The 60,948-nt window shown below is 44.0% G+C and overlaps 1 long non-coding RNA gene and 1 other non-coding gene across 2 annotated transcripts; both read left to right on the top strand.

Annotated features, from left to right (window-relative positions):
* The first annotated feature begins 5,473 nt into the window (after positions 1–5,473).
* On the top strand, positions 5,474–24,659 carry LOC140895420 (uncharacterized). The gene is made up of 2 exons (XR_012154185.1): positions 5,474–13,462; positions 23,172–24,659. It is a non-coding gene; the product is annotated as an uncharacterized lncRNA (long non-coding RNA).
* A 22,616-nt stretch (positions 24,660–47,275) lies between these two features.
* On the top strand, positions 47,276–47,403 carry LOC140896013 (U6atac minor spliceosomal RNA). The gene has a single exon (XR_012154427.1). It is a non-coding gene; the product is annotated as a U6atac minor spliceosomal RNA (small nuclear RNA).
* Positions 47,404–60,948: the final 13,545 nt, after the last annotated feature.

Below are 60,948 nucleotides of genomic sequence, written 5' to 3'. Positions count from 1 at the left end.
AAACATGACCTCTCAGGGAAGATTGAAAAAAACGGGTTTGTTTAGTCTGGAAAAGAGAAGACAGAGGGGACATAACAGTTTTCAAGTACGTAAAAGGCTGTTACAAGGAGGAGGGAGAAAAATTGTTCTCCTTAAACTCTGAGGATAGGACAAGAAGCCATGGGCTTAAATTGCAGCAAGGGAGGTTTAGTTTTGACATTGGGAAAAATCTTCATAACTGTCAAGGTGGTTAAGCACTGGAATAAATTGGTTAGGAAGGTTGTGGAATCTCTGTCATTGGAGATTTTTAAGAGGAGATTAGACAAGCTGCTGTCAGCCTGGTCTAGATAATACTTTGACCTGCCGTGAGTGCAGGGGACTGAACTAGATGACCTCTCGAGGTCCCTTCCAGTCCCATAATTCATGCTACTACAATATCTGCCTCTTGCTAACAAATACAAAGTTCAATTCCTGGACCCACAAACTATGTATATAGCTTGTCTTTCAGCCTATCCAATCACCGGTTGGTTCCAGCTAAGCAGTCCTCCTTACCTTACTCACATGAGTAGTCCCAATGAAACCCATGCCACGCGCATGTGTGACGCAAAGAAGGTTTGGCCCTGCGTGTCATAATGAGAGCATGTAACCATAAATGCCAATTCAATTCTGAGAATCTGTTTGTTCTAAATGAAACAGTGTAAAGTGAACAGGTACTTTGGGTACGACACCACAATAGATATATCAGACCAAAGGAGAACAAATTTAGCAGGAAAATTCTTTTGATTGGATATTTTTACATATTGTTCAGAAACTGTGTGCTAATAAATGACCCGCTTTTTAGGCTTGACAGCTAAGCTGTATATATAGGCAGCAAGACATTAATGGACATATAAGAAATTTGATTCAACAGAATAACTGTGTGCAGTCCATAGGTTAATGTGAGATGCAGCATTTTAATCTTCATGTTCGCACAGGCCACCAGAGGAATTCCTAGAACCTCCCAATGTGGAGAATGTACTTTTAAAAATAGATGTTTGGCTTTTACCCTTTTAAGATCTTTAGATCTTAACAAGCTGTTCCATCACAACGTATTTGTATTGATCTGGAAGTAATTGGGCAAAATACTGCTGGGTACCTCACAGGACTGGGTCCTACAACTTTTTATCTTGGAGGGACTGCCTTATGAAGCCTAGAAAAAGCCAAGAATCCCCCCTCCCACGCCCAAAACATACAGGGCCGGTGCCTGGAATACGATGTGAATTCTAGCCATTGAGGTACCACAGCATAGGAAGCATGGTCAGGATGCTACATTGTCCACCAGCGACCATTTCAGAACCTTGGGGCCATTATCACCTGGTGTTAAATTAGAACAGCCCTCCAGCTTTTCAGACTCATCCCATGTGAAATGGCTCTGCACCAGAATTGGGGAAATGAAAATTTAAAAATGTACAGGCCAAAGCTGGGACAGTATTTGTTGTTCTTTCTTTCTCAATGTCTGGCCCATCCCTATTTTCCCACTGAGGCCAGTCAATCTTCCGATAGGCTTTATAGGCTGCCGTTAATGATCTGGAAGTAAACATAAAATCACTGCTGATAAAATTTTCGGATGATACAAAGAAAGTATTTGCAACTAAACAAGCCACCCGGCTGGAGGATTAGCTGTGTGCTGGAAGCCAATGTTTAATCACCGCGACAAACTCCCAAGGATTCTCCATTTCTTGATGTCTTCAGAGCAAGACTGGATGCCTTTCTGGAAGATATGATTCAGACAAACACCAGTTATTGGGCTCAAGACAGGGGTACCTGGGTGGACCTTAGGGACCCGTGATATACAGGAGGTCAGACGAGTTGATCTAATGGTCCCTTCTGGCCTTAAACTCTGTGAATCTGTGAACATTTCTGACCCCACCCTCAAAAGCAAAGCTTGCTCACAAATCTGAATTACCTCTATTGAGAGCAAGCCCCACAAGCATTAATAAACAACTACTCTAGATCAACACACCTTCAAATGCGTGACCCCATTAATAAGAGCAATGCAAACAGAATATGTCCCCAGGCAATTCCAGAACAAAAGGTTCAACGATCAATGTCTGGGGTTAAACGATACCTTGAGGCATTGGTGTTCGTGTGGCTATTTACAAAATGCCTTTACAGCTTCATAACTCACTCCAACACAGAAAGACCGCTGCTAATTATTCCATTATAGACTCACTCCGTGGTGATATAAATAGCTATGTTAGTGTTAGCAACCTAATTCCACAGTACCCAATAGAGAACCGTCAGTCATTTACATTGGCTATCCATGGACTGGGTATGTTAACATAAGTTATTTTGAAAGAGAAGAGGGTTGTTTTAAAGACTAGAGCATCATATTTTTCCTCCTATGTCTAGAGCTGTTTCTGTTTGCTTGAATCAGGTCAAAGTGAAGTGAAGAGGAAAAATCTGTTAATTTCATGCAGAGATAGACGAGATAACAAACAAAAATATCGGTGTAGTTCAGCAGAGCCAAGAGTTTAGAGTTTGCCGTGGGCACTCCTTCTCCAAATTTAGCTCTTAACCTGAATTGCAAGGAACTTCCAGCACAATCTCGGGCAGAAAATATGAGAACTAGGTTTATTAAGTAATTTGAGGTTAAATTTGTTCATGTGCATTAAAGCTGGGGGAATTTATGCTTCTCTCTCTCTCTCCCTCTCTTCAGTAACACACACATTAAGAAAAATTACATGAAAGGCAAAAATTAACAAACATAAAAGTAGAGTCTATTATTATTTATTTATTATCATTAATATGTATTATTATTATTTTATTATTATAATCATTACTATTAGGCCCTTTGAGGAAACATTAAAAAGACTGGAGCTTGTCCACATGAAGAGTGCCGGACATAATACCTTTGTGTAGGGGCTAAGTGACCAGAAAGGCAAGTGGGGTAAAATTAAGCAAAGGAAGATTTAGGCCAAATATTAGGGAAAACTTCCAGACAGCGAGCTCTACAGTGTTAAGTTCTGGAGTCTCCCAAATGAGATAGTAACTGATTCATTTCTGGGGATATTTAAAAGATGACTGGACAAAATGGACTATAGAGGACAATTCTGGATGACACCATGGAAGGGAGATAGAAAAGACATATTCAATCAACCAGGCTATCTCTAACTTCTATGAACACCTTATTATTTCTATATATTGTCTTTCATCCCAAAACACATTACCAGCTCTCTCTCTCTCTAACAAGCTGCATGTAGTTATGGGTGAGGTGGTTTCTTATTATGCCAAATTTGGCGCCAACAAAGAAATACAGGTATCTCTTGGTTGATGACAACAGATGTTCTAACAGCGCATAGCACTACACACATCACAACATTTTAGACTAGATAGTGGAAAGAAAACTGTGTCTTGATGGTTGCCAAACTGTGGCCCATCGGCTTCTGTTGATATACAGTGCACTTGCTGGTGATCTGCAGAAAGTTGGCTGGTCACATGATACTCTCGCCCCTCCTATTTGTTTCCAGCTGATTAACTGTATTGAATGCAATTTTATAGATTATATGCTTTCCTAATGTCCTTTTTTCGTTTGTACAACTGCATTGGTTGCCACAGGGATGTTCTTTGATAGACAATGGGAAGGGAGATGGTCCACTTCATCATGAATGGGAAACGACATCTCCATAAGACAATCTCTCTATTAAGATGTGGTCCACAACATGGTGAATGTTGAGAACCCCTAACCAATGGAACCTAGATGAGAAGCGTAAGTAAGCAGAATGTATTCAGTGGACTTTGGCAAGGACATACTGGCTGTCATCCTTACTCTTGCTAACTGAGCCAGTGGCTGCTTTAATGATCCCCTGGGTACAAATATTCTGTTTTGCATCTTATACAAAAGAAGGCCCCACTGAAGAAGAGTGCCCCTAACTCTGTATTGGGGTATTAGGTTCATACACTCCACTTACATGGCCTGTAACCTTTTTAATGAGTCTGTATCTCCATAGTTTGTGGTAAGTTCACACAAATTTCAGGTCCCGTAAGTTTCAAAGAAAGAAGCAAGTTCCAAACCAAATTTCAGGTGCCTGTCTGAACAAAAGCCTCCAAAATGAAGGTTGTAAAGCTCACCCATGAAATTTAGAGCCTGAGTTTCAAGAACAACCTTCCATTCAATTGCAAAAAGAAAAATCCATGTGCAATGGAGCGGCTAATTTGGGTGTGTAATTATTTCATTTGTTACACAGATCAGGCATCTGTGTGCACAAAAGGGCATTTGTGTGTCTAACTGTCCATTTGCACCCAGTAGTATCTGATTTGACATAGGGTGACCAGATAGCAAGTGTGAAAAAGCGGGACACTTTTTTTCTGGGGGGATGGAGGGGCAGGGTATCATTGCATATATAAGACAATAACATCCCCTAATATCGGGATGGTCCCAATAACATTGGAATGTCTGGTCACTCTATTTGACATGCATATGAGGACTAGGTTCGCTGCTGTGCACATAAATTTACACAGGTGATGGTGCATGTGAATTTTTGAAAATCAGTGAGAAATTTCCTGTTACTCATATACTATAACTTGGTTTCCTCATGCCATGGTATCACCCAGACCTCTCATGAGGGTTTTGGGCTGCAAAGTTTTCACTGTCACCATCAGTAAGTGTCCTTCCTCCATGGGCATGATCCAGAGCCCATTGGAGGCAATGCAAAGGATCTCATTGGCTTCAAGGGGCACTGGAGCAGGCTGTATGTAAGTAGGTATGTTTTGTACATTGCCCTTATAGGACTTTATTTTATGCAGATCCATGCAGGGGATTATGGCTAGAATTCTGAGAAGGGTTGACAGAGAAGAGTGAATGTTCTGCAAAGTCTGTACCCAATGGGTAGAAGCCGCAGAACTCAGAATTTCCTTGCTCTTGTAGATTTAGAGTCTTTTTGCTGTTGTTTCTGAAGCTCGAATCAGGCCCTACGCACATACCACCACAAAGGATTTATCATAATAAGCTGGGACAGAACTGGCAAGGTAACAGCCTTGGGCATAAGCTCTGCATTTCAGTCTTTATAACATTCTCCATTACACTAACATTCTTCAACTCTCCTCTTTATGTCAACGGCTCATCGCTGTCTCTTGCGTTACTTTGCTTTTGTCAGCACATGTTATATTGTAAAATCCATAACCCATGCAGGTCGCAGATGAATGCTTCTGAAACAACTAATTAACGCACAAAAGGACTATTGCATACAATCCCAGTCCATTTCTTTAATGAGGCTCTCACTGGGCTCTGAACGAAATATAGACAAAGCATGCTAAGCATATTGCAACCCCAACCCTGACCGGGCTATGAGCTGGCCAGGTAATTCCTATCTCTTCTCAATGTCTCACCCCGGCACACCCACTTTTCAGTGTGTCTAGCTCTATTGGAGTCCAAGACTGGTATCCTGGCTACCCTACATCTGAACAAGGTAAGAGGAAGAACTCTCTGCACCTTGTCCCCATGCCTTTGCCCCTCAAACTTGGGGGGAGGCAAACACTGAAGTGCCTTTGTTATATGGTAGGCAGCTAGGCCTGGATCCTCAGTTCAATGGGACCTTTGAGGGTCAGAGCCTCACTTCAGCCCAGGGGACATGGGGACCAGGTTGGCTCTCACAAATATTTAGGAAGCTTTGATTAAAGAATACCTGTTTTTCTATTACCTCCATTCACCTATGTTGGAAGATGAGGTCCCTATTAACTTCCATGGGTATCAGGCTAATAACAACCTAAACCAGATAAATCCTGCTGCTACAGAAAAGTTTAGTGGTTCAACACTATTTACCCTCCTATAACTACAATATATGAGCACATCTCACATTAGTGCAGGTTCCTCTAAAAATTGTGCTTTTATTTCTTTGCAATAATCCCATAGCTACCATGAATAAGGGATGTAAGTCTACGATGCAGATTCTGTCAAACAGAGAGAACATCTACCCCTGGCACTTTGATCTATAATATTCATTAGTATCCTATGCGGTTCCAGGAAGTTGTTGCTTTGTTTTTCATCTGGTTTTGTTTAAGTGTATTTGAGTGCCTGGGTTGTTTTGCTTATCTCATCAATATGTTTTTTCCCCACAAACTATGTGCTATAAAGCTGCCATCTGTAGCTGAAATATGTACCAAGGACTCTGGGGTTTTTCTCCCTGGAGAATTCTGATCTGTATGAAACCCTGAATAAAATTCAGATGGGTTTTTCAAAGAAAAAAGAAAAAAAAGAAAATGACTTTTGCAGTGTAGAGTGCATCAGATTTAGCCATCCCTTGGAGAATGACATCACCTGCACTGTGATCTTGCTACAACGATAGTAACACTTTGCACTTATATTGTATCTTTCATCCAGCTACTGTGCTACAATTGTTAATGCAGCTCCACAACACTATAGTAGTTATGTGTGGCTCTTATGCCCATTTTACAGTTGGGTAAAAAGAAGCATAGAGAAGTTAGACTCAGGTTCTTATGATTTGAGGATCTGGGCCTTCACGAGTCAAACAATGAGTCAGCTGACAGTAGAACCTAGGGGTTGTCCTCCCTTAGTCCCTCTTAGTTTGACCACCAGACCCCAATCCTACTAAGAAACCCACTTGATTATTATTGTTGTTGTTGTTAACTGAATTACGACAATACTCAGCAAGCCCAAGTCAGGAACAGTGCTTGGCACTGTATAAACATATATTAAAGACAGCCACAGCCTCAAAGTTTCCAGTCTAAATTTCTCCTTCTTCCTGAAGATTTGGGGTATTGCCTATGTTTCAGAAAGCAGAGACTGGAGGCTGTATTAACAGGATTTCCTCTTACCAAATGAGTAGCTAGGGACAGAATATTAAAGACATAGTTGTGGCATGTTATGATGTTTGCATTTATTTAAATATCAATTCTTTGAGATAAACCCCACTGAGCAGAAATCCAGCTACTTGTTAATGGGGATCTGCAAGCATCCCATGCTGCCCTGAGGGGAGCTTATACCTGAGTCAGAAAGCAGCAAGCTGTGGAAATGAATCGCTGCTGATTAATTCAATTTAAGGCTCAGTGCCGATTGCACAGAAACCATCAGAGACGAGACAATGCAGACAGGTACTGTGCTGTGAGGACCCAACGAGGCTCTTGTTGGGAGCTGATGCAAAGAGCTGCACAGAGGAAACCATTTGCTGACCACAGCAACAGCAGGTTGCATTGGTCCTACTAACCCCACGAGCTATCCTGCGTAGACTTGAGCACCATCTCTGACAACTTATCTATTAAATAAGAATGTACCTACTGTCATAGTACGTTTCATCAGATGGTGCTGTTACACACAGTTTCCAAAGTTCTTTTTTGTAGCATGCGATCAAATGTTCAGTCTTGGGAAGATGTGTGTTGCTGCTGTTTTGTTATGCAAGGTTCTAGGTAGATGGAGCTGCGTGAGCAGCAAGAGAATTTGCTGCCTGCCTTTTTCTCAGATTGGAGTAAATTCCTGAGGCAGAGTTGTACCGTGGAAACCAGACAATAGTGTTCATTTGGGATTCCTGAAAAAAGGAATTACCAGCATGCTGTTTGTGACCATTTCTGTCCCATGACTGGTGCATACATGCAAATAAAACAAGTTACCCTCCTATACCCAGACTCCACATTACAGGGGAGCCAGTTTGTGAGGCCCTGGACATCTACTACTGCTCAGTCAAGGGCCAGCAATATACACAGATATGGAGCACTCTCTCATTTCTGCCTTCTTCTTTCTTCCCTCATATCCACCGGTCTGTAACTAGCTGGGACAATATTTTAGTCCCAGCGTGAATTCAGCTGATATGCATTTGGAAGAAAGGAGATACAAATGATGGACAAGGTGAAGCAATACAAAAAAAGAAAAAAAAAAAGCCCAGCGTTCAGTGCTTTGTGAACATCAATAATAATATACCTTGCAATCTACCTAAGAACTTCCAAGCACCATTTCTGTCTTATTTGAACTATTTGCTATATCTGAACAGCATCTTTCCTGTGAGGATCTCCAAGTACTTTTCCACCTACTTGACACCTACACCGAACAGAGAGTGTAACTGACTTTTCCCAAGGCCAGGAAATGAGTCTACAGAAGAACTAGGACTAGAACTTAGATATCCTGACTTCCAGTCTCCTGCTTTAACGACTAGGCAACGCTCCCATCTGTCACCTCTGTATAATCCCAGGTTTCAGAGTAACAGCCGTGTTAGTCTGTATTCGCAAAAAGAAAATGAGGACTTGTGGCACCTGAGAGACTAACCAATTTATTTGAGCATAAGCTTTCGTGAGCTACAGCTCACTTCATCGGATGCATATCGGAAAAGTACTCCTTACTCTCTGTGTAATTGAAACAGAAAAGACATTTCACCTGAAACATCATTCCCTTTTCATGTTTCGTCATGAAACCAAAGCAAGTTGCTTGTTTTTTATGATCTGGCACATCCGAGGCAGTATAATACCGTTAATAAAATTGACATCTGTCGCCAGACTCAAATAGTCTAGAATACGCACACAATCATAACACAGCATGCAACTTTAGGACCTGATCCAATGCCTCTTGGTGACAATGGGAATTTTTCGTTGACTTCCATGGGCTTTGGATCAAGCCCCTGTAGAGCAACTTTCTTAATACTAAATAGAAATGATACAAAATGTTTAATTTTGTTTTAAAACATCTTTTCATTTTGATTTTTAAAGTTTGATATTCCATCATTATGCAACATTTTTAAAAAGTTAAGATCAAAACAAAACATTTAGACCAATCTTAATTTTATTTTATTTTTCAGAATTTTCTTTGGCAGGAAATTATGAAAGTTTTGGGTTTTGCTCTGATTTGGAACGAAGCCACATTTAAAAATCTCTCACCTTTGCAAAACAGAATTTCTGTCCTCTCTATAGCTCTAATTTACTGTGTTGTTCACCTTAGGGAGACAGGGAGGGAAGGAAGAAAGAACCATACTGTATTACCATTCTTTAATTCCAGCTCCCCGTTCAAATAAAAGGGCAGTTCAGCACAAAAATGGATGCCACAATATGGCCCATGATTTTTGACTGTGGTGCTAAACTACACAAATTCATCATAAAAAATATCCTCATTGTTAACCTCTCTCTTACACATACACACTTGCCAGATGGAGATGCAAACAAGGAGTAAAGCCTGAAGGCCTGATTAAACCCCTTTGTCACTCCAATATTACACTAGGATAACTCCACTGACTTCACTGGGATCACACCCAGTATAAACCCTCAGATGCATGCAGGAGTGACTCAGGAGTGTGCCTTTTTAAACAATGCCCAACCTTTTAGGAGAGGTGACTCTTGCTTGGCTACTTTCCCACTGTATCTCAGTGACTGATGTAGACTACAATGAACCAGAGGTAGGGCTGAACGAATGCATTTTACTTCAGGACTGCAGTCTGTAAAAGCTCTTAAAGGGGCTCATACTCCATCGAGCAAGAGATGCCCTGCAGGTTTGTAAGCAACACATTCACTGACCCCATTCCCACTGATGCAGCTAAATCTGGGAAAGCCCTGACTTTGTGCCAGGATCGGCATCATATGGAACTACATGCCCCTTCCCTGACCCCCCCTCCCCGCCTAGGAGGTCTCATGCCTTGATGCATCTTTAATATGGTCATATTGCATTCTGATAGGGAACAACAAGGGGCAACAAATCATGGTGTCATTCAGCAACATTACTCATATTACATACAAACAACCTTATGTTAAAAAAATTTTATTAAGGTTACAAAGTCACATAGTCAGATGTTAGGAAATGCCCACACTGGGTGCTTGTTCCAGCTAGAGTCACCAGGTGATGCTGTTACACATAGTTTTGCAAGTTTTTTTTCTAGGCATGCAAGCAGCATATAATCTTGGAAGAAATGCTGCATCGTTGTTAGCTTTGTGATGTAGTTTACTTGGTGGGGAGCTGTTGCACACGGCTTGAGTTGGTTCTTTGCATTCATTGCACTAACAAGAGTCAGTTGTTGGGGCAAAGTTCCTTCCTGTGAATCAGGCACTGCTGTTTGAGCTGGGATTTTGGAAAGAAGTGTTGCCTGCCTGCTATTTAGACTGATGTTTACAGTGTAAATAAAACAAGTGACACTGACAAAATACCCAGTTGCTGTGTCGTAGATTTCTCCTGCAATGGAAAACCAACTGCAAGGCCCTAAAAATCTTAGTTTTACCTGGCTTAATAACCAGACCAATGTGAATTGCTTCTTGCCTGCCCAGTTCGGCCATCAGCTGCAGCAATTCTCCAAACTGAGCCAACGAGGCTATGTCATCGGCGTATTCAAGATTCAGCATTAACACTGATTGTTCTACAGAACCCCTCTCATTTTACAAACAGCCCACAGACTAACATTCACCTTCTGAACTATTCAGTGAATAAGTACAAATAACGAAAACATTGAAATAGCTGGCAGAGGACATGGGTGAATGTGTAGCAAATATAAATATTCTGAGAAGTTCTAATAGCCATACCATATTAGGACCGAGGCACGTTGATGGTGTAACAACATGTACTTGCAGTTACATTATTCATCCTCTAGATGTCTCTGGGTGCTGTGTAGTCTCCGAGGCAGGGTTTATTTCCTGGTAAACAAAGGCAGATCAAGCTGGAACTCAAGCTGTGTAGAAGCCTCTTTGTTAGCGTTGACAGCTTTGCTTCATAAATGCCTCCTGTTTAGAACTGTGATTCCATGACAGATGGGGTAGTATGAGGAAAGCTTGTGCTTCCATTTCCTGTGCAATACCTGCCCTTTGAATACACAGGCATGGAGATTGAAGTCCTTTATCAGTCTGATAATGTTCACTTGCATAAAATTAATTTGAGGGGAATAAAATTCATATGGGAGCCCAGAACTGACATTAATGATGGAGTCGTGTTTTGAATCCACTTCGGCCAAGGTGCTCTTTCTGTCAAGGAGAGGCCAGACTCTCTACTAGCATTTGTTCAATTAGCAGAGTCCCCAGTCCAGCAGTTAGGACCAAAGCGGGACCCTTGCAGTCCCTAGGTTGTGGCAACATCAGCATATCTATAAATCAGACCCTGTTAGTGACTGGCAGAGAAGACCAGGCTTGGATGAACCCAGCTGATCAAGTCACTGTGTGGAGCTGCAGTATTTCATTCAATGGAAAAATTGACTGACTAGTTTTTCACCTGGACAACCATATTACTGAAACCCAAAGGAACAACAATGACTGTCCAACAACTAGGCAAGGGATATGAATTAATTCTGGGGCAGATAGTCTCCTACTGCTGCTCACACAGAGTTCACAGAGCTGTGCTGATACCGTCAGAACAGGGTGATGCCGTGCAAATTTCTATACCTGTCTTCCACCTTTCAGCATGTCAGTCCTGTTGTCTTGGCTGGATAAAGGCAGAGCAGACAGTATCATTCCTCCTCAGTCCCTCTTTCCATTTATTTCAGCAGCAATTACACACCCAGGGTGGTTCAACTTTCAAGCTACTCTGTTTGATTATGAAAGGTGTAATGATACAGAGATAGAAAATGAGTGCAGATTTTTTTACGGAGCTCATGAGTAGAAAAAAAAACAATGTTTTTTCCTTCAGATTATTGAAATAAATAATCTATTTCTAAAGTCTTTCTTTCTTTTCTTTACATTTCAAGAGAGAAATGGATTTTCTTTCACCTCCCAACTACCCATGGAGTAAACACATGTATAAAGTTACATATGTGCATAAGATTTTGCATGATCAAAGCCTTAACTGATACCAAGCTTCATAGTAGGCCATTTCTACTCTGGTATTTAGAGACTGCATCTACGGGAGAGATCAACTGAAAACCCAGACTTAATCAACCTTGAATTTTGGCAGCTGAATCTGGATCTGAATTAAGCAAATAGCTCTTAACTATATAACAGGCTGAACCAAAATCTCAGAGCCAAACGCTAAAGCCAAACCTCAGAACAAATTGTGCTTCTGGGTGTTTGAAATCAGGATGTCTTGAGACTACTCGTATTCTGTGCGAACAGAGATAATTTGACACCAGACTAGATTATAGCCGCGGTATAACTCCATCGTCTTCCAGGGAGTTGTACCTGGGATGAAATTAGCCCAACATCTTCTATATTTGTAAAGATAGAAGGCTGGAAAATGCTCTGTCAATGCAATGATTTAAGAGTACAAAAACATCTACTAGTATAGCGTATCCTGGAAGTTTGTCTCTCAGCTAATGAGCAAACAGCTAAGCTGTGTTCAATAAGCCATCTGGTGTGTGTATGGCTTTCTGCTATGAAACATAAATGATGACTTTGTTTTCCCCTTTGTTTTTTGCACTTCTTAGGTATCAGTAAACCGTTTTCCACATAGAGCCAAACTACGTCCCTGAACATACCCATGCATCAAACCCATCCATTGATCTTAACAAGGTTGCATGTGTGTCAACAATAGCAGAATGTAGCCCCCTGTCCTTACCTGCAGCATATAATTGTGTAATTAACAAATGGATAGATAACCATGGGAGCTGCTGGGTGCTCAGCATTTTTGAAAATCAAGCCACTGATGTAGGTGCCTAAATATGGATTTAAAAACCTAATTTTAGGTTCTTAGTTTTGGAAATTTCAGAGCTTCTTCTCCCATACATATGTCATCACAATAAACAGCCTTAACTCTGACCTAGAATTTTTTAAGTGCTTTCTTTTGTTACCTTGGCCCTCCTATCTATATATTTTATTTTCAGTGATACTAATCAGTGGGAGATATTATCAGTTACTTTATTAATTGAAAGTGGATTTTTTTGTGGGGCAGGAGGGGGCAGGGAGCTTAAAATGCTGTTCCCTGCAAATAAAAATTGAAATTTTGGGAGCAGCCTTTCAGTGCTTTGTGCAGCTCAGGAGTAGGGGAGTGGAAACATCTCTGTAGCTTCTTGCTTCAAGATCTGTCAGGTGCTGAGCTGTTCTGAAGGTACTTTCCTATTATTAGCCTTAAAAGATGTCACTTGTATGGTCCACAATGTTGTCAATATTGTCAAAATCTATCTACATGTCAAATGCTGTGACATTATGTGCCCTCTTTGGGTGATTAAAGCAATACACAGAAACAGTAAGCACTTTGCAAAATGTCAGACTTTGAAAGCATGCACTATGTATAATAAGTAAGTGTTTTACAACTTTTATTATCTGCTGATTTTCAGTTAGCCTTAACCCTACACATATATTTATTTACTAGGAAATTATAGCTCCTGGAGAAAAAAAATGAACGTGCCCACCTCACCAAAAGGCCATGTGACCTTGTTGATAGAGCCCTGGGACTTGGAAGATCTGGATTCTCTTCCCAGCTCAACCCCAGTGACCTTGTGCCTCAGTTTTCCCCACCTATAAAATGGAGAGAATGCAGCCAATCTCCTTTGTGAAGTGCCAGAAGACCTTCTGATGAAAAGCAAGGGACTACTATTGTTCTAAGCATCATCACCCTGTCTATATTCCATAGTAACATTTGCCAGTCAGGTACACTTTCTTTCTGGTAAGTAAAGTATTAATGATATATGAGGGCAGAACATTTGGTGGTACTACTAAATAATAATATTGCCTTGTAACTTTTGCTCCCTTTTGAAGTCAATAGGATTATTACAACTGACTTCAGTGGGAGCAGAGCTAGGCCAATGCAAAACCTACCTATGGAGTGTTACATTTAATAAATGACTGTGTTTTCTTTTAATCTTCCGATTCTAAGAATAACATGCATTTAAAAATTTTAAAGGATTTCAATAGACCTTTCAATAAATAACTAGGCAGGAGTCTCATTTGCTGAGCCTTGGCTCCAAAATAGACTTTTCAAAAGACAGAGACATGTTCAGGACTGTATTTAGAGAAAGGCAAAAGTGACAGCTATCCAGAGTGTCATGCAGGGAGCCCTCAATATTTTGAAAACAAGGCCAGGCATCAAGGCAACCGAGCACCATGTATGTCACAGTGTATGATTATTATCATTTTCAAGTTCCTGTAGCCAACTTTTTAGATTGTGGTATTTAGCCCATTTACAGCACCTTCCATCACGGATCTCAAAGTGTTTCATAAAGATGGGGAAGCATTAATTTGCCCTGTTCATAGGCAGGGAATGGAGGCGCTGAACGGTTAAATGGCTTGCTCATGATCCCACAGCAAGTCTATGGCATAGCCAGGAACACAATCCCCCAGAATTTTTGTCCTGGGCCAAATCCACTAGATTATCCCCACTCCTTGGACCAGTTCTTAGGATAATTGTCGGAGTGGGGGAATTGTTCATGGAATCATCGAAGCTTAGGGTTGGAAGGGACCTCAGGAGGTCATCTAGTCCAATCCCCTGCTCAAAGCAGGGCCAACACCAACTAAATCATCCCAGCCAGGGCTTTGTCAAGCCAGGCCTTAAAAAACCTTTAAGGATAAAGATTCTACCACCTCCCTAGGTAACCCATTCCAGTGCTTCACCACCCTCCTAGTGAAATAGTGTTTCCTAATATCCAACCTAGACCTCTCGCACTGCAACTTGAGACCATTGCTCCTTGTTCAGTCCTCTGCCACCACTGAGAACAGCCGAGCTCCATCCTCTTTGGAACCCCCCTTCAGGTAGTTGAAGGATGCTATCAAATCCCCCCTCACTCTTCTCTTCTGCAGACTAAATAACCCCAGTTCCCTCAGCCTCTCTTCATAAGTCATGTGGCCCAGCCCCCTAATCATTTCCATTACCCTCCGCTGGACTCTCTCCAATTTGTCCCCCTCCTTTCTGTAGTGGGGGGCCCAAAGCTGGACGCAATACTCCAGATGTGGCCTCACCAGTGCCGAATAGAGGGAAATACTCGCTTCCCTCGTTCTGCTGGCAATGCAGCCCAATATGCCATTAGCCTTCTTGGCAACAAGGGCACACTGCTGACTCGTATCCAGCTTCTCCTCCACTGTAATCCCCAGGTCCTTTTCTGCAGAACTGTCACTTAGCCAGTCGGTCCCCAGCCTGTAGCGGTGCATGGGATTCTTCCTTCCTAAGTGCAGGACTCTGCACTTGGCCTTGGTGAACCTCATCAGATATCTTTTGGCCCCATGGACTTGTGCATGTCCAGCTTTTCTAAATAGTCCTTAACTTGTTCTTTCACCACTGAGGGCTGCTCAGGTTGTTCTTCATCTGGCCTTTACTACTGGATGCCGCTGTCTTACTGGGCCCACTGTGTAAGCTGTGAAGTTGTGGAATTTGACCAAGCAACAATTGGCAGACTATGAATGTGTTGCAGCCAGCCTGCATGTGCAGATTTCAAATCGCTAGTAACACCCTCCATAGGGGACGTTGGGTAAGATCCCTAGCTCGTGTGAATCAGAATATCACTAATGATTTCAAAGCAGTATGCTGATTTACACCTGCTGAGAATCTGGGCCACTCTTCTTTAAGGGTTTCTCTCTTAGGTCGGTAATTCTGTGGATCTCCGCTACTGTGGCATCTCAGCACCTCACCAAATATAATGTATTTATCCTCACCACACCCTTGTGAGGTAGGGTAATACTAATAACCCTATTTTACAAGTGGGAGCCTGAGGCACGGATTGTATGTCCACACTGAGCACTTAGCCCAGGTTCTAGCTCAGGTTTGAGCCCAAGCCCCCCTTCCGTTCACACACAACTCAGTCTGACTTGGATCAGCGAGCACTCAGGACCCTTTTAGGATCCTGTTGGGTGGCGGGCATCAGAGCCCAAGTTCCACTGTCCCTCGGGTCCAAGCCCTGTCAATTTGAAGTGTGGTCACAGCTTGAGCCCCAGAACCAAGTCATAAGGTTTGCATAATCTAGTATGGACACCTTAGCATGGCTGTAAGACCTGGGTCCAGCAACTGTAAATCCAGGTGTGCAATGCAGTGTAGACACTAAAGCACAGACTTGGAAATACTGAGTCCATAAGCCCAGGATCCACATGCTCAGATTTATAATGCAGTGGAGACAAACCCAGAGAAACTAAATCACTTGCTCCAGGTCACACAGAAAGTTAGTGGTGGAGCAAGGATTTGAATCTAGGTCTTCTAAATCCCAGGCTTGAACCCTAACACTAGACCAAAACATTTAAAGGCCCTATAATTTTGCCTCCTCCTCCATAGGTTCCTTGGCATTTGAACCCAGGATTTGTCACAACAATACCCAATTTCACCAGACCAGCTGTAGCATATGGAAACATTTTTCCATCTTGTAATGAACTCTTTCTGCTGAAATTATTTAGAAGGTGGGTCTCTGAAGAGGCTATTTATCTTCTCTTTTCTGTCACACCATCACTTATCTTCCAGGTTGGTTTTCCTTGCAGAGTGACTCACACTTGCTCCTGTGAGCAGATGAACAAAGCAGATGACTTGTTAGTCTATTAAAAACACACCAGGGAGAGAAGAAAAATCAGTCAGGTTAACATCTCTGAAAATCAAATCAACATTCATTCTAAATTATTCCTTTCGCTAGCTTTTGAATTCAAAGAGAGCCTCTTTAGTTTAAAAGTCACAAATGGACTTCTTTTTGGTTAAAGAACCTGTTAAATGTTGAGTGCCAGCTCAGTAATTTAATTGGTTGAGGTGAATCCTGCTTTTAAAGGAACATAAGAAGCACCTGGGAGGAGGGGAAAGAGAAGGAAGAGGAAAGGAAGACACTTTTGTCTGTGATTGAGGCTTCATTTGCTGAAGCACTTTAAGCAGCAAAGACAAACAGGTCATTCAGCTTCTAGGTTCCAGTTCCGTATTCCCCAGTAAAGGGTAAGGATGTTTCACAGTGGGTTTACGCTGGTCTCTTCCCACTGGTTCCCATACACAGAGCTGCTCACCTCTTTCCTCTACAGTGGTGGTCTCAGTTTGAATCTATCTCAAATAGGAATTAAGAAGGATAGAAAAAGTTAGGGAAAATAGCATGGCATGAAGTTATCCCTTAGGGATGGGGGAACAAGACGCAAACACACAGTTCCAAGCTCATCGTTGGTGTAACTCCATTGACTCAACTGCTTTTAAACCAGGGTTTGAATTCCCCCCACCTTCTGTTATCGGGGAATCCGGATGTTAGTGGGCTTGTCTCCCTTCGTTCCATTCGTTGAACCCTTCTGTGGCCTGAATGTACCTAGACCAGAGAACGTCCCAGAAGTCTGAAGACTTCTCCTCAGCAAAACGTGTCAAAAGAATGTCCTGAAGGAATTATCCCATAAACAATTCCAACCAAACATGTTCCTCAAAATGGCTTTCTGGTCCCTCAGATATAGGTATTTTCCCAAGGTGTCCTTGTGAAGTTATTTTGCACTTCAGCTGTAGCCCGGATCACCAGGGGTGAGGTTTCATGGTCTGTGTTATACAGAAGATCAGACAACATGGTCTGAAAAAGTATGAATCTATGAATTTTAGTATAAACAAGCCTCAATTAGAATAGTTTAATTACTCCATTTTGCCCTTGTTTTTACCAGCATTAATTTTCCACAACAATGTATTTATGGGTCTTCTGTCTCTCTTCACCTAATGTACTCAAAGTAAACATAACCATGTACAGAAAAGGGCTATTTTAACACTTTGGGTGTATCCCTCACAGAATTTTCCCTTAGATCAGCTGACACCCAGAGATAATACATATGATGCCTGTCTTTCAGAAGGATCCCAAAGCATTTTATAAACTGTGTGTAAGAATCCACCATCTACACACGGCACTGAAATGCAGCGCCTTTGGGTTGAAGCATGTTTGCTGTTTAGCAGGCCTAATTAACACTACACACCAGTTTTAAGAAAGCAGTTGAATTGAAAGTAAAGGTAATCATAAATTAATATACTTATCTACATTGTGATTTGCCAATATGATGGGGCTAACACACTCTTGCCAAAGGTGCCTTGAGGTCTTTAACTAGAAATGGTGAAGACCTTGATTTTCATTTCATCTGAGAGGCGGCACTGGGAGATTCTTACTACAACTGCCTCAGCGGGACCCACGTCACCTATAGCATCATGTCTTTTGGTGCATAGATGTCTGCCATCCATGTACTAATCAAACTGCCCCTCACCGTAGTTTAGAATGTTTGTGTGGCCAGATTGTGACTTTATCTATCCAGCTATCAGTGGTACCTCTCTGACTGTATTACAGGAGTATCTGAGCACCTTGCAACCTTTGAAGTATTCATCCTCACAAAACCACCGTGAGGTAGGGCAGTGCTGTTTTCCCCATTGTATACCTGGGGGACTGAGAGCCAGATTTTTAAAGGTATTCTGCATTAGCCCTCATCTTAAGAAAAAAAGAACTGCCATACTGGGTCAGACCAAAGGTCCATCTAGCCCCGTATGCTGTCTTCCAACAGTGGCCAGTGCCAGTTGCTTCAGACGGAATGAACAGAACATGCAATCATCCAGTGATCCATCCCCTGCCGCCCATTCCCAGCTTCTGGCAACAGAGGCTAAGGACACCATCCCTGCCCATCTAGTTCTTTTTTGAACCCTGTTATAGTCTTGGCCTTCACAACATCCTCTGGCAAGGAGTTCCACGGCTTGACTGTGCATTGTGTGAAGAAAAAGACAGATTAAGAGGAACTGAGTGCTGACCTGCTGCTACACTCACCAGTTTCAACTACGTTTCTGCCCAACCTACAGCTGTAATAATCCACAAATCCCTGGCTCCAAATGGATTTTGATTCCTACAGTTCAGGTAGCTACTGATATTATTTGGGGCAGCTTCCTGTAGAGAAATTACAGAAGCAAGGAGGCTGATGATCTTCCATTTCTCTAAATGCTGGCCCAGCCGCCTGCCTCTCCCCTGTTAGCCCTCAGAGTTGTGGCATTAGCGAATACATTCTTGATTACAGCCTCACTTAGGCAGATGAACTAATGGAAAGTTGCTAAATGCAAAGTAAACAATTAATTATACATTTTTATTGTTACGCTGTTTGCAGGAGGGGAGAAAAACCCAAATCCAGAACTGCACTTTTTCTCCACCTCTCTCATATTTTTTTCCTTTTATCATCAAGGCTTCCTCCTTTGCTAATTAGTCGTTAGGGCCAATCTGACTCGTAATGAAGTCAATGAGAGGGGAGGATCCTCATCATTTCCAAGCAGGCACACAACATCTTGAAGGATCAGGTCTTGAGGTCTTTCTGGGAGGAAATCTGTTTGGTCTGTTTTGCCCATTGTAAATTCTGTGTGCCCGCCATAGCTGTACTGTTTGCAATACAGTCATGCCTAAAGACCCCACAAATATTAGGGCCCCACTGCACAATCAGAGACATGCTCCTGCACCAAAGGGCTTACAAACTCAACAGAAAGGACAGACTGAGGATCAGATCCTCGGGTGCTGAATATCGTGATCACTTTTTTGAGCATCGGCCTGCTAAACTTAGGGTTGTGAGTTCAATCCTTGAGGGGGCCATTTAGGGATCTGGGGCAAAAATTGGGGATTGGCCTTGCTTTGAGCAGGGGGTTAGACTACATGACCTCCTGAGGTCCCTTCCAACCCTGATATTCTATAATTAATTCTATGATTAATTCTGACTTCAGTAGATTTATACCAATCTACACCACATGGAGCGTTCAGACTGGAAATAAGTCTTAAATATTTAACAGTGAGAGTAATTAACCATTGGAACAGTTTACCAAGGGCCGTGATGCTTTCTCCATCACTGACAATTTTTAAATCAAGATTGGATGTCTTTTCGAAAAGACCTGCTCTAGGAATTATTTTGGGGCAGTTCTCTGGCCCATGTAATGCAGGAGGTCAGGCTAGATGATCACAGTGGCCTTGGAATGTGTTAATCACCCCTTTTTTGAGATGGGGAGCTGAGGCACAAGTCTGTGAATTGAACCCAGAGCTGGGAATTGAATGCAGTCCCCCATGCCTAAACCCCAGGACCACTTCTCCAGGAGGGGCTGTACATCGATACATGGCACTCCCTCCTTAACTTCAACCACTACGTCGCCCTTAATTTTTAAGGGCCTAACTCAGTCAAAACATTGATTCCAGGCTAACGCTTGTACAGATGATCTTAGCCAGAAAGCAATTTTATTTTACTCAACTAACCTAGCAAAGTGCAAAAAGGAGGGGAAAAAAAAGACAAAAACAAATAGAAATTAGTTTTCCTGCAGATTCTCTGTAGCTGTTACAAAATGAGTTTATATTTCTAAAAAGAAAATTTTGCAGACCGCTGAGCCATAATGCAGAGGATAAGCGAGTTTGCTACTAAATAATCATTCTAAACAAGAGTTATTTAGGTTTTAAGAAAGCCAAAGCAGATTACTGCACAGGGCTCTGAAAGGACTGTGATAATCTTTGTGCATCATTAAAGCATAAACTAAAAATAATCCTTCAATACTTAGGCTTGGAAACAATAACCTATAATGGAGCCATGAACATTTATTATAGTAAACACCTGCAAATGAGCACTAGCATTGACCGGAGAGTCTATAATGCAATTGTCTGGATAACCTGAATACCATGAAGTGTCTAACTGGGCCTTGACTTCAGGCTCCATAACAGCCTGATCATGAAACAAAAGAATGACCATACTGGGTCAGACCAATGATCCACCTAGCCCCGTGTCCTGTCTTCCAACAGTGGCCAATGCCAGATGCATCAGAGGGAATGAAACAGGACAATTATCGAGAGATCTATCTCTGTCGTTGAGTCCCAGCATCTGGCAGGCAGAGGCTTTGCCTCTGTCCTTAGGAAAGGATGTGTTTTAATAACTCCTAATTTTTGGTTATTGGACATTCTGATCAAAGTCATGCTGGAATAGACTAATAATGGGATTCCCATTAGACTTGTGAGTTTGTAATAACTCCCAATATTTGACTTATTTAAAGTCAAAGTTATTTAGGCACCTAACTGCCATTGATTTCAATGAGGTGCCTAAATATCTCTGAGATCATGGGCTAGTTCTTTCTCCACCTGAAGTCAGTGGGACCAACTAGCCACGTATCTATGCATCTGGGTACTTCTATCAGGTCTATCCCTAGGGTATCTGAGCTCCTAAGGGCAAATTTTCCACTCATGCAAACTAGTGTTAAACTCCTGAACCTGTCAAGTGCAGAGCGCCCTCAAGTCCCATTGACAGCCCTAAATGAATCAGACCAAGCATGAACACCAGATTGCCTGTTTTAGATTATGTTTAGCACCATTGTAGCAAGGTGCGGATGCAAAAAGGAATCTTAGAAATGTATGCTTGTTTCAGCATTAAGCAAATGTCTTTATTTCCTTTTCATCTTTATTCCAGCGTCAATGTTAAAAATTCTTTTCTTGAGATATTCAAACAGCTTAGGTGGTATCACTTAGCAACACTTACCAGCAGGTTTATTGTTGCCCATTTTACTGTGGCCTTATTTGCCTTCCCTTGCTGCATTGTAAGAAGAAGGAAGTGCTGTGGCTAAACTAAACAGCACAGGTCAGTGTGTGTGTGTGAGGGGGGGTGGGGGTAATATATGCAAAGGAGGCTTAGCACTTCCCTCTCCTGACATAGCTCTGTAAAAGCCTGGTCTCAGCATGACAGGCCGAATCAGCCTGAAGGCTGTGCTAACTCATACCTGACTGTACAGGCCACAAGCAGCTGAAATTACAACTAAGGATAGGCATAGGACAGGGTCGGCTAAGCCATGCCCCTTTTCCTGTGGCCACACCCCTTTGCCCTTGTACAACAGCAGCACAGATGGTTGGCATAAGAGTCTGTCCTTCAGCTCTGTGCTACCAGAGGATCATCCTCATTCTGGCATGGATGATAACCAGAATAATAATAAAAAACAATCACGTTTCTACTCTTTTTTTCTCACACACACCCTGCTACAAGATTCTATCTTAGAGCATGCAGAATGCAAACTCTATAAACTTACCTTTATTTCTCTCTGAATATATCCTCGAGGTAGTAGACCTTGAGGATTGGACAAGCTGCCTGGCTGCTTGACATGGTGCAGAAATCAAAAAGCACTGAATTTTAGGCTCAGAGATTTACATTTTCTCACTGATAATGTCCATAGCTCATTGCTGATCACCAAAACATATTTGTTACAATAATTGGCCAAATTATTTATTACAACTGATTTATTTATTTGCTTGTTGTTGGGTTTTTTTTCTCCTGATCATGAAACTGTGTTGCTGTGGTGCTTAGAAATGAATCTGCTATTCAAAATGATTTCGTGAATCACTAGTTTTTACAAACATATTGGTGCCCTGATTGATTGTGACCCAATCAAAGGGCATACACCTTTAGTTATCCTGTATTTGAAATTCACCATTGAGCTTTCTGATTGGTTACCTAAATCACATGGTATTGTTTTTCTTCCCTAATGGGTCACACATGTGTTCATAGATGGATCCCAATAAAGAGAGATGATCAGGCTGGATTGAAACCTGGTTTTCAGAGGTGACAAAGGGTTCAATGAACTGTCTCCCCTTGTTCCACTAACTCCCAGCAAAGCTCCCTGGAGGATTGGCACATCCCTCAGTGTGGCTATTGGAATTAGCGGACAGTCTCTGAATGTTTAAAATGTTGTTGAAGTTTTTCCACACACAGTTTTGACTGGTTTTGAAAAAAACAATGTTTTGACCCACATTGAAAGCCAGTGGAATTTTTTCAAAACTTCAGGGTTTCCACGGCGTTTCTTCATTCAAACTTTTCAAGCCACTCCAGCGAACCACTTTCCACCAACACACCCAGAAAGGGAGCAGTTAGACAATCCCACAGGGTTCTTTCCCTTTCCCAATGGCATTGTTCATTATGTGCCAGCTCCCTGCAGAACTCGTTCAGTTAAGACCTTGATCCCTTGTTAGTGAGTTACTGCAGCCTACCTAGATAGCACGCTATAACACCTGCTGCAAACCTTTTAAAACACTGCACAGGGAATGCAGATCCATCCCACAAGGCAGCATCCTGCTTGCTGCCTCTCACCTATGATAAATGGCCCTGTTTAGTAGCTCATAAAGATTCGCTTCTACCGCCGGACAAATAGCTTTCATCAGTAATCATTTTGACCAGGGCTACCATCGTTCCCAGACTGACATTCCCATGCAGGAGAAAACCCTTTGATTTGATCCTAGTGCGTCTCCAAATGCATGGCCTGATTTTGAAATCTCATAAGGGGCAGGGAGTAGCATGTAGCCCAGAATCATTATTTTTCGCACTGGGACTAAAGACCTGTCTGCGTTTTTCTTTTATTTTGGATGATGCTGGATTTAATTCTTTAATTCTAAAATTAATTTAATTTAATAATTTAATAATTGGATTTAATTGATTCCCAGGCCCACAACGTGCTGAGCACTTCCTGCAAAATACTCGGCACCCTGAAACCCCGCTGGAGTCAATGGGAGTTGAGGCCCCCTAGTGGCTTGGAAGATCAGACCTTTTGAGCGCCGTTCAGGTGAAACAACTATTCCAAGTGATTTAGTTGGGAATTAGGTCCCACTTTGAGCAGGGGGTTGGACTACATGACCTCTGGAGGTCCCTTCCAACCCTGATATTCTATGATTCTATAATTCTAAGTGGATTTCGTGCTAGTTACAGGTGCTCTTCAGTGCAGACAGCAATGATGGAAGCTCTTTCCATCCGCTTCCATCAATGTGCTTCGGCCCTGGTGTGGAGGGACCATTTCCCAGGCTGAGGCAGGGAGTTGGGGGATTGTTTGAACAACAAGAAACTACACAAGGACCTGTTTTTTATGTTTTAAGGGATAAACAGGCGAGACACAGGCAGTAACTCATTCTGACTAGTAAGTTCCCTTAGAAACAGCACAAAATATGACAGGCTGATGTGACAGGGCAAACTGCAGTTCCTGGCAAGAGACGGGTGATTAGCATTGGCTCGAGGCAGTCTGTCACTGTGCAAGCTTCCCCTCCTTTCCACACACACAGAGTGTGTCTGCTCTGTGTTGTACAGTTGCACTTCGGAGTTAGAAACACCTTGGGAATGGAGGTTGTTCAGAACTCTGAAAGGTTCGTAACTTTGAACAGAAAGTTACGGTTGTTCTTTCAAAAGTTTGCAACTAAACATTAACTTAATACAGCTTTGAAACTTTACTATACAGAATCATAATGCTGCTTTCCATTTTTTTTTTTTTTGTAGTTTAGGTTTATTTAATTTTTTTTTTTTAATTTTGTCTCTGCCGCTGCCCAATTGTGTGCTTCCCAGTTCCAAATGAGGTGTGTGGTGGACTGGTCAGTTCCTAACTCTAGTGTTCATAACTCTGAGGTTCTAATATTAATTGAATAGACACACGGGGCAAGTAGATATAATGCATGCTAGTGAACACTAGAGGGTATTCAGGAGAATTAAGGAGAACTTTGATAGAGCTCTTTATTTACACTTTGTGAGTGTGCTACAACAAATGACGAGATCTAACCCTACTGAGTGCTTCCTAAGTTCTAGTCAAAAATGCAGTATTCTCCCAGTGCCCTTCAGTCCAGGCCTGGAGTATCCATTACTGTTGTAATCATCCAATTTTTCCAATGCACCTCAGTCCTGATCTACCACTGACTAGTCTAACAATATCTCTCTTGAGCAGACAGTGACTATGGTCTAATTCTCGGCCAGCACCTATATACTGTGGAGATTGGAGCCATACACGCATCTGAGAGAGACTGAGAAAACAGACGCTAACCCATGGCATCAGCTGGACGTGTGGCATCAGATCAGCAATTTATCTATGTGCCAGAATGCATCTAGTAATGACTATTGATTTTGCTTGTTAAAATAGACTCTTTAATGTTACAATAAAATACATCATGACAGGGCCGCGGGCAAGATTAGCACTCATTTCCCAGTGCAATAGATATAAGGCCAGACCCTCTGCTGCTGGAAATTGGTGCAGCTCCGTTGAAGTCAATGGAATGATGCTGATTTACACCAGCTGCGGAGATGGCCCGTCATTTCTTAATTGGCCAGGTTCCAGTTGAACACTAGTGTCCATTAAAGGCCATTGCTGCAAATAGTCAAGAAAAACAAGCTGACGCATTAGATCGAGCTAGCGCAGCCCTGATGCAGACTCCTGGCAGCATCGTCTCAGTCACTGTCTTTGACCTCTCTGAAGCCTTCCCTAGTCCTCTTATTCCAATGGCTTCTGCACTCCACTGCACCTCGCTACTTGTCCCAGTCACACATTCCCTGGCAACCTTCCTGCTCCACTCTGCTGTTTCCTGCCTTTACCTAGCCTCAGTAGCCTTTCCCCTCCCTCTGGGGTGGTCTGTCTGTGATGGGCCTGCTCTCACCCTCCACTGGGCAGGCAGGCTTTCGGCACTATCAGCTAAGTCTAACCCATCCAGATACGATTTAGGGAGAACGAATGATCTTGGGACTAAGGCACCGCACTATAAATCTCAAAGGAACCGGTGTGTCAGTTGTGCCCCAGGCTTCCTGTGTGATCTCAAGCAAGTCATTTAAATGTTCTGTGCCTCAGTTTCCCCCTCTGTTACGCATAAGGGGACAGCAATGGCCTGCCTGACAGAGCATCAATTCACTGATCAGTGTGTGGTGCTTTGGGATCCTTGGATGGAAGGCTGTACAGAAGTGCAACGTTATGTAAAGGCACCCAGTTCTGCTCCAGCTATCCCTGACTATGATTCCCACCTTTCCCCCCACACATTTCCTATGCATTCAAATCTGTACCTGTGCAACAAGGCTTGTCTCTGGCTCTGCCATAACTCCACCTCTGCTCAAAACCTCATCCGTGCCTTCATCTCCTCCCCCCATGTCTATGTCGGTTCCCATCACCAAGTTCCAGTTCCCCAGCTATGAAGAAGGCTGCCACCTATCTTTTCATGTGCATGAAGATATGTGACTGTTGCTCTCCCATTCTAACACAACTCTTCTGTCTCCTCATTCTTCTTCCCCAACCTTATCTTTGGTCCTTTTTCAGTATCTGGTCACTACTGGCATGGGAACCTTCTCCCCTTACCGTCCCAGACAGCTTCTCTGCATTTCTTCACCCCGTTGAGTCTATATTATTTTGAATCTCATCAGAAAAAAAAACGTTTTTCTCCTTTCACTCCACCTCTTTAGGCAGTAGCTGGATTGTTTAACCCCAGAAGGCATTTGGAGATGCAATCTATCTGAAAGACCCTGCTCCTCAGAATAAAGGTGATTGTAATAAATAAAGCCAGTAGAAAACTGCTATGGACTAAATGTATGGGTGGATGGAGTCTCTCATCCATATCGACGTTTGAGAATTTAACCAACATTATAAATGAACATGTATGTGGGAGTCCAGACCAATAGGAGAACCGCAAACAAGATTGCATGTGGGACAGACAAAATTGTCCATGGCCATTGCAGGCTTCATATCCTTGCTTTGCGCTGGTCATGATCTTCACAGAAGGTGTTGATGCACCTTGCTTCAAAGCAGTCAATGGCAACATGACAAATCTGCCCCATCTGGCTTTGCTGTGGGCTGTTGCTTTGGGATCGACCTCACCTGCTTTCCAGTTTGAGTTCAGTGTATCTTTATACCATTTGGACTGAGCACCATGATAGCAGATGCCTTGGTTTAACTAAACTATAGCCTTGAATATTTTTGAGTTGGCCATATGAACGAGGTGCCCAGAGCAGCACAGCTGAGCTGTTAGGAGCATGCTTTGAATGCTAGACATCCAACAACAATTAAGGATTTTGGTATTAGGAATTTTGTCCCACCATTTGACCCTGTGAACAGACTGAAGACCATGCATTGGAACTGATCAAGCTTGCTGATATGGCACGATATATTGTCCATGTCTCATAACCATATAGAAGTATTGTTAACACAACTGCCCAATAGCCATTCAGATTAGTCCCTATTTTGATGCCCCCTATCTTTCCCCTAGCACATAGAGGGATGTGCTAATGTTCCAAATGCAGAGCTTGTCTTGGCCATGCAATGGGTGATCTCAGCATTAATTGAGTAGCACGCTCCGCAGGTAACAACACATCTCCACAGGCTTGCAAGGAGAGTTATTGATCTTAATAACTGGATGGACATGCACATCCCACAGCACAGGTTGGTACAGTGCTTCAGTTGTCTTTTGACTACCTGTGAAATTAAAGGAGTTAACTTCACGAAGGAAGTGATCAGTTGCAAACTGACTGTATGCTGGCTGCTCACTTGATCTATTACAGCCTTAAGCAAACAAAAGCTCCTTCCTAAGTAAATCCAGCCACTTTGGTGAGAGCACAGAAGTGTTGCAGATTAAACCACTTCCCATTGGTGCAGAACTGAATAGCTTTTCCTTTCTTGGTGTTATGAAATGCATCCATAAACGTAGCCGAAAAAAGGATGGAAATGAGCATGGGAACCAGCACACAGCCTTGTCTGTTGCCATTACTGACTGGAAAATGATCCAGTCTCTTGCCATTCCCCACCACTGCAGCCATCATGGAAGGACCGAGTGACAGAAATAAGCTCTGCAGGGCATCTCACGATGAACAAAAGTTTCCAGAGTCCCTCTCAATGTGCAGAATCAAAAGCCTTGGCTAAGCTGATAAAAAACCGTATAAAGGTCAGGGTTTTGCTCCTGTCATTTCTCCTGGAGCTGGCAGGCTGCGAAGATCATGTCTCTAGTTCCTCGACTCTTGATATCCCAGAGGAGTTGGGGACAGTTCAGCACCTTTCAGGAGTAGGCCCAGACCTTCTCAGTATTATTGAAACCCGCAGCATTTTAGCAGGGCTTTGGCCAGGGTGATTTGTAAAAGATCCCCAAGTGCGAGCAGGAGGATTGATTGCTCTTGTCTGGTTTTAATGAAAATGAAGGATCCAGGTGGGAGGAAAGTTTTATGTGATTACCATGCTGGTGGAACTTGAAACTATCAGCAATGCTCCCCAACCCTCCAAGACCCAACCTCCTTCCCTACCAAGGTCACTGCCATCCGCTGACTGAAGGCAGCTGTTTTTAATTGAAGAGCCACAATTCAATCATGTGGATGAGAAAATAAAGACTAACCTCTGCTCCACAATAGCATCAAAGCTGCTGGCAGTTAAGATGTTCGTTAATACAGCTCTGTGTTCTGAATTGCTAATGGAAGGTCATGGGGATCTCACCTATCACTCCTCTTGCCGCATAAGAAATCAGATGCACCAGGTCAGCTGATGAAGTTAGAGTTGTAATTAAATTAATAAAGCGTGCCAGGGATCTCTAAGGGAGAGCAATCATTGCAAGTATTCTCCCAACACACTGCCGTCATTTCATTCGTGCTACATTGATTATTTCCTTGGTTCACTTGAAGCTTGGGATTGTTTGTGCTGCTCTCTGCCTGAGAGGGGACATGAATGGAGAAGGGGTACAAAAACCAGCTCATAGGGCTAGTCAAAAAGTTTCCATCAAAACTATTTTTTAAAATGGGGGGTTGGATGAGCCAAAAACTGTAGTGGAAAATATCTGCTTCCTTCGAAAATGTCTATTTTTGGTCAGAATACTGAAAATATTCAGCCAAAAACCAAGTGGGTTTTTTTTTCCAGTTTTAAGTTTTCAGTAGTTTTCAGTTGGCCTATTAAGAAGTCAAAAATTTCCAATAAAAACATTGACGAAAACAAAATAATTTTCAATTTTGTCAAATGTTCTGCTGACCTCCGCTCTCTTGCAGTATTTTCTAGCCAACGCCACCAACCCGTTCCGAGTTAGAAGCTGCTCACAAAATGGCACCTTGCTTGAAGTTTCACGTTTCATGCACGGCATGCTGAGTCATAACATGAAAGGACTCCATGCTCGCAAAACTAAACTGCCATTTTATTAAAAGAACTAGTTACAGAGAGGGGCCTGTTTTGTGTGCCACATCCCTGTGTGTGGATCTCTCTATGGGCTAATATGAGAAGTGTGGTTGATGCCGGCTATAACAGCTAGCCTTCAAGTCACATGCACACAGACTGACGTCCTGGTGCCAAATTCCAAACTCTTCCCTCCTGCAACCTCTGCTCCTCCCTCCAAGTTCCATGCAGGTTTTGAAAGTTCAGGGCTGTCTCTTGCTCAGATATTTTATCTACTTACCTCTGGGTTTTGCACAACACCCACCATCATAGCCCCTAAAGGCCTGAGCAAAAGCACAATGGAGTCCGTTAGAACCTTTCCATTGATTCCAGTGGGATTTGGATCAAGACCTAGCACTTGGGAGCCATGTATGAAGTGAGAGCAGCCTTACACACTCAGATACATACACAGGTGTTTGGGGACTAGTGTGACCCATTCCTCCGAATGCTGAGCAACAGGCAGTGTGTATCCCAGGAGCAAATCAGAGAAGGAATCAGAATTCTCAGAGTAACCTCATTCCATCCTTCATCCTCCCGCTTGCTTAGTGGTAAGTGATCTGCCCTTGGTCCATACCAGAAGCAGGTTATCTCCTCCTCCATGCTGGCTCAGCTCCGATGACACATCATGAGTCTATGCCTATTCGGAAGAGCTCATAGTCTCTATGGACCAGGCCTATGGGAAACCAGAGGCAAAGGGACTTGTCGTGTATCACACAACTTGCTGGCGGCAGAGTTGAGATTTGAACCCGGCTGGGTCCTGCCTCCTAGTCCAGTTTGCTAGCCATCAGACCACACTACTTCCCCACCACCCGTGAATATTAAATTCACATTAAAAGCAGCAGATCCAAAAGGAGTCCCTGATTTGACCTTTGCAAAGGGGTCTGTGATGTGTTCTGTGTAGTATATTTTGGGGGTCCCATCCAGAGCATTGCTGATGCTGGCTATACCAATGTCAATGACCCGGCTGGGTGAGAAGTCCTAGTGACACCAGTCTGATGCACTTGAATTTGGAGGAGAGGGGGGCAAGCAGGCAGATAGCACTGCTAGCGGGACACAGTAATCACCACGCCCAGAAGATGCACTCCACTGTCCCTTCAAGGAGCCCCCCATTATAAATCAGCACGCACTTGAGCCTTACAGATACGATTGTTTTATTTTTCATTGTGACGGTCACATCAAAAGGCCGTAATCGAGGATCGCAAGTGCGGGTGGAGCAGGTAATATTTGTCCTTCTCGGCTTTTTAAAGCTCACTCAGACAAATAGACGTGTCATCTTTCCTCCTGAACTAAAATAGGAATTTAGGAGGTTTGACCTTTGAGTTTACTTTATTTTTTTCCCACCTGATCACAGGCTAAGAGTGCCCTCTCTCTCTTTCCCTAGGTAGCTGAAGTGATATCTTCTCCTGGAACAAAGAACTTGTGCGTATTCATACAATCCCCTGCAATTCACACGAAGATAAACTCAGAGCTTTCATTGTTAGGCTGTCCGCCCACCCCCCATCTTTGCAAACCCTGTGCAAGTTAAAATTTGGGTTAACCCCCACTCCAAAACCCCATTTGACCTTCCCTTGATTTAGTACAGAACAAGAATTCTCTTCACTTGAGCAGTGGTGCTAGGACTTTTCCTGCCTGTGGTTCTGAAAAGGAAACTCTTTGAGTGCATTATACAGTAGAGTAAACAAAAGGAAGAAAAGCTGCAGATCTGGAACAAAAGGCCCCAAGGCTAAGACAAAACAAAAGGAAAGGAATAAATTTAAAATCCTAACACTTTATTGGAACTGCAGAAAAGCTATGACTGCTAATGTTTCGACTGAAAGTCATTTTCCGAGCAAACTGTAGGGACCGATCCCACGTTTCTTGAGAATTGAGGGTTCCCAGAATCCCACTGGAGATGCTCAGCACCACACAGAATTGGCCCGTTACAATTTATGCAACGCCTTGTTTGGAATAATTCTAGGTGGGTAGCAAATAATTATTTATATGACAGTAGCAGCCCCACTGTGCTGGGTTCTGTACAGAGACATAGTGAGAAATGGTCCCTGCCTGATGAGCTTACAATCTACATAGGCAAAGGGTTGGAGAGGTGAAGTAATTAGCTAAAGTCTAAAGGCAGGTCAGAGCCCTGAATACAATTGAGGTCTCCTGATTCCTAATCCTGTATGCTTTCTGATAAATCATTAGTGATCCCAGGGCTGAGCAGCAAAGTCCCGATCTCAAGTAATAACGTCCCTGGAGTTTGGGGGTGTTTGGAGACAAGATTTGGCTGCTGTCAGTTGTTCAAATAGGTACCAGGATACAAGCCTGCCGGCTGCTCATAGAATAATAGAATATCAGGGTTGGAAGGGACCTCGGGAGGTCATCAAGTCCAACTCCCTGCTCAAAGCAGGACCAATCCCCATCTAAATCATCCCAGCCAGGGCTTTGTCAAACCTGATCATAAAAAACCTCAAAGGAAGGAGATTTCACCACCTCCCTAGGGAACCCATTCCAGTGCTTCATCACCCTCCTTGTGAAAAAGTTTTTCCTAATATCCAACCTAAACCTCCCCTACTGCAGAGACGGTTACTCCTTGTTCTGTCATCTGCTACCACTGAGAACAGTCTAGATCCATCCTCTTTGGAACCCCCTTTCAGGTAGTTGAAAGCAGCTATCCAATCCTTCCTCACTCTTCTGCAGACTAAACAATCCCAGTTCCCTCAGCCTCCCCTCATAAGTCATGTGCTCCAGCCCCCTAATCATTTTTGTTGCCCTCCACTGGACTCTTTCCAATTTTTCCACATCCTTCTTGTAGTGTGGGGCCTAAAACTGGACACAGTACTTCAGATGAGGCCTCACCAATGTCGAATAGAGGGGAATGATCACATCCCTCGATCTGCTGGCAATGCCCCTACATATACAGCCCGAAATGCCATTAGCCTTCTTGGCAACAAGAGCACACTGTTGACTCATATCCAGCTTCTCGTCCACTGTAACCCCTGGGTCCTTTTCTGCAGAACTACTGCCTAGCCATTCAGTCCCTAGTCTGTAGCAGTGCATGGGATTCTTCTGTCCTAAATGCAGGACTCTGCACTTGTCTTTGTTGAACATCATCAGATTTCTTTTGGCCCAATCCTTTCATTTGTCTAGGTCCCTCTGTATCCTATCCCTACCCTTCAGCGTATCTACCACTCCTCACAGTTTAGTGTCATCTGCAAACTTGCTGAGGGTGCAATTCACGCCAACCTCCAGATCATTAATGAAGATATTGAACAAAACCGGCCCCAGAACCGACCTTTGGGGCACTCCACTTGATACCGGCTGCCAACTAGACATGGAGCCATTGATCACTACCCATTGAGCCCGACGATCTAGCCAGCTTTCTATCCACCTTTATAGTCCATTCATCAGCCCATAATTCTTTAACCTGCTGGCAAGAATACTGTGGGAGACGGTATCAAAAGCTTTGCTAAAGTCAAGGAATAATACATCCGCTGCTTTCCCCTCATCCACAGAGCCAGTTATCTCGTCATAGAAGGCGGTTAGGTTAGTCAGGCATGACTTGTCCTTGGTGAATCCATGCTGACTGTTCCTGATCCCTTACCTCTCCTCTGAGTGCTTCAGAATTGATTCCTTGAGGACCGGCTCCATGATTTTTCCAGGGTCTGAGGTGAGGCTGACTGGCCTGTAGTTCACTGGATCATCCTCCTTCCCTTTTTTAAAGATGGGCACTACATTAACCTTTTTCCAGTCATCTGGGACTTCCCCGGATTTCCATGAGTTTTCAAAGATAATGGCCAATGGCTCTGCAATCACAATCAGGGGAGCTAAGCTGTGGATTTTTGGCTCAGACCCATTTCTACAAAGGAAGGGTGAGATGCTGCCACCTGGCACACCCAAAAGCTGCCTGTGCACCCCAGCACACAATCCCCCACGCAAACCAAGACGCCCAAGAGTTAGTGATGCTCAGAATTGCCTCATCATCCTCCTCACTGGAAGCACAGAGGCCCTCAAAAACGAAGCGTGCGGCACAACAGAAATCAAAGCTATGCGCACTTCAATATGGGTTCGAAACGCGTTCTCTGGATGTTGTATGTCAGCCTCAGGGCTTCCCATTTGGGATGCGCAGCAGCTCTCCACTGAACAGCGGTTCACACAGTGGTATCTGATTGAGCCCTTGCATTGTCTTGCTTTATTTTATTTTTATTTTTATTTTAATTTTTGTGTCCTCATTTTGCATAATTGACTTAATGTGAATTTCAAGGCTGACACTCAGCCTGGCCCTCTTCTCTTGGCTTGTGTGTATTCTATTCCAATCTTTTGTATTAGTTAAAAATACAGAACAATAGCAAGTCACCTCTAGAGCAAACTTATTTCCCAAGTCATAAACAACCGAGGTTTATATATGACAGCATTTAACTTCTGGTTTCTAGGGCCCTGTTCCATGCAAATAAATTGGAAAATGTATTAAAGTAACTTAAGAATATAAAAAAGAGGAATGCTCTTAAAAGCAATGCAGCTTTTATTGTCTCTCTTGCCATTGTGTAGGATCCTTAAGTATTTTTCTCCAGATTTGCCATCATTTGAACAAAATGCAAAGCTACACTGGCTCCAGCTAGCACTCGTTCTGACAAGGCCAGGTGTGTGCTAACATATGTAGAAGTAGCAGGTTTAATTGCTGTTTGTTTTGCAGTTTGTCTCTTTAATTTTCCCTATGTTAACTGGGAAGGAGGCAACGTTTATGTCATTAATGTCCTAAAATGGTTCAGCAATTCAGTTCACTGGGCTTCCTATTCATCTCCGAGGCCACTTCAAAATAGCCTTTCTGGCTACCAAAGCTCTGCAACAATTCGTTCTTCCTTCCCTCTCAGACATCACATCCAGCTGCTATTTATTGCTGCCTGTTCTTCACGTTACCTCACAGACCTTTTATTACCTTCTTCTACACCTACTCACTCTGCTCTGCTCGGCCTTCACCTGAGCTCTCTTATCTGAGAGCTCATGACCACCAGCCTTTCCAGTCTCCCCTCTCATCTCATGTCCACTTCTTCCCACATCTGTTCACTGTGCTAATCCAGTCTCCACCTCACTTCTCCACCTACTCCATTACCATCTCAGTCTGCTCTGACAATCCCCACTTTTCCTCCCAGGCCTTCTATACACCTTCTGCCACACAAGGTCAATCTAGTTCTCCTTCACCAAACTCCACCGTACTACATGTTCCACCAACCTTGACCTCCTCTATGTCCTCTCCTTATCCACACTTGGATATTGCTCTTTGACTTGTACTGCTCCATCTAATGGGATGTCTCCATTTTCTTCCTTCCTAGGCACTTAAATTATTATGTCAGTCTTCTTCTTCCATATGGCAACTTTAAAAAATAACATTAAAGATTGACATCCTAGTTTGTCATCCACTCTATGGTTTCTGTTTATGTGGAATGAATCATAGAATAAGACCGTCCCCTTGGAGAAGGATCTTAGAGGGCATCGGTTCATGTGATGTTCCATGATTTGTATGTCTTCTCCTCATTCAAACATTGGGCTATCCTTCATTTTCCATTAGTGCAGTAGGTAACTGCAATACCCATGTGAGGTCCTGATGCGATTCACTGTGATCCATGTTAAATAAAGTTGAACATGAGCTCCCAGTGTGATTCTAAAGCTGAGAGGAGGGAATGTGATCCCTGGATGTATGAACAGGCCGTTATCAAGTGGGAGTGGGGAAGAGATATTACTTCCATATATGGCCCATTTTTGGACTACTGTATCCAGTTCTGGTGTCTGCATTTCAAAAAAGGATATTGAAAACAATAGAAAGGTGTCAGAAAAGGGCTACAAGAATGATTCAAAGTCTGGGAAATATGTCTTATACTGATACACTTAGGAAGCTCAATCTATTTAGTTTATCCAAGAGAATGTTAAGAGGTGACTTGATCATGGTCTATTAGTACCTACATGGCGAAGAAATTTCTGTTAGTAGATGGCTCTTTAATCTTGCAGGACAAGGCATAATGAGATCCAATGTTCGGAAGCTAAAGCTAGACAAATTCAGACTAGATATAAGGCATAAATTTTTAACAGTGAGGGTCATTAACCCTTTGACTAGAGGTATGACAGATTCTCCATTGCCTGAAGTCATTAAGTCAAGACTCTATGTCTTTATAAAAGATGTGCTTTAGCTCAATCAGAAGTTAAAGGCTTGATGAAGGAACTACTGGGTAAGTTTCTCTGGATGGTGTGATGCAGGGGGTCAGATTAGATGATCATAATGGTCTCTTCTAGCCTTAAAATCGATGACTCTATAAATTATTGTTTATTATTTGTATTGCAGTAGTGCCTAATCATTGAGCAGGGCTCTGGTGTGCTCAACAATGTACAGACACTTTAAAGTTTCTTTAAATCTCATCTTAAAATCACCCTTTTCTCTTTAGCTTGGGAACATCACTCTCAATGGAGAGTTTTGCAATAAAGCGTAGGCAGGATGCTATGGAAAAATCAGTATTATGCGGGTTTCAGAGTAGCAGCCGTGTTAGTCTGTATTCGCAAAAAGAAAAGGAGGACTTGTGGCGGTTGACCACAATGTGTCAACTGTATTGAAAAGAGACTGAATAGTGCCATGAGGTATAGAATTGCAATCTATCTTATACCACAGAGGCATTTATTAAATCAAACACCCCCCCCACCCCTGATTTGAAAGTATCTTCTTTTTTTATTGGTCCTTCTGATCAGTTGCCAACCAGGTTATTTGAGCTTCTTAACCCCTCACAGGTAAAGTGATTCAGTACAGCTTCCAAGGGGGGATTTTATGCTACTCTTTCCTTTATATTTATGACAGCCTGCAACGCGCTGACCTGATTTCAGGCTCACTCTCCCCCGGACTATTGCCTGGTTCCCCTGGGTTGCTTCCTTCTCTCCCCCTCAGGCGTATCTGGATCCAGGGGTCGTCCCCAATCTCCCCGGGGTACAATGCCAAGGGTGGCGGCCGCATTTCCTCGGCATCAAGGGCGTCAGGGTTCCCTGGACGGTCATGCTGGTCCCTGGGGCAACAGCAGTTCGCCTTGAAGCTCCACTCCACCAGTGGGGAAGAAGCGACTCTCTCCACCGGCCTTTTATATTTCCCCTTCCTCTCTTACTCCTCTGCTTCCGCCCTCCTGGCTCCACCCACCAGGCAGCTTGCGGTGTTCCCTCTGCGTCCGCATCTAAGGGGGGCCATGCCTCCTTGCCACAATACCATTAGTGGCATAATTTCAGTGTATAGAATAAATGGAATAATATGGCAATTCAGCACCTAAAAAAAGGGATACGGTCACTATCAACAAATTGGTTTGGAATCTTTCTTATAGTCTTGTTGAATCATTATGAAGCACCTCAGTGGTTTAAAAGGTAGCGATGGTTGGAAAAGTGAGTAGGCAAAAATGGTGCTATATTACTTATATATTTCTTTGGTTCCTTAGAGTGATATCTGTTGATTTCTTTGATGAAACTGATGTTTTACTTTTGCTAGCATTGCAGAGCTCACAGCTCTGGGAGAGCGAGGGGGTTTCTATTCAGCCTTATGCATCATCAGCAAAACTGAATCTTTATTCCTGGTGATGATGTAAAGGCCAGGAAGAGCCCAGCTTGATTCTCGGATCCCAGGTTGAGTCTGCAAAGCTGACAGTTAGGAATTTTGTTCAGTGTACCATTCAAAAGAGAATTTCTTATTAGGGAGCAGAATGTCTACATGATTGATGCCTATTGAAAAGTTAAAATCTGTAAAGCCAGCATCTTTACAAGAAGAAAAGGAGTACTTGTGGCACCTTAGAGACTAACCAATTTAAGGTGCCACAAGTACTCCTTTTCTTTTTGCGAATACAGACTAACACGGCTGTTATTCTGAAACCCATCTTTACAAGGAGTAACTGGTCATGCCCTATGATCCGCTAATGACAATTAGTTGTGATGATGTAATGCGTGTGGTTCCTCTATCTATATTTGCCCCTCAGGTTTACAATTATATCTATTACAGGTTTTCAGATGGAATATGAATTTATTATACTAATTGCCATTAAAAGGTATTCATTAAAACATACATTTTTGCCAGCGGTTACCACACAGTGATATTTGAATCCCATTCTAAGTAGAGGGAAAGATTATGGCATCTGAGACAGAAGCGTGGGATCACTGCTGACAAACAATGACTTTTTAAATGGCAGCTATTGTAACTTGATGTTCTGCTTTAGACAGATGTCACTTAAATGATTAAGATAGATAACGTTCTATAGAACCATGCAGAAATGGAATTCTCCTGGGTGTGACCTGCTCGTGCAGTTCGATTTTTAGCTCAGTTGAATTAATCACTCTCAAGAAAAAAATCTGTTGTTATTCTCCCAAATCACCTCGGGATTCTTAATCCTATTATCATCTACACAACACCCATGGTGCCTTTTTTCCTGACTGGAACCAGGCTTTTTATTTTTAAAAAAAAGGGGGTTAAAAACACGCACTGTGACATGTGAAACTCAGCTTTGTGATTGCAGTGTAACCTTGATTTATCCACCCCCTCAGTTGTCTGAAACTCCCTATTATCCAAAACATGGCCATGTCATCTGATAGCTATTAATTACATTGACAGTGCCTCTGACTATCTTATATCCAGACTTAGTCAGTTTCCACTATGACATCTGGGTAATCAAGGCTTTGCTGTATTTCTTTTAGTTCTCATAATTTTTTCTGTTCTTTCAGATGAGAGAAATAGCATCTCTCTTTTTAAAGGTGGGCAGAATAAGTAGACACAGCCAGATGGGCAATATGACCTCTTTCGGTCCCCCAAACAATACTTTATTCAAACTGACAAAAAAAAACTTCAGTAACACAGAGTTAAGACTCCCCTCTGGGTGTCTTGTGTGAAACCAGGCTGGCTAGCAGCTCTCTTGGCTAGTCTTTCTGCAAATGTGTGAAGTAATCCATCTGCTGCGTGGGCATTAGGCTAGCACCTATCTAGACAGCTTCTCTCTTTTTTGAATAAGGTTTTTAATATTGCTTCCCCAAAGAGCTGTCAGTCCCATGCACTAGCTGGGGGTAAATGTTAAGTGACGGGGTGCTCTGAGACACAATCGTTTCACCATGGTTTTATCCCCAGATCTGTACAACCCCCCCCCCCCACACACACACACACACACATTGGTAGAAGAAATCAGCTTTAACAATTTTTTTTTTTTGGTGGGGCCAGTATTTTGTTCACCCCTGGCTCAAATGACTCCAAATGTGGCTCACTAACCTGACTCTGCACCTCCATGAGGCACACTAAATTTCAAGGCAACCTGCCTAAATCTGCAGATTTTAAAGCACTTAATCCTGCTGTGTATTACTAATACTCCTGTTGCATAACACATGGACAACACACTGAATAAAAGCAAGAATGATTTTTTCATCCAATTGCTCCTCATTCAAAAAAAAGAAAACAATCAACCAGGTTAACTGACAGCCACATTCTGTCTACTTAGATGGTCCCCATCCAGCCATCATCTGCTTCATACACTTTAACTAATGGATCCTCATAACACCCCTGTGAGGTAGGCACGTGCTAATTCCCCCTGTAACAGACAGGGAACCAAGGCTCACCGAGATTGAGTGACTTGCCCAAGAACTGAACCTCGCTTTCCAGAGTCCCAACAACCTTCCTTAACCACAAAGCCATGCTTTTCTGCTGAACTGAGTACTACTAAAGGCCTCAATGAGTATGCAGACTAAACTAACCCCCTCATAGCTGAGGTGGTCCCACTAGGGCGCATTCGAAAGAAGTAGCCTCGGGGAGCTTCCACTGCTATTGCCCATTATCTAGGCATAAGTATAGGCCTTTTTGTCCAGGACTAACTGCCTGGAGCCCTTCAACACCATTCAGCTCATCTTCAGATAAACTAATATAATCAGGAAAAAGACTAATAAATTACTATTATTGTGGTGTATTGAAAACTCTGTTAAAATGAGGAAATTCTGTGAGGTTTTCCTGGTCCTGTTTGCTGGCAAGGGGGCTCTGTAAGGAAGTGTGTGATCTGGGACATTCTTCCATTGTTGTATGTGGTGTTTTTGTAGCCATGTCAGTCCCAGGCTATTACAGAGACAAGGGGGGTGAGGTAATATCTTTTGTTGGGCCAGCTTCTGTGGGTGAGAGAGACAAGCTTTCGAGCTTACGGAGAGCTTTTCTTCAGCTCTGGAAAACTTACCTGACACTCTGAATACATATACCAGAGCTGAAGAAGAGCTCTGTGTAGCATGAAAGCTTGTCTCTCTCACCAACAGAAACTGGCCCAATAAAAGATATTATCTCCCGCACCTTGTCTACCTGGAGTCAGTCTGCAAAGAGTCAGCCTATGGCAAGGTAGAGCCTTGCAACTCAACGTGAACCCAACAGGACCCAACTACAAGTGTTGGGTTCAAGCCCAGTTGAAAGCAGCTCAACACTCTTGGCTTCCGGTCGAGTCAGGTCATCTCTGATCAACTCTTCCTGCCTGTGCGGTTGAGGTGCCTTGACAGCTGAGACAACGGGACAGTCTGACAGACCTAACATACTGGTGTTTAGTTCTGAAAGTGTGTAAGGAGGGGCTGAGGAGCTGTTAATATTTTATGCACTTTTCTTTCCCATTATGGTTTCCAAGACAGAAATTTAGGATGTGTCTACACTGCAGCTGGAAGCGTGTTTCCCAGCCCAGAGAGACAGATACGCCGCTGCTTTTAGTGCGCTAGTTAAAGCTGAACTAGTGTGTATCTGGGGGTAGCACAGACAGCAGCTTGCTAGCTGCCTTAGTACATACCTGCCCAGACATCTGGCTACGTACTTAGGCAGCTAACAAACCACCGCCCGTGCTACCTGGCTACGCTGCTAGTTTCTGAGCACCAGCTCAAGCAGAGCTAGCAAGTGTCTTCTACCTGCACTGGGAAGCACCCTCCTCCCTGTAGTGTACGAGGGAGGGGGTAGTCTTTGGCATTTGTTACTGGGGCGTAATTGTCTCAGAAAATAAGCTGTCCCTCAGACTTCATATGAAAGAAAAACTCAATAAGGATGAAGACAATAATCCAAGACAGCAGGGCTTTGGGAAAAGGTCACCCATCCCTCTTATTTCTCTTCAATATTCAGGCAGGAAGACATACGCATGTGGAGACTGTAATACAGACTATACATGAATGACAACATACTTTATGCAGGCAGCGCTGGTGGTCTAACAGCCCCAATCAAATTAGGAAATATCCCTCTTGCCCCTGAGCCACTCCCCACTAGAAACAGATATTAAACTTGCACTGCACCTAGTATTCTGCTGTTCTTTGTGATGGTGAGTTCTAGTTGTATTGAAGAGCTGGCTCCTTATCAAGTCACACACACAACGTGCGCATTAAAGGGAAAACGGCACTGTTGTTTTTTCAGTGGTTTTTAATTATTTAATAATCTTATTTCCTGACTGCTCTGTAAGTCCTGAAATCCCCATTGCTGCAAAATAGTTAACTGATGAGTGCCAATAGGTGGCGCTCAAGAATATGTTGCCTCGTTCCTGGGTTTTGTAGGATCAATAAAACATGTCGTTATTGTTGCATGGGGCAAATGGCTGCCTCTGGAGCACACGTTATCTCTGGGTATATTTATCCCAAAGGTAGTATGGGGGATACATTTGCACAAGGGTGACTTCCTGGTTTTGGAACCTGCAATTCATTTCCGAATGCTTCATTTTGCACCAACAATTTACTGAAGTGGATGTGAGAATCTGAGTATTAACCCATATAACCGTCTGACTGTGGACCCGAGCGACGTAGCTAGAGATGGCCACTGACTGAAAATGAATTCTCAGAGCAACAACAGGGACGCAAATGTTTTGCACCCACAAAATGGAAACTGGGTTCCAGGTAAAAGAGACTATCTGTGATACTGTATCAGAGTTACATGGTCAGCCTCAGCTCGGTCCATGGAAAAATCATGGAGCAGGTCATCAAGGAAACCATTTTGAAGCACTTGGAGGAGAGGAAGGTGATCAGGAACAGTCAACATGGATTCACCAAGGGCAAGACATGCCTGACCAATCTGATTGCCTTCTATGATGAGATAATTGGCTCTGTGGATATGGGGAAAGCAGTGGATGTGATATATCTTGACTTTAGCAAAGCTTTTGATGCGGTCTCCCACAGTATTCTTGCCAGCAGGTTAAAAAAGTATGGATTGGATGAATGGACGATAAGGTGGATAGAAAACTGGCTAAATTGTCAGGCTCAATGTGCAGTGATCAACGGCTCGATGTCTAGTTGGCAGCTGGTATCAAGTGGAGTACCCCAGGTGTCAATCCTAGGGCCGGTTTTGTTAAACATCTTTATTAATGATCTGGGCGATGGGATAGATTGCACCCTCAGCAAGTTCACGGATGACATTAAGCTGTGGGGAGAGGAAGATATGCTGAAGGGTATGGATAGGGTCCAGAGTGACCTAGACAAATTGGAGGATTGGGCCAAAAGAAATCTGATGAGGTTCAACAAGGACAAGTGCAGAGTCCTGCACTTAGGAAGGAAGAATCCAATGCACTGCTACAGGCTGGGGACCGACTGGCTAAGCAGCAGGTCTGCAGAAAAGAGCCTGGGGATTACAGTGGTTGAGAAGCTGGATATGAATCAGCAGTGTGCCCTTGTTGCCAAGAAGGCTAACGGCATATAGTGCTGCATCAGTAGGAGCATTGCCAGCAGATTGAGGGATGTGATTATTCCCCTCTATTCGGCACTGGTGAGGCCACATCTGGAGTACTGTGCCTAGTTTTGGGCCCCCCACTACAGAGAGGATGTGGACAAATTGGAGGGACTCCAGCGGAGGGGGTTGGGGCACATGACTTATGAGGAGAGGCTGAGGAACTGGGCTTGTTTAGTCTTCAGAAGAGAAGAGTGAGGGGGGATTTGATAGCCGCCTTCAAGTACCTGAAGGGGGGTTCCAAAGAGGATGGAGCTCAGCTGTCCTCAGTGGTGACAGAGGACAGAACAAGGAGCAATGATCTCAAGTTGCAGTGGGGGAGGTCTAAGCTGGATATTAGGAAACACTATTTCACTAGGAGGGTGGTGAAGCACTGGAATGCGTTACCTAGGGAGATGGTGGAATCTCCATCCTTAGAGGTTTTTAAGCCCCAGCTTGACAAAGCCCTGGCTGGGATGATTTAGTTGGTGTTGGTCCTACTCTGAGCAGGGGATTGGACTAGGTGACCTCCTGAGGTCTCTTCCAAACCCTAATCTTCTATGATTCTTATGAACAGCTACAGATAGCCCCTGAAGACCATGTCTCCTCCAAGGCACAGAGAGACCCCTGACTCAGGAAGTAACCCTGACATTAGGGTGCGGGTGAGGTGTTTCCTGGCCAGGGAAAACAAAAGTATTTTTGGAATCAGCAGCAGGAGGGGAGCTGCCTCTGCCCCCCTCTTCCTGTAATAAAATACATGTTATCTTGTTTACTGAGCTTTGTCCAGGGACTCTGCCTGCTTGTGTTAATCCAGCCACAAGGACACCATGAGGTCATGCAGCAGTGCTTATCCGGCCCTTGTTACCAGAGTGTCAGAGCGCCTCACAGTCTTTATCATATTTATCCTGACAATGCCTCTGTGAGGTAGGGAAGTGCTATTAGACCCATATTACAAAGGGGGTGCTGAGGTTAAGTGATGTGTCCAAGGTCACACAGAAAAGCTTTGGCAAAGCCGGTTTCTGGAAGGCCTAGGCTAGTGCCCTAACTAGCCTCCCTCTCTAAAGTGTTATGCCTACGGGTACAGTATGGAATGGCTTGCTTGTAGCGATAAGCCTGAACCACAAGGCCGAGATCTGGATTCAGACTGAAATTTCCACAGGGTCTTCAGATCCATGGGTTTGTTCATCTCCCTGTCAAAATAAAGGGCCAGCCCTGAAGTTCAGATCCAAATCCAGGTGAGGATGAGATTTTATCACTGTAAAGGACCGAGCAGAGATTGGGGGAAATGGTTTATGAGAACACCAAGGGACGGGAGAGGGGCCCAGTCACCAAGGAGAAGTAAAGTTCTCACCGGCGAGTGAGGATTTGTGGGGAGCAATAAAGGCAGCCATGTTAAAAATCAGTAATAGTGTCAGGAGTGGGGGGAGGTGCCAGATTACAGCAGTTTAATGAATACAGGGAAATTAAAGTGAAGAACAATGCAGTAAGGACCCCACCTAATATAACAGGGTTGTCAATAAATGCATCTGATTACAAGCAAAATCAGATTGCCAGGGTATCCCGGAGACAGAGGAAATGAAAAGGTTTTGGGAGTAAAGAAACTCCTTGCCTTGAATTTAGGAGATTTGTTTGTTTGTAATTAACAGAGCTGCCTGTATCGCTGGGCACCTATCTGCTCTGCTTTCTTGCACAGATAATGGTAAGTTTGCTTTGCAGTAATGCCATTTGCTTCAAGTTCCTGAAGAGCGAGAAGTTCTAAACTAGAACCATAGAAATGCAGGACTGGAAGAGACCTTGATAGGTCATTTTGTTCACTCCCCTGCCCCGAAGCCGGACAAAATATTATTCGACATCATCCCTGACAGGTGTTTGTCTAACTTATTCTTAAAAGCCACCAATGATGGAGATTCTACAAACTCCCTCCATAATGTATTCCTGTGCTTAACTACCCTTACAATTAGGAAGCTTTTCCTAATTTCTAACCTAAATCTCCCTTGCTGCAATATAAGCCCATTATTCTTGCTCTGTCCTCAATGGATAAGCAGAACAATTTATCACCTTCCTCTTTATAGCATCCCTTTATGTACTTGAAGACAGTTACCATGTTCCCCCTCTGTCTTCTTTTCTCCAGACTAAACAAACCCAGGTTTTTTCAATCTTTCCCAGCAGGTCAGGTTTTCTAGACCTTTGTTGGTTTCCTCCAGACTTTCTCCTATTTGTTCACATCTTTCCCAAAGTGTGGTGCCCAGAATTAGACACAAATGCCACATTTCATGAAAGATGTGGACAAATAGCAGAAAGTACAGAGACAAGCAACAAAAACGATGAAAGGTCTAGAAAACAGGACCTATGAGAGAAGATTGAAAAACTCGGTTTTTTCAGTCTGGAGAAGAGAAGACTGAGTGGGGGACGTGAGAACAGTTTTCAAGTACATAAAAGGTTGTTACAAGGAGGAAGGAGAAAATTATTCTCCTTAATTTCTGAGCATAGGACAAGAAGCAATGGGCTTAAATTGCTGCAAGGGCGATTTAGGTTGGACATTAGGAAAAACTGTCAGAGTGATTAAGCACTTGAATACACTGCGGAGGGAGGTTGTGGAATGTCCAATCACTGGAGATTTTGAAGAGCAGGTTAGACAAACACCTGTCAGGGATGGTCTATAATACTTGGTCCTACCTTGAGTGCAGAAGATTGGACTAGATGACCTCCCAAGGTCCCTTCCAGTCCTATGATTCTATAAATCTATGATTCTATGGTCGAAGAAACCAAAGCCCTCTGGGTGACACCATCCTCAGCAATGCATTCATCTCCAGCATGTCTTTCTATGCCTGGGCACCTACCATTGCCTGGAAGGATCAATGAGAACACCACCAGTGCCCTCAACTCCCTCACCCTCACTCCAAGAGATCTGTAGTCACTTCTGATTTGCTCAGGTTCAGACCTCACAGTATCATTCATGCCTGCTTGAATGAGCAGCATGAGGTAGTTGCCAGAGGGCCGGATAATCCTCAGAAATTCTTCCGTAATGTCTGAGATATGGGACCCTGGCAGGCACCACACCTCCAAGGACACCAGATTAAGCCATCAGATAGATGCCTCAGCCCCTTAGAAGGGAGTTTCTGACCACCACCGCCCTTCGTTTTCTCTTGGGAGCAGTGGCCACGATCTTCCCAACCTTGGAGGTACATGGCTTCTCTTCCTCTACCTTCACATGGAGGGCTTTGCCCAGCAGAGGATGTGATTTTAACCAGAATAACTACAACGGCTCTTGCAGCCATGAGGCTAAAATAAGACACTCCATAATTTCACCTAGAATTGAAAAGGTGAAATTCAACCCTGGTACATAGGACTCAGACAGGACCCTGGACACCAATTATCCCCCACCCAAACCCTTAGCATGAATTTCACTCAAGGTCAGAGGGCTAGTTCTAAGCTCTTTGGGCTACATCAGCCCCATGCCATGGCTGCTGTGCAATTGCACAGTCTGCCCTTCCTGCATGCCACCAAAGGGGCTTCCACGCCAGCCATGCCTCGGCTGGCATCGAAGTCTACAAATGGGAGTGGACTGGACAAGTCAGGGAACCCCATGGGTTCCATCATTGTGTGCCTCCAGTGTCCCCAACACACCGCACAAGGGTAGGTGCTGAGGTGTCCCCAGCTCACACAGTGATCAGGAAATGTTGTGAAGACCAAGATCGATACAATAGACGTCTGGCTTTGACACATGAGAGAGGGCGGCATGCCCCAGTCATGCAACAGAGGAAGAGCAAACAGAAGCAACCAACTGAACCCCTGTTTGAATAGTGCTGTTGGCCTAAGGCTGTATGGTGCTTTGAGATCCTCAGACCAAGTGAACCACAGATATGCATGGTATGATTTATAACAGCCATGCAAAAATCTATCTGGGGATTTCACCTCACACACTCTTTGCTTCCTTTTTAGCTGGTGAACCTGCTCCCCAACACCCCCACAAACACACCCCCAGCTTCCTGCTCTCTCTAGAACCCAATCTCCTGACTCCTCCTCTTCTGCACTCCACCAATGAAACGTCCTGTCTGCTTGTACGTGAACATTGGGTAAGCCTAGATGCCAATCACTGGCTTAGTGCATGTGTTCCTGTCTCCCTCTAGTGGTCAGATTGTGACAGAGCAAACGGCCCTATGCAGGTGCCTTAGGAAGCTGGACTTATTCTCATCAGTTCCTCTTAGGGCCCTTAGACTTTGTCCCTGAGAGAAGGCAACAGGCAGGGCTCCTCTTTTGCCCCAGTATTACTGTTACCCGGGGTTTTCAGAACCCCCAACAGGGGCAACTTAACTAGTTCACTCCAGGAGGTGTATGGAAGAAATCCACAGGAACACAGCACTTCCGTCTGATAAGATTCATGCCAGTAAGCGTGCTCTGTCTAAAACTGCAGTGTATTAGGTTTAAGCACACACAGACATAAGCAATAGGTTTAGAACCTCCCAGATATTTACCTGAGATCTGGAAGGGTATTGAGTAATTAACTGCAGGTTCGCAGTGGCCAGTTGCCCACTTACTGGGGAGAAAGGGTGTCAGGAAAAACGTCACTCAAGATGACTTCACAGGACTGCTCCAAAGTACACTCAGTTAGCTAATCTTTTAGAACTAACTTCTACAAAACGCATAGGTCATAATGACCCCGACTGGATCATCACTTTTCTAACTTTCAATAAACTTCTAATATCAGAGGCATCTAGACTCAAGATGTCCCAACCCACCAAGGTTTTTAGTCTCAGTTGTTTACTGGTTTGTCCCCTCCTCCCACTCTGATGAGCAGAAACTGTAGTTAGTTTTGACCTTGGTTCTGAAAGCCTGTCTCCAAATTAACCCTATGTGGTATTCTATTTCATTAATTCAGGGTGGCTGAATGCACATAATATGGTTGCAATTAGCTTGATCACATGCTAGGGTATAAACTCCCCTCAAATCCAGGACAACATTACCTGGCTTTTCTATACGGAAACAAGTGGGCCCTGTCTGGGGAATTGGTTCCTACCTTGGAGATAAATCAATCAATAGTATTTATCTGGCCTCTATCACCATAGTAATTGAGCACCACACAATCTTTTTAATATACTTATCCTCACAGCACCCTGTGAAGTCCATTGTTCCCATTTTACAGATGGGGAAACTGAGGCCCATGTAGGCTAAGTGTCTTGCCCAAGGTCACACAGGCAGTCTGTGCTAGAGCAGGGACTCGAACCAAGCTCTTTCAAGTCCCAAGCTAGTGCCATGGCCTCTGGACCGTCCTTTCTGCTTACAGGGTGGTGTGAAGAAGGCTTTTTCAGTTGATTGACAGGGGCAAGCAAGCCATTCATTTCCTTTGAGCAAGGCATGATGGCAATGGAAGGAGTCCGGGGCACTGTACAACTTAGCTTCTCTGCCTCTCCATCAGTGCTGGGGAGAGCAGCCCCAGGGCAGCAGGTGTAGAGCTTTGCTAAGGATCTTGGATATCATAACCTGTTGGACAGGTGACACAGCTGCCATAAGAGTCTGTTATTTATTCCGAGCTAAGGAGCCTGTTTTGAAGCTCAAGTGGAAGGCTTGTGCTTCTTGTGCTGGAAACTGTAGGTTCAATTCATCAAGGAGACCATGATTATGCAGAGCCATGCAAAGCTTTTGTTGCAAAATCTGCATTTCCTCTGTTATATCATTTGAGACAGAGAAACCTGGCCAAGACTCTGGAATAATAATGACTATTTCTTACAGTGTGCGCTTCATCAGTAAACCTCAAAGCACTTCACAATCATTAATATTCTTTAGCCTCACAACACCCTTAGGAGGTAGCAAAGCATTATCATCCCCATTTCACAGATGGGGAAACTGAGGCACAGAGCAGATAAGTGACTTGCTTTCCCCACAGGAAGTCTGTGGCAGAGCAGGGAGTTGAACCTGGGTCCTAAGCCAATGCCCTAATCACTGGATCACCTGAAGCTCATCTAAAAACAGGCTTGGGTTCATTTATGTTGTATGAAAGGAGAGAAGGTTAGCACTCCCCTTGATAAGGATGGAAGAGGTCCTAGTGACCTTTACAACACGCATATGGTTAAGGCATTGCCACTTACTTCATGGCATCTAACCAAGTTTTTTTTGGGGGGTGGGGGGAACGGATAGCTCAGTGGTTTGAGCATTGGCCTGCTAAACCCAGGGTTGTGAGTTCAATCCTCGAGGAGGCCATTTGGGATCTGGGGCAAAAATTGGGGATTGGCCCTGCTTTGAGCAGGGGGTTGGACTAGATGACCTCCTGTGGTCCCTTCCAACCCTGATATTCTAAGATTCTATGATTTACACCCAGAACTGAAAGGGCAACATGAAGGATGGGACCCTCCAAACAAATTAAAATTGAAGGGAAAGGTTCATAAACCTACAAACAAAACCCACACAGATCTAGAGAAGATGCTATATCCGGCATTTTATGATTAGCCGCTCTTCAGTAGAGTATAGCCCACTAGCAGAAAGAGAGCAGACAAAGCCCACACTGTGTTTGCACATTTGTCAAGTTGTTATTGCTGTGCATGTAAAAGGCAGCAGGTTTCCAGTAATAGTCAGCTGAGTGTGATGTTGGTTTCAAGTGATGGTATGTCTCTTCTCTGCCTCAGAATTGTTTGCCACACAACTGCATTATAGTTAAGAAAAAATAAAAACATAACTAAACCATAGCATTAACACAGCATCGTTTTCCCTCTGCTGGGGCAATCATACTCCACCAATTCTAATCGGAATGTACCCAGGAATCCTGTACGCAGTCTACACGCATCTGGGAGCCTATTCTAATTAAGGCTAAGATTTAGTCCCGGGTATTTTTAGTAAAAGTCCTGGACAGGTCATGGTCAATAAATAAAAATTCACAGCACCTGTCCAGGACTTTTACTAAAAATACCCGTGACTACATCTTAACTGCTCCTGGAGCCCCGGGGTGCTGCTGCCCTGGGTAGGCCCGGTGCGCAGCTGGTCACTTTTTTCAATGATCCAGTACCCACCAACACACCTCACACCTCAACTTCTAGAAGAGGGCCTCATCCTCCCTGATTGATCTAACCGCAAAAAGAAAAGGAGTACTTGTGGCACCTTAGAGGCTAACCAGTTTATTTGAGCATAAGCTTTCGTCACGAAAGCTTATGCTCAAATAAATTGGTTAGTCTCTAAGGTGCCACAAGTACTCCTTTTCTTTTTGCGAATACAGACTAACACATCTGTTACTCTGAAACCTGATCTAACCTCGTTATCCCTAGCCTGATTCTTGCTTGCATATTTGTACCTGCCTCTGCAAATTTCCACTACATGCATCCGTTGAAGTGGGTATTCACCCACAAAAGTTTATGCTCCAATATGTCTGTTATTCTATAAGGTGCCACAGGACTCTTTGCCGCTTTTACCCACCAACAGTGATCAAAATTTCCCTTTGGGTAGGAATGGGAAGTTTCCTGGGACTTCCCAGGCTGCATCCGCTCCAGTTCCACAGCAGCCAAAACTGAAAGGAAAACCAAACCCTTTGTTTCTCCATTCTGGCTTATGATTGGTTCTGGTAGTTGCTTCCAGCTTGTTCTATCTCAGCCCTGGACTCTAGGCTATTTGGGAAATGGAGTCCTGAGCCTCTGTAGGCATTGCTGCTGATGAGACTGAAAGTAACATGCCAGGAACAACCAGCTGCAGAGGGGGTTACAGGTGTATAACAGAGAAATCACAGCCACAGGGATAGTATGGCAGAATTTGTACACTAATTTAACTGTGACCTTTCTGCCAGATGATGTCAGCAGCAGCATGGTCAGGTTCAAGTAGCTTGGGGTCCTCCTCAAAACTAACTTGGGCTTGAGCCCCACCTGCCAGAATTCCTGGGTTCCCAAAATACCTCCCTTGAGCTCCCTTAATAGGCAATACTTTGGTCTAATTTCAGTTGTTGGGTTTAGTGTGTAGGTGCTGGGTGGTGCTGGTGGTCTGTGGTGTACAGGAGCTCAGACTAGATGATCTGGTGGTCCCTTCTTGCAATAAACTCTATGACCCAATGGTTCTTAATACTTACTTACTGGTGAGCACTGAGTCTGTGTATGAAACAAATGCTTCCTCGGGGAAACTTTGGCATTAGTAGTCTGTAAAATTGGTTCCTCAGCCAATGTGAATGCCCAAGAGGAAAATATCCCTTTACCCACATCACTTCCCCATCTGCTAAACCTCACTTATGCTTTCGTGTTAGTGGGTAGCATAATCCCAGAGTCCTGGGGGGCACTCGGCAGGCCTCTCTTCTGTCCCCTGGGAAGCAGTGTGTGGTCTCATTCTGAGGCTGTACCACCAAACTCACCAAAAGTGATTTCAGCTTTATTTAGTCGCTGGATAGGAAGGGCCTCCCCAGAATTCACTCAGCTTTGCTGCTATCCTCTGCTGATTCACTGAAGTGCTGTCTCCATTTTGCACCTGACTGAGGAGCTGCACCGTCTCCCATCGAAGAACCCTCCTACTAACACAGGATACTCAGCAGAGAGGAATCAGTAGTATAAAGGATCTTTGTTCACAGTCCTTGCTAGCAGATAAGAGCTATTTTCCTTTCTCTCCTCTCAGTTCAGTTCCACTACACAACCAATTGTATGTCTGTGTACGGTTATGGTGACTACCAGACTCTAACTGGTGGAATTCTGGGTAAAAAGCTTATGCCAGTTCTTTGTAGATGTACAATACCTTCCTTACTAATAGATAGAGGCAGACAGCTCCTTCCCTAGGGAGCTTCTGTGCATCTGGAGTTCTGAGTAAGTAGTTTTATGCAGCTCAGAGGCTGCTCTTCCCCCTGATCACCAACAGACGGAAGGAGAACCTTACCTTCAGGCTATAGGGCTTGCTTATATATATAGTAGAACTGGGTGACATTTTTTTGGTGAATAGCAACTTTGCTGAAAAATACATTTTGTGAGGGTACTGAAATGATTCTCAAATTCAGGTCAAATTCAACAAATAGTTTTGTCTGAAAAAAGCCTGAAAAGGAAATGTAAAAGAAGTTGAAACATTTCACTTTGACTTTTCGTTTGGAAATGGTGTTCTGTTTTGAAATTTTTGCAATTAAAAAAAAGAACAAAAAAGACTACAAAACAAGGGTGAAAAACACCAGAAAATGATTGAATCGAAAAGGAAAACTATAAAAAAAAGGTATCAGGTCAGCACAAAACGTTTTGGTTGATTCAAAATGAAATTTTTCAATTCAAAGTTTTGAAAAAATCAGCAAGGGAAGGGTGTTTCATATTTTCTGGTTTGGCCCCCAAACGCAAACATCAATTATTTGCTCACCTCTAATATATAGCACAAAATATATATTGTTGCCCTTTTTCCGACACCAGTGTCTGACAGCTGACATTAGTGTTGCCCACTGCCAAGTGGTAGCAGATGTGTAGCCCCTTACAGGTCAGCTTCCCTAAGTAGTGTAATTATACTCGAGGTGTAACATGCTTTATTTACACATATGTCTCAGAACAGAGGTGGTCACCAATAGCATGCAGGAAATCTCCTCTTCCAGAAATCTCATTCCATCCAACAATGCCAATTCCCAAGAAACTATTCTGTCCCAAGCATTGCCTCCAAATATAGAGAATAAAGCAGAAAACAAGCTCTGTCATCCATAGTTTCTCTCCAATGACCAATGCATAACAAAGCCAAGAACTGCACAGGTTTCAGAGTGGTAGTCGTGTTAGTCTGTATCAGCAAAAACAACAAGGAGTCCTTGTGGCACCTTAGAGACTAACAAATTTATTTGGGCATAAGCTTTCATGGGCTAAAACCCACTTCCTCAGATGCATGGAGTGAAAAATACAGTAAGCAGTATATATATACTGCACATGAAAAGATGGGAGTTGCCTTACCAAGCGGGGTGGGTCAGTGCTAATGAGCCAATTCAATTAAGGTGGAAGTGGCCTATTCTCAACAGTTGACAAAAAGGGGTGAATATCAAGAGAGGGAAAATTACTTTTTGTAGTGACCCATCCCCTCCCAGTCTTTATTCAGGCCTAATTTGATGGTGCCCAGTTTGCAAATTAATTCCAGTTCTGCAGTTTCTCATTGAAGTCTGTTTTTCAAATTTTTGAAGCTTTAACAAAAAAACTTCCACCCTTACTCAATTCATTTTGTCTTCTCTCCTCCCTCCCATACAGTTTATACTAATCATGAGGGTCGTTTTCTACTTGGAGTTTTGCATGTGGGGCCTTTCTGCAGCAGAGAAATTTTTTGCTAAAACCTGAGTTAATTTGGATAAGCGGTTTTTCATATGTAGGGCGAAGGGAAAGAATGGGTGTTAATTTCACTTTGAAGATTCCACTAATACTCTTTTTTTCCTCCTTCCCACAGCTTACCTCAAAAACAGCTTGTCCTAGAAACTTCACGTGAAGATCATGATGAGATGGAACACTTCCATTGACTTCAGTAGCCTTTGGATGAAGTCTCAAGTGCCCAGAACTAATTTTTAATATTTGGGAAGTTATTCTCTGTTGAATTAGGAACATCAGAATGATCCATTACAGATTCCAGGGGAGTTAAAAAAAAACATCAAATGACTGTTGGAAGCCTAAATGTTCTTTTAAAGTACATTTCTAGCCCCATTTCCTTATGGAAATAGCCTTAAAAGGGTAACTCGATTGATAAGGCGGTTTTTCACAGTGACTTTTCTACAATAAATAGGTAAAATCACAGCTTGCCTCCAACCTCACCAGCTGTGCTTTTGACTGATACCTCCCTGGTGACCAGACAACAGCTCCTAAGTCAATTATGCTCCTGGCATAACTGTGCATGCCTTAACTGGGAAACCGCTGACCGCTGTAAAGTTTTGATTTTTTTTTTACATATTAACCTTCACTCTGGATTTATTGTGGATCTGATGGTTGGCTTTAAAATATCCGTGTTCTTTTAATAGTATTTCATTTTAACTCTGAAAAGATCCGATATTCACCATCAACCTTAACAAAGTTCTGTGTTTGGGTAAAATATATTTATATAGCTGTCAAGCTTGTCTCTGCTTAGACTTCCTGAAGCAGACTCCATCCTTTTTGATGGCCTGGCAAGCACTTAGAACAAACTGATCATTACCGTATATAAATAATAACAATACATTGAAATTCATTGGGTTACATTAGTGATAGGAATAATGAGGTGACATGAGGAGGTTGGAGGTCAGTGAATTAATGGCACAGCTCTTTATTATTTAATTTGTTTCAATTTAATCTACAATTCTACTACTGATAGTTATTAAGTTATGCACCCACCCCTAAATCTCCAACTGCTAGAAGCATCTGGCACTGACCACAGGCAGAGACACAATACTGGGCTAGATGGACTATTGGTCTGACCCAGTGTGGATGTTCTGTTCTTGACTTTAAATTCTTCAAGAGAGTCCAGGGCATTAGCCTTGGAGTTAGGAGTCCAGGCTTCACATCCCTGATTCACCACAATTCTTTCTTGTTTCGCCTTGGGCAGGAGGTAATAGTGCTTCCTGACCTTACAGAGGTGTTATGAGAATAATTACATTGAAGGTGATGAGGTGCTCAGATACTATGGTGATGAAGTACCCCTGATCTCATCAGTAGCCTCACTGAATTTGAGACCTGCTTCTATGGCCGTTGTAGTCCAGATAAGTGTTGCCATTCACTTCAAAGTGAGCAGGATCAAGGCCTTTAGCCCTGATTCAGGAAGATGCATGCCTATCTTTAGGCATATCAAGAGTCCCAGTGAAGTCAATGGTGCTACGAACATGATTTAAGTTAAGCAGGTGCTGAAGCACTTTGCTGGATCAGAGCCTGAGTTGGGAAGAATCGTTTTCCACCACTGAATGGGCTGGAGCTCCATCTCCAAATACCATAGATCTCCCAGGATTCACAGAAGCTAGGATATCCTGAATTCAAGTCCAGTGTCTTACCCACAAACCCATTCTTCTTCTCCCACATCTTCACCGTACTGTGTGTAATAGATTTTTCTCTTCTGTTCCTCACTCCATCATTCTCAACCCCATGTCAGGAGCATCTTGCTGAGTGTATGTTTGCCAGTTTTCAACACCAAAAATACACCTTGTTTTATTTCACAAGCCCATTGCAACCTCTTCCATCTTCACAGAGGCCTTTCTCATTTTGTCCACTGAGCTAGAGAATTCCCTTTGTGTTTCATAAGGAGATCCACAGATGAAAAGCACAATAATTAGTGCAAAGACTTCTTCATTATTACTAATATAAATTCAGGGCAGAATTACAGAAGCATTTAACCAAACTGCAGTGGGAATCTGGCTGATATGTACGCATTATTTACTACATTATTTTTTTTACCTCTGGTTTCTTTTTCTGTTGGTACTTGGTTTTGTGTGTGTTTGTTGGTTTTAATATATAGGTCTTTAACCCCTTGATGTAGCTGGGTTGGATCTTATTTATGCATCCTAATGGCTAGGAATGAAATGTGCAACCTCTGCTGATGTTATTATTAATCCTGTAGTCACAGAATAATAGATGACAGAGATGGAAAAGACCTCTGAAGCTATGTAAACTGTCCCCATCCCTCCCCAGGCACTCTAGCATTCTTCCCTATGGCATATCTCTAGCACTTTGCCTAGCCACGTTTTAAATGTCTCAAGTAATGAGGTTTTTCATGGGGCTACTAATCATCTTGCCTCCGATTATTGCTCTGGCTGATGGAGTTTGCATCTCTCTCCCTCTCCTGATTCATCTCTCTCTCTCTTTATTACCTACAGGCCCAACCCACCCCTAGCCCTCTGTCTTGTACCAAGCTTGAGTGGCCAGACTTGGTGCAGGAGTTTTCTACAGGAGTCGGGGAGTCCTGATCTCCTGGCCATTCCTTTCATTCTGGTCCGCAGGGATTCATACCCAACAGAGCAGCTTTCTCTCCTCCCATTGCCCAGCCTTGCAGCTTGAGTGGGGACCTGCACAGTCACTTACGTACACGTGCAGTAAATCCACACTCATTCCTCCTTTACAGCTGCAGAAAGATCCCCACTGTGTTTCTCTTCGGGTTTTCTGGTTCTTGTTCCACTATTTCCTGCCCCCTCCCACTCTAATTCTCTATTATTCTCTATAGCACCCTCAATGTGGCTATTTTCCACCTTGTGTTTCTGTTACTCCCTTTGCATTTTCATTCTGATTTCCCTTCCCTTTTAGGTTCCTTTTCTCACTTTGATTTTTTCTGCTCTTTGTACTTACATTGCTCATCAGCCTTCGCCACGACAAGGCAGGACAATTCCTCTTTGACAGGGAAGGAAGGATGGGCTGTGGTTCAGACACCAGATTGTGGGGTGGGGGCACTCCATGAGACCTTCATTCATTTCCTGCCTCTGCCCACACTTCCTGGGCAAGTCAATTACTCTGGGCATCAGCTCCCCACTTGTCCAAAGGGGGATGATAAGAGTGCTTTACCTCCAGAGCTGGGGGGAGGGGAAATCCCTTGCCATTTGCAAAGGTGGTGGGATTAGTAGACAGTAGAGCTGGTTGGGAAATCGGGGTGTAAAAACCCAGAAGAGTGATCCGGCCAGTTATCAGTTCTGAATCTCTCTTCCATCCCTATCAAATAACAACCAAAGCTTCAGAGAAGAAAAAACCCTGTGAGAATCTTGTGGGTCCAGCTCAGGCTGATGAAGAGCAAAACTCGACAGACAAATTTGGTGGTGTAAGGACTGTGGTATCTGAGTCTCATTTACCCTAAGGCAGTGGTCCCCAAATTTTTACCTCACACTCCCCCTCACCCCTGTTATCATACATCCCCTCCCCACCCCCCCGCCCCAGAGCCAGGGCTGGGAGTGGGGCCGTAGCTCCGGGAGAGGGGCATGCAGGCGCGGGTAAGGGAGCCAAGGCTGAGGCCGGGAGCAGAGCCTAAGTTAGGGGCCTTGGATGGCAGTCAGGGGTCAGAAGCCGGGGCCCTGGGAGTGGGGCTGGGGCCAGGGCCAGGAGCGGAGCTGGGTGGTGCTCCCTCCCTGCCTCTCCGTGGGGCCTGGCCTGGGCCCTCGCTGTGCCCCACTGAACATTCCTCTGTGCCCCGCTAGAGGGCCATGCCCCACAGTTTGGGGACCTCTGCCCTAAGGCTTCTTTGTACCACTCTGGCCTCATAAAGGAGCCGTACAATGAGCATAAATTACTTTACACTGTCAGAGTGAGGCTTAGTGAAACCGAGGCCATGTGTACCCGACAAAATTAAGTCGACCTGACGTAGGTCGGCACACAGCGGCCGTGATAATTACATCACTTGCGCGTACCTACACTTTGATCCCTGTGTCAGCAGTGAAGACTCTGACCAGGAGTGCTCATATCGATTGTACTGCCAGCTGGGAAGGCTCTTGAAAGCCAGTAACAGTTGACATAAGCAACACAGTGTGTACGCCGACACTGCGTCGACCTAATGACATCGACCTTGGCTCCATGCTGCTCTTGGAGGTGGCATTATTAAGTTGACATCGCGGGGCAGTTATGTCGGCAGGAGCAAAATGTAAGTGTAGACCTTCAGTAGTTAGGTCAATATAAGCTGCCTTGCGCCAACCTCGCTCTGTTGTGTTGGCCGGGCCTGAGAATCAAGCTCTTTGATTTTGGTAAAACATGCTATGATGTCTCTCTAACCCAGTATGTGAAAAAGGAACGGTGGACTCAGTCTGCAAACTGCCTGGCGGGCTCTGAGCAGAGGAAAGGGTGCAGGGTGTTTTATTTAATATCGTTGTTAATGATCGAGAAGAGGGAGTCAGCAGCAGGAAACAGGATGTTTACTGATTTTTTCCCGTCTTTGCCGAGCCCTTAAACGACCATGTGCATATGTCACTCAGCATTCCCAGGAATTGATATGCAACATACAGCTTCGGGCAGGGGTTGAAGCTAACTCCCTTGTCCCTCTCACGAGAGAAGCCAGGTCCTTCATTGGTGTAAATCACTCTAGCTCTGTTGAAGAGACCTCCAGCCATTTACACCAGCGACCTGCAGGCTGCAGCAGTTGTTTAAAAGCAAAGACAATAACAACGGTACGAAATTAATTACAGGCAGAGCTGTCAGCTTTACTGTCCCCGGCATTCGACCTTCCATGGACTGTGTTGCTCACGCTGGGAAGCTGGTTTCCCTGGGGGCGGGGAGTCTGACCTCTTCCAGCAGAGGCAGAAGCGAAGCCCAAGGGAAATGAAAAGAAAGGAACATTTTTATTCTGTCTGGTTGGATCCTTGTCACCGGGGACTCCGCAAAAGCTGAGCTGTCCCTGGAATACCAGAGACACAATACTGACTATTCAATAGATGGCTGGGAGTTTGCTAAAGCCAAAGTGGAAATGACCCAGTCAGAAAAAAAAATTGACAGGTTACCCCAGTCCTCTGAGGTACAATGGTTCTTTTCCCTCTGCAGGAGCCCGCTCCTCCCTCCCTACACACACACACACACACAGAGATACACCACCCTTCCTTCTTAACAAATAGTTTAGCTGAATAGTGAGAGGTTGACAACCATGGACACTGAAGTCCTCTCCTGACTAACAGAACGGGTCTAATAAGGGCAGTAGCAATGCAATCTCTCTCCGGGTTGTCCCACTGCTGTGCCCCAATCCCACCCCAGAAGTGTCCATCTGGAAGAGACTGAGGATAGTTCAGTCTCCAGGGCCCATGGGACTCTTGGCAGCTCTGCTGAGGTTTACCTGTTGGTGTGCTATATTTTTGTGAAGGGTGGTCATGATGTGCACTCTGGTCTTTTGGGAACTGGATGGGAAGCACCAAATGAATTTACCTAGGCTACCACATGGCCATCAAATGGTGGTAACTTTCAGTCATTATCCTTGAACATTTGAACCAGCAACTTTGAGGTGAAAGGATCCACATCCCATTACCAGGGCCCTTGCTCCTATCCTTTCTAGCTCCCTCAAGTGTGTGCGCACACAAATACACAGTTACTTTTACCACCAGTAATTTTTCCAGCTGAGTATTATTTTCAGTAGCTTCATGATTTGCTCACTCACATTCTCACTCCTCCCCTGCTCTAGAATTTTCCAAACTAGACGATCTTCCAGTGTGTGTGGAGGGACAAGATAGAAGGCAGAGAACTTTGCCTTTACACTGCTTTTTCTGATATTTCTCTAGCACCTAGTGCCATGCTGGTGAGCAGCAGCCCTTGAAAATTTCCTATATGCAGAGCATGTTCAGATCATGGCAGTGCACATTCTAGGGGTGAACTCCTGGCTTCATTGAACTCCCATTAACGTCAGCAGGGTCAGGATTTCACCCTACCAAGGTCCAGTCTGACACTGGTCACCGCTCCACAGCAGGTGTGACCCTTGCCCTTGACAGGACTCAAATTGGGACATTGAGGCCATCCCACCCCATGCCCAGTCTCCCTTCCTGTGTTCTCCCATGGTCCATTGCCCTCCGGGCTTCCCTCTTCTGTCTCTTACCTGCCAGGCTATTCAGAGTCAGGAGCAATGTCAGGGCTGTGCAGGCAGCTGCAGAGGAAGCTTAGCTCCCATGGTAGCAATGAGGAGATGCACAATGCTGCACTGACCGGTCTGCTGGGCCCCGGGATGCAGAGAACAGCTGTGGTGCAGGGAATTCTAACCTCCCCCCAGACATGCTTCTGCTCCCTCTCCTACACATGGGGTGGAGAGTAATGTACAGCCCTTAGGCCAGTTCTGCTCTAGGTGAGAGCCTTCTAAAGGGGGTATTCACAGGGAGCCATATCCGCCCCCCTGTAAGGGCTCTCCATGCTGCATAAAGGGGCCTTGATGTAACAGAGTATCAAGCCCTTAGTGCTGACAGAAGGCTGCATTGTAACAGTCCTGTCTTGATCTAGCCAGGAGTGCAGTAGTCAACTGAGCCCTGCAGAAGAGCTCTGTGTAAATTCAAAAGCTTGTCTCTCCCCTCAACATAGAAGTTGGTCCAATAAAAGATATTACCTCCCCCACCTGGTCTCTCTTGTCACAGCCACGTCATCTAAGGGTTTGGCGGATTTCTGAGACCATAAACAGGCATGCCGATGAGCTTAGTACCTAAACTGAGAGACACTCACCCAGCTCCAGACCTCAGACAGGGTTTGGCATTGGTCTCTAAACAGCTCTAGCCCACCGTGTCTCCCCCAAAAAAACCCCGCTCTCCTCTGCACTCAAGCATCCTCTGAGGTTTATCAACCTCCCTTATCAAAGCCCCCAGATCAAGGATGCTGATCCAGATTAACTCAAGAAGGAGCTCCCGCCTGTGCTCGAAAGATGAGATTGCTGCAGGCTACATAATCAGTCTGTGTAAAAGATCAATCCTCCCACACAAAAAAAAAAAAATGAAGCAGAAACTAAACGTACTCCTCAAAGCTGGAGGGGGGAAAACAACCTCCTAGCTCATAGGGGAAGTAAAAAAAACCAACAGTGATTAAATACAGGTCAGCAAACGACACAAAGAATAAAACGAAATAGAGGGAAGCTAGATCACCACTGACCCACTGCATGACTTTGCCTTGTGTCACTTCGCCTCGCTGCGACTCAGTTCCCCCTCCCATCCTTTACCTTGGCTTTTTAGATCATTAGTTTTGCTGGGCAGGGGCTGTGTTTGTACATCCCACCATCTTACAGAGAATGGTAATAAAAAAAAGAGGCAACTCATCATCACGTATGGCCACATTCTGTAGTCACAAGGTGTTCCAAGCCGTGATGGGGTAGGCTGTAATATAGGTGGAGGATGTGTTTATATTGGCTTCCTTGCTAGCCTGTCAATCCAGGTGAATCCTCTTCCCTTAGAAACACATAAGGGCAAGAATCATGTATATTGAAAATTATGTCCTACCCTCTTTTCCGTTCACACACTGGTAACTGATTAACACAGGGGATTTAGAGGCTGCAGTCTGGGGCCTCGGATTTTGGAAAGTCCCCAAAAATATATATCTGTAGGTAAGGTGGTCAGTAAAGCAATGTGTAACATTACTAGTATGTGCTGAAATGAAAATGCTTTTGTTTGGTTTAACTTGCATTTGGCTTTGCTATTGGTCTCTCACATTAAAAAACCAGAACTGAAATAAAGGTAATTTCACAATGGAGGTTGAGCATTGGGCCCGGGTGTTGGTAAATCAGTAAAGGGAAGGAATTAAATATGCAAAGAAGCCCCCCCCCCAGAACTGTAACAGCTCCAGGCACCTATCAGGCATACTCCAGCCCTGCACCCACCCAGCCTGATTGAAGTAGATACAGATCCAAAGCTGTAACTCTGAGCACAACTGGGTTATATGGGCCTTACCCTATGGGCTGTGTGGGCATGGCTGCTCCCAGTGCCGTCCGTCTCTGCTGGATCTTGTGCAGCTCAGTTTAATTATAGGAGAGATTTGTTTGAGAAGCAGAGAAAAGCCAAAGAATCTGCCCCTTGGAGCTGCCGGAGAAGTTGGACACACAGCTTTGTCTATACCCTCCAGCAGCAGGACGCCGCCGTCCAGAATGCTCACTCAGACTGTGCCATGAGGCTAACAGGGCTGCCCTTGTCCACGGTGATTTGAAACAGAGACATTTCCGGCTTGGGAAATGCCTCTAACTGCCAGGATTCAGGCCAGGCGTGCAGAAGAAATGTTTTTTCTCTCTGTTTAGTCTGGGAAACTTGAACTTTGGGGTCTGGGATTTTGTTGAGCAAACATTGCTAAATCTACATCCTTTTTCCTGGCGGCCTTCCTCTCCTTGTTTGGCAAAAGAGCCCTGAGAAAGGAAAATGACCATCATTCTCCAACTTCATGACTTGCTGTAAGCACCTCCGTTCCCAACTGCACTCAACAGAAAGACAAATCAACCTGTCTGTCCGGGATGGCACGGAGTTAGAGCACATTGCAGCAGTCTGTGGCTTGAATGCACATGGCCATGCCCTTCCTTTGATTTACCTCCCGCCGCATAATTTTATAGCTCCATCATATTTCCACTGCTGGATGCTGATTAGCTGGCTAGTGGGATGCACTAAGACAGAGATTTTTCACAACAGGGTGCCTAAAATTAAGCTCTTAAATTCATACTTAAGCCCTTTAAATAAGTGGATGTTGCGCACCCAATGGTCCCATTGGCTTCCATGTACTTGATGAATACACGGAGGTGATGGAAAATTCACCAGAGGGAGGGGCCTGGGGCAAAAAGCAGCTGCAAGCTCTGCTCCACGCCAAGAGCTCACGGGGGTAGGTGCAACAACAAAAGTGGGTGGGGCTAACTAGTCAGAGGTGTGGCCAGAGAGGCAACAAATCAGAACTTCCGATGAACAAGACCTGCGCTGAAAGCTGCTCTCTGTCCCCCAGAGCAAAGTGCAAGGGAGGGGTAGTAACGCTGCTTACTGTCCCTCAGGGCAAATGACTCCTGGGGGCATAGGAACAGCAGCTTGTGCAAGGAGGGGCAGTTCACCAGCCCCAGTGGGATGAATCTGTCCTCAGGCATCTGAATGGTGCTGTTGCCAGCTGATTTAGACTGTAAGGCCCAGATCCTCAAAGATATTTTGACAATTGCAATTGATTTCTATCCTTTGATCAAAATATCTTTCAGGATCTGGGCTCAAGTCCCTTGGATCAAAGGCTGAGGTTCTTTATAGATTTGTACAGTGCTGAGCACTGAACAACATGTGATCAGATGAGCCCTTTAAAGTCACAGTGGGTGGTGCTTTACCAGAGCGTCTCGCTTCCCATCATCCCCAAACCACGAGTGGCTAGAATAACGTGTGTTG

Source organism: Lepidochelys kempii, chromosome 11 (assembly GCF_965140265.1).
Source record: "Lepidochelys kempii isolate rLepKem1 chromosome 11, rLepKem1.hap2, whole genome shotgun sequence".
NCBI lineage: Eukaryota > Metazoa > Chordata > Testudines > Cheloniidae > Lepidochelys > Lepidochelys kempii.
Note: the sequence above shows the minus strand (reverse complement) of the source record. Positions and strands in the feature narration are given on the sequence as shown.